The following is a 70,409-nucleotide window of genomic DNA, read 5'->3' on the forward strand; positions in this document are numbered from 1 at the left end:
TACTATTCACTCCACGGATGCCTCTGAGGAGCAGTGAGGTTTTCCAAAAGAAACCAGGTGCTTGCCGTTCCTTCCTGGGCGCTCACTGCAGGGCATACTGTAGTTAGAGTGCCAACTCTATGTGTCCTCTAGTCTGGAGGTCAGGTGCACCTTTTCCCACGACCAGAGAGATACAGGTGCACCAGTGTGCAGGAAGTCTTAGTCAATGGACGGCTTCAGCTTTAGTATGCCTCAGAGCGCTCAAGACTCTCACGTGGGCACGTCTTTCCAAGGAAGTACACTGTGTACCAAAAGCCTTCTGAGCAGAGTCAAGGGCTACACAGCTCTGGGAACATCCCTCACTGTGCAGTTGGAAGGGCCGGGAACTAAGAAGGTGTTCTCCTATGGCTAGCGTTCCACAGCTTGGAAAGAGCCTCAGGAACACGGTTCTTGGCAGCCTTTCTTTCCATGCGGGTCTGCCACGTTGAGGAAACCTACGCTGCCCTGAGAGAAACCACCGGGGCTCCAATTCAGTGTGGGGACTCCTGCTCGACGGCCCTCTAAGTGATACGGAAAACTAGACATTAGGTCCAGCCCGAAAGGAAGTGGAGATTCACCCTGAGCATTGCTAGGCATCTGGAACATCCAAAGTCACCTAGGCCTCCTGAGGGCTTTCAGAGGATTATGCCATTCACCACATGCAGAACACACTGCATCCAAAAGTTGCATCGCAGAAGGCCGAATTGTGTTCCAAGGGTCTCCTTTGGGTTGTCAGAGAAGAGAGGTCCATGTGCTGGGTGAGCCAGGTTGTAATTGAGAAGCCTGGGAAAAGGCAGTGTTTTCCCCATTTGGAAGGAGGTAGTGGCGGCCTCAAGGCTGACTGAAAGACATTGCTGTTACCCGTCTGCTAGTCACTTGTAGGAATGCCTCAGTGAAGAAAGTGCCTTTTCTCCTACGAAACCAGGTGGTCTCCAGGGCCTTGCTAGGAGTTCATCCCACGCTTGCCCTAGCTAAAGTGCGGAGTAAATGCGACCCCTAGCCTCAAGGTAAGCACGAGTGTCTCCCAGCAACAAAGTTTGGGGTGCAGCCACCTCCATGAACCCTGACTCGAGAGAGTGCTTTAACCCCCATACGGCTTTCCGTAGGCCTGAGAGAATTCCCTTCTGAGGGAGAGCGTGTGTGCTGTGAGTCCCCTCTTTGTTTTCCGAGCCACATAACACAGCCCAGACGGTTGGGGTCAACTCTTTCTACGCAGAGGGAAGGGCAACGATCTGCCTCTCGCTTGCATAGCTTGATTTCTACAGCTGTCGGGCAGCCCCAGGACAGCGTTTCTGCCAGTATTACATTCAACATGGCTCTCCCTCTGCGGAGGCCCTCTGAACTGCACTGAAAGAATCCCTGGGCCTCAAGTGCATCCTGGCCACTCTTACCTGTCCTCTCTCTGTTGTGACGCAAGGTACACTGTAGGTCCAGCCTGAGAGAAAATACAGGAAAACCGGTACAATTGGGAGGCGTTTGGACGATCCGAAGTCACCTAGGCCTGACTAAGTCATTAAGCGGGTAATGCTACTCGTGGCATGCAAAAACACCCCGCGTCCAACCAGGTGTGAGCATAGAAAGGCCCAATGTGGCTCCAAGTCTCCAGTCGAAAGTCAGAGAGGGCCGGGAACTGCGCTGTGGGGTCACGTTGGAAACCGGAGCATGTGGCAGAAGCCCGACTTTCCCCCTTTGGAAAGCAACTTCGGTGCAGCTTCCAAGCTGCCTGAAAACCACACCAGCAGGATACTATTCACTCCACGGATGCCTCTGAGGAGCAGTGAGGTTTTCCAAAAGAAACCAGGTGCTTGCCGTTCCTTCCTGGGCGCTCACCGCAGGGCATACTGTAGTTAGAGTGCCAACTCTATGTGTCCTCTAGTCTGGAGGTCAGGTGCACCTTTTCCCACGACCAGAGAGATACAGGTGCACCAGTGTGCAGGAAGTCTTAGTCAATGGACGGCTTCAGCTTTAGTATGCCTCAGAGCGCTCAAGACTCTCACGTGGGCACGTCTTTCCAAGGAAGTACACTGTGTACCAAAAGCCTTCTGAGCAGAGTCAAGGGCTACACAGATCTGGGAACATCCCTCACTGTGCAGTTGGAAGGGCCGGGAACTAAGAAGGTGTTCTCCTATGGCTAGCGTTCCACAGCTTGGCAAGAGCCTCAGGAACACGGTTCTTGGCAGCCTTTCTTTCCATGCGGGTCTGCCACGTTGAGGAAACCTACGCTGCCCTGAGAGAAACCACCGGGGCTCCAATTCAGTGTGGGGACTCCTGCTCGACGGCCCTCTAAGTGGCACGGAAAACTAGACATTAGGTCCAGCCCGAAAGGAAGTGGAGATTCACCCTGAGCATTGCTAGGCATCTGGAACATCCAAAGTCACCTAGGCCTCCTGAGGGCTTTCAGAGGATTATGCCATTCACCACATGCAGAACACACTGCATCCAAAAGTTGCATCGCAGAAGGCCGAATTGTGTTCCAAGGGTCTCCTTTGGGTTGTCAGAGAAGAGAGGTCCATGTGCTGGGTGAGCCAGGTTGTAATTGAGAAGCCTGGGAAAAGGCAGTGTTTTCCCCATTTGGAAGGAGGTAGTGGCGGCCTCAAGGCTGACTGAAAGACATTGCTGTTACCCGTCTGCTAGTCACTTGTAGGAATGCCTCAGTGAAGAAAGTGCCTTTTCTCCTACGAAACCAGGTGGTCTCCAGGGCCTTGCTAGGAGTTCATCCCACGCTTGCCCTAGCTAAAGTGCGGAGTAAATGCGACCCCTAGCCTCAAGGTAAGCACGAGTGTCTCCCAGCAGCAAAGTTTGGGGTGCAGCCACCTCCATGAACCCTGACTCTAGAGAGTGCTTTAACCCCCGTACGGCTTTCCGTAGGCCTGAGAGAATTCCCTTCTGAGGGAGAGCGTGTGTGCTGTGAGTCCCCTCTTTGTTTTCCGAGCCACATAACACAGCCCAGACGGTTGGGGTCAACTCTTTCTACGCAGAGGGAAGGGCAACGATCTGCCTCTCGCTTGCATAGCTTGATTTCTACAGCTGTCGGGCAGCCCCAGGACAGCGTTTCTGCCAGTATTACATTCAACGTGGCTCTCCCGCTGCGGAGGCCCTCTGAACTGCACTGAAAGAATCCCTGGGCCTCAAGTGCATCCTGGCCACTCTTACCTGTCCTCTCTCTGTTGTGACGCAAGGTACACTGTAGGTCCAGCCTGAGAGAAAATACAGGAAAACCGGTACAATTGGGAGGCGTTTGGATGATCTGAAGTCACCTAGGCCTGACTAAGTCATTAAGCGGGTAATGCTACTCATGGCATGCAAAAACACCCCGCGTCCAACCAGGTGTGAGCATAGAAAGGCCCAGTGTGGCTCCAAGTCTCCAGTCGTCAGTCAGAGAGGGCCGGGAACTGCGCTGTGGGGTCACGTTGGAAACCGGAGCATGTGGCAGAAGCCCGACTTTCCCCCTTTGGAAAGCAACTTCGGTGCAGCTTCCAAGCTGCCTGAAAACCACACCAGCAGGATACTATTCACTCCACGGATGCCTCTGAGGAGCAGTGAGGTTTTCCAAAAGAAACCAGGTGCTTGCCGTTCCTTCCTGGGCGCTCACCGCAGGGCATACTGTAGTTAGAGTGCCAACTCTATGTGTCCTCTAGTCTGGAGGTCAGGTGCACCTTTTCCCACGACCAGAGAGATACGGGTGCACCAGTTTGCAGGAAGACTTAGTCAATGGACGGCTTCAGCTTTAGTATGCCTCAGAGCGCTCAAGACTCTCACGTGGGCACGTCTTTCCAAGGAAGTACACTGTGTACCAAAAGCCTTCTGAGCAGAGTCAAGGGCTACACAGATCTGGGAACATCCCTCACTGTGCAGTTGGAAGGGCCGGGAACTAAGAAGGTGTTCTCCTATGGCTAGCGTTCCACAGCTTGGAAAGAGCCTCAGGAACACGGTTCTTGGCAGCCTTTCTTTCCATGCGGGTCTGCCACGTTGAGGAAACCTACGCTGCCCTGAGAGAAACCACCGGGGCTCCAATTCAGTGTGGGGACTCCTGCTCGACGGCCCTCTAAGTGATACGGAAAACTAGACATTAGGTCCAGCCCGAAAGGAAGTGGAGATTCACCCTGAGCATTGCTAGGCATCTGGAACATCCAAAGTCACCTAGGCCTCCTGAGGGCTTTCAGAGGATTATGCCATTCACCACATGCAGAACACACTGCATCCAAAAGTTGCATCGCAGAAGGCCGAATTGTGTTCCAAGGGTCTCCTTTGGGTTGTCAGAGAAGAGAGGTCCATGTGCTGGGTGAGCCAGGTTGTAATTGAGAAGCCTGGGAAAAGGCAGTGTTTTCCCCATTTGGAAGGAGGTAGTGGCGGCCTCAAGGCTGACTGAAAGACATTGCTGTTACCCGTCTGCTAGTCACTTGTAGGAATGCCTCAGTGAAGAAAGTGCCTTTTCTCCTACGAAACCAGGTGGTCTCCAGGGCCTTGCTAGGAGTTCATCCCACGCTTGCCCTAGCTAAAGTGCGGAGTAAATGCGACCCCTAGCCTCAAGGTAAGCACGAGTGTCTCCCAGCAGCAAAGTTTGGGGTGCAGCCACCTCCATGAACCCTGACTCGAGAGAGTGCTTTAACCCCCGTACGGCTTTCCGTAGGCCTGAGAGAATTCCCTTCTGAGGGAGAGCGTGTGTGCTGTGAGTCCCCTCTTTGTTTTCCGAGCCACATAACACAGCCCAGACGGTTGGGGTCAACTCTTTCTACGCAGAGGGAAGGGCAACGATCTGCCTCTCGCTTGCATAGCTTGATTTCTACAGCTGTCGGGCAGCCCCAGGACAGCGTTTCTGCCAGTATTACATTCAACGTGGCTCTCCCTCTGCGGAGGCCCTCTGAACTGCACTGAAAGAATCCCTGGGCCTCAAGTGCATCCTGGCCACTCTTACCTGTCCTCTCTCTGTTGTGACGCAAGGTACACTGTAGGTCCAGCCTGAGAGAAAATACAGGAAAACCGGTACAATTGGGAGGCGTTTGGACGATCCGAAGTCACCTAGGCCTGACTAAGTCATTAAGCGGGTAATGCTACTCGTGGCATGCAAAAACACCCCGCGTCCAACCAGGTGTGAGCATAGAAAGGCCCAATGTGGCTCCAAGTCTCCAGTCGACAGTCAGAGAGGGCCGGGAACTGCGCTGTGGGGTCACGTTGGAAACCGGAGCATGTGGCAGAAGCCCGACTTTCCCCCTTTGGAAAGCAACTTCGGTGCAGCTTCCAAGCTGCCTGAAAACCACACCAGCAGGATACTATTCACTCCACGGATGCCTCTGAGGAGCAGTGAGGTTTTCCAAAAGAAACCAGGTGCTTGCCGTTCCTTCCTGGGCGCTCACCGCAGGGCATACTGTAGTTAGAGTGCCAACTCTATGTGTCCTCTAGTCTGGAGGTCAGGTGCACCTTTTCCCACGACCAGAGAGATACGGGTGCACCAGTTTGCAGGAAGACTTAGTCAATGGACGGCTTCAGCTTTAGTATGCCTCAGAGCGCTCAAGACTCTCACGTGGGCACGTCTTTCCAAGGAAGTACACTGTGTACCAAAAGCCTTCTGAGCAGAGTCAAGGGCTACACAGATCTGGGAACATCCCTCACTGTGCAGTTGGAAGGGCCGGGAACTAAGAAGGTGTTCTCCTATGGCTAGCGTTCCACAGCTTGGCAAGAGCCTCAGGAACACGGTTCTTGGCAGCCTTTCTTTCCATGCGGGTCTGCCACGTTGAGGAAACCTACGCTGCCCTGAGAGAAACCACCGGGGCTCCAATTCAGTGTGGGGACTCCTGCTCGACGGCCCTCTAAGTGATACGGAAAACTAGACATTAGGTCCAGCCCGAAAGGAAGTGGAGATTCACCCTGAGCATTGCTAGGCATCTGGAACATCCAAAGTCACCTAGGCCTCCTGAGGGCTTTCAGAGGATTATGCCATTCACCACATGCAGAACACACTGCATCCAAAAGTTGCATCGCAGAAGGCCGAATTGTGTTCCAAGGGTCTCCTTTGGGTTGTCAGAGAAGAGAGGTCCATGTGCTGGGTGAGCCAGGTTGTAATTGAGAAGCCTGGGAAAAGGCAGTGTTTTCCCCATTTGGAAGGAGGTAGTGGCGGCCTCAAGGCTGACTGAAAGACATTGCTGTTACCCGTCTGCTAGTCACTTGTAGGAATGCCTCAGTGAAGAAAGTGCCTTTTCTCCTACGAAACCAGGTGGTCTCCAGGGCCTTGCTAGGAGTTCATCCCACGCTTGCCCTAGCTAAAGTGCGGAGTAAATGCGACCCCTAGCCTCAAGGTAAGCACGAGTGTCTCCCAGCAACAAAGTTTGGGGTGCAGCCACCTCCATGAACCCTGACTCGAGAGAGTGCTTTAACCCCCATACGGCTTTCCGTAGGCCTGAGAGAATTCCCTTCTGAGGGAGAGCGTGTGTGCTGTGAGTCCCCTCTTTGTTTTCCGAGCCACATAACACAGCCCAGACGGTTGGGGTCAACTCTTTCTACGCAGAGGGAAGGGCAACGATCTGCCTCTCGCTTGCATAGCTTGATTTCTACAGCTGTCGGGCAGCCCCAGGACAGCGTTTCTGCCAGTATTACATTCAACATGGCTCTCCCTCTGCGGAGGCCCTCTGAACTGCACTGAAAGAATCCCTGGGCCTCAAGTGCATCCTGGCCACTCTTACCTGTCCTCTCTCTGTTGTGACGCAAGGTACACTGTAGGTCCAGCCTGAGAGAAAATACAGGAAAACCGGTACAATTGGGAGGCGTTTGGACGATCCGAAGTCACCTAGGCCTGACTAAGTCATTAAGCGGGTAATGCTACTCGTGGCATGCAAAAACACCCCGCGTCCAACCAGGTGTGAGCATAGAAAGGCCCAATGTGGCTCCAAGTCTCCAGTCGACAGTCAGAGAGGGCCGGGAACTGCGCTGTGGGGTCACGTTGGAAACCGGAGCATGTGGCAGAAGCCCGACTTTCCCCCTTTGGAAAGCAACTTCGGTGCAGCTTCCAAGCTGCCTGAAAACCACACCAGCAGGATACTATTCACTCCACGGATGCCTCTGAGGAGCAGTGAGGTTTTCCAAAAGAAACCAGGTGCTTGCCGTTCCTTCCTGGGCGCTCACCGCAGGGCATACTGTAGTTAGAGTGCCAACTCTATGTGTCCTCTAGTCTGGAGGTCAGGTGCACCTTTTCCCACGACCAGAGAGATACAGGTGCACCAGTGTGCAGGAAGTCTTAGTCAATGGACGGCTTCAGCTTTAGTATGCCTCAGAGCGCTCAAGACTCTCACGTGGGCACGTCTTTCCAAGGAAGTACACTGTGTACCAAAAGCCTTCTGAGCAGAGTCAAGGGCTACACAGATCTGGGAACATCCCTCACTGTGCAGTTGGAAGGGCCGGGAACTAAGAAGGTGTTCTCCTATGGCTAGCGTTCCACAGCTTGGCAAGAGCCTCAGGAACACGGTTCTTGGCAGCCTTTCTTTCCATGCGGGTCTGCCACGTTGAGGAAACCTACGCTGCCCTGAGAGAAACCACCGGGGCTCCAATTCAGTGTGGGGACTCCTGCTCGACGGCCCTCTAAGTGGCACGGAAAACTAGACATTAGGTCCAGCCCGAAAGGAAGTGGAGATTCACCCTGAGCATTGCTAGGCATCTGGAACATCCAAAGTCACCTAGGCCTCCTGAGGGCTTTCAGAGGATTATGCCATTCACCACATGCAGAACACACTGCATCCAAAAGTTGCATCGCAGAAGGCCGAATTGTGTTCCAAGGGTCTCCTTTGGGTTGTCAGAGAAGAGAGGTCCATGTGCTGGGTGAGCCAGGTTGTAATTGAGAAGCCTGGGAAAAGGCAGTGTTTTCCCCATTTGGAAGGAGGTAGTGGCGGCCTCAAGGCTGACTGAAAGACATTGCTGTTACCCGTCTGCTAGTCACTTGTAGGAATGCCTCAGTGAAGAAAGTGCCTTTTCTCCTACGAAACCAGGTGGTCTCCAGGGCCTTGCTAGGAGTTCATCCCACGCTTGCCCTAGCTAAAGTGCGGAGTAAATGCGACCCCTAGCCTCAAGGTAAGCACGAGTGTCTCCCAGCAGCAAAGTTTGGGGTGCAGCCACCTCCATGAACCCTGACTCGAGAGAGTGCTTTAACCCCCGTACGGCTTTCCGTAGGCCTGAGAGAATTCCCTTCTGAGGGAGAGCGTGTGTGCTGTGAGTCCCCTCTTTGTTTTCCGAGCCACATAACACAGCCCAGACGGTTGGGGTCAACTCTTTCTACGCAGAGGGAAGGGCAACGATCTGCCTCTCGCTTGCATAGCTTGATTTCTACAGCTGTCGGGCAGCCCCAGGACAGCGTTTCTGCCAGTATTACATTCAACGTGGCTCTCCCGCTGCGGAGGCCCTCTGAACTGCACTGAAAGAATCCCTGGGCCTCAAGTGCATCCTGGCCACTCTTACCTGTCCTCTCTCTGTTGTGACGCAAGGTACACTGTAGGTCCAGCCTGAGAGAAAATACAGGAAAACCGGTACAATTGGGAGGCGTTTGGATGATCTGAAGTCACCTAGGCCTGAGTAAGTCATTAAGCGGGTAATGCTACTCATGGCATGCAAAAACACCCCGCGTCCAACCAGGTGTGAGCATAGAAAGGCCCAGTGTGGCTCCAAGTCTCCAGTCGTCAGTCAGAGAGGGCCGGGAACTGCGCTGTGGGGTCACGTTGGAAACCGGAGCATGTGGCAGAAGCCCGACTTTCCCCCTTTGGAAAGCAACTTCGGTGCAGCTTCCAAGCTGCCTGAAAACCACACCAGCAGGATACTATTCACTCCACGGATGCCTCTGAGGAGCAGTGAGGTTTTCCAAAAGAAACCAGGTGCTTGCCGTTCCTTCCTGGGCGCTCACCGCAGGGCATACTGTAGTTAGAGTGCCAACTCTATGTGTCCTCTAGTCTGGAGGTCAGGTGCACCTTTTCCCACGACCAGAGAGATACGGGTGCACCAGTTTGCAGGAAGACTTAGTCAATGGACGGCTTCAGCTTTAGTATGCCTCAGAGCGCTCAAGACTCTCACGTGGGCACGTCTTTCCAAGGAAGTACACTGTGTACCAAAAGCCTTCTGAGCAGAGTCAAGGGCTACACAGATCTGGGAACATCCCTCACTGTGCAGTTGGAAGGGCCGGGAACTAAGAAGGTGTTCTCCTATGGCTAGCGTTCCACAGCTTGGCAAGAGCCTCAGGAACACGGTTCTTGGCAGCCTTTCTTTCCATGCGGGTCTGCCACGTTGAGGAAACCTACGCTGCCCTGAGAGAAACCACCGGGGCTCCAATTCAGTGTGGGGACTCCTGCTCGACGGCCCTCTAAGTGATACGGAAAACTAGACATTAGGTCCAGCCCGAAAGGAAGTGGAGATTCACCCTGAGCATTGCTAGGCATCTGGAACATCCAAAGTCACCTAGGCCTCCTGAGGGCTTTCAGAGGATTATGCCATTCACCACATGCAGAACACACTGCATCCAAAAGTTGCATCGCAGAAGGCCGAATTGTGTTCCAAGGGTCTCCTTTGGGTTGTCAGAGAAGAGAGGTCCATGTGCTGGGTGAGCCAGGTTGTAATTGAGAAGCCTGGGAAAAGGCAGTGTTTTCCCCATTTGGAAGGAGGTAGTGGCGGCCTCAAGGCTGACTGAAAGACATTGCTGTTACCCGTCTGCTAGTCACTTGTAGGAATGCCTCAGTGAAGAAAGTGCCTTTTCTCCTACGAAACCAGGTGGTCTCCAGGGCCTTGCTAGGAGTTCATCCCACGCTTGCCCTAGCTAAAGTGCGGAGTAAATGCGACCCCTAGCCTCAAGGTAAGCACGAGTGTCTCCCAGCAGCAAAGTTTGGGGTGCAGCCACCTCCATGAACCCTGACTCGAGAGAGTGCTTTAACCCCCGTACGGCTTTCCGTAGGCCTGAGAGAATTCCCTTCTGAGGGAGAGCGTGTGTGCTGTGAGTCCCCTCTTTGTTTTCCGAGCCACATAACACAGCCCAGACGGTTGGGGTCAACTCTTTCTACGCAGAGGGAAGGGCAACGATCTGCCTCTCGCTTGCATAGCTTGATTTCTACAGCTGTCGGGCAGCCCCAGGACAGCGTTTCTGCCAGTATTACATTCAACGTGGCTCTCCCTCTGCGGAGGCCCTCTGAACTGCACTGAAAGAATCCCTGGGCCTCAAGTGCATCCTGGCCACTCTTACCTGTCCTCTCTCTGTTGTGACGCAAGGTACACTGTAGGTCCAGCCTGAGAGAAAATACAGGAAAACCGGTACAATTGGGAGGCGTTTGGACGATCCGAAGTCACCTAGGCCTGACTAAGTCATTAAGCGGGTAATGCTACTCGTGGCATGCAAAAACACCCCGCGTCCAACCAGGTGTGAGCATAGAAAGGCCCAATGTGGCTCCAAGTCTCCAGTCGACAGTCAGAGAGGGCCGGGAACTGCGCTGTGGGGTCACGTTGGAAACCGGAGCATGTGGCAGAAGCCCGACTTTCCCCCTTTGGAAAGCAACTTCGGTGCAGCTTCCAAGCTGCCTGAAAACCACACCAGCAGGATACTATTCACTCCACGGATGCCTCTGAGGAGCAGTGAGGTTTTCCAAAAGAAACCAGGTGCTTGCCGTTCCTTCCTGGGCGCTCACCGCAGGGCATACTGTAGTTAGAGTGCCAACTCTATGTGTCCTCTAGTCTGGAGGTCAGGTGCACCTTTTCCCACGACCAGAGAGATACGGGTGCACCAGTTTGCAGGAAGACTTAGTCAATGGACGGCTTCAGCTTTAGTATGCCTCAGAGCGCTCAAGACTCTCACGTGGGCACGTCTTTCCAAGGAAGTACACTGTGTACCAAAAGCCTTCTGAGCAGAGTCAAGGGCTACACAGATCTGGGAACATCCCTCACTGTGCAGTTGGAAGGGCCGGGAACTAAGAAGGTGTTCTCCTATGGCTAGCGTTCCACAGCTTGGCAAGAGCCTCAGGAACACGGTTCTTGGCAGCCTTTCTTTCCATGCGGGTCTGCCACGTTGAGGAAACCTACGCTGCCCTGAGAGAAACCACCGGGGCTCCAATTCAGTGTGGGGACTCCTGCTCGACGGCCCTCTAAGTGATACGGAAAACTAGACATTAGGTCCAGCCCGAAAGGAAGTGGAGATTCACCCTGAGCATTGCTAGGCATCTGGAACATCCAAAGTCACCTAGGCCTCCTGAGGGCTTTCAGAGGATTATGCCATTCACCACATGCAGAACACACTGCATCCAAAAGTTGCATCGCAGAAGGCCGAATTGTGTTCCAAGGGTCTCCTTTGGGTTGTCAGAGAAGAGAGGTCCATGTGCTGGGTGAGCCAGGTTGTAATTGAGAAGCCTGGGAAAAGGCAGTGTTTTCCCCATTTGGAAGGAGGTAGTGGCGGCCTCAAGGCTGACTGAAAGACATTGCTGTTACCCGTCTGCTAGTCACTTGTAGGAATGCCTCAGTGAAGAAAGTGCCTTTTCTCCTACGAAACCAGGTGGTCTCCAGGGCCTTGCTAGGAGTTCATCCCACGCTTGCCCTAGCTAAAGTGCGGAGTAAATGCGACCCCTAGCCTCAAGGTAAGCACGAGTGTCTCCCAGCAACAAAGTTTGGGGTGCAGCCACCTCCATGAACCCTGACTCGAGAGAGTGCTTTAACCCCCATACGGCTTTCCGTAGGCCTGAGAGAATTCCCTTCTGAGGGAGAGCGTGTGTGCTGTGAGTCCCCTCTTTGTTTTCCGAGCCACATAACACAGCCCAGACGGTTGGGGTCAACTCTTTCTACGCAGAGGGAAGGGCAACGATCTGCCTCTCGCTTGCATAGCTTGATTTCTACAGCTGTCGGGCAGCCCCAGGACAGCGTTTCTGCCAGTATTACATTCAACATGGCTCTCCCTCTGCGGAGGCCCTCTGAACTGCACTGAAAGAATCCCTGGGCCTCAAGTGCATCCTGGCCACTCTTACCTGTCCTCTCTCTGTTGTGACGCAAGGTACACTGTAGGTCCAGCCTGAGAGAAAATACAGGAAAACCGGTACAATTGGGAGGCGTTTGGACGATCCGAAGTCACCTAGGCCTGACTAAGTCATTAAGCGGGTAATGCTACTCGTGGCATGCAAAAACACCCCGCGTCCAACCAGGTGTGAGCATAGAAAGGCCCAATGTGGCTCCAAGTCTCCAGTCGACAGTCAGAGAGGGCCGGGAACTGCGCTGTGGGGTCACGTTGGAAACCGGAGCATGTGGCAGAAGCCCGACTTTCCCCCTTTGGAAAGCAACTTCGGTGCAGCTTCCAAGCTGCCTGAAAACCACACCAGCAGGATACTATTCACTCCACGGATGCCTCTGAGGAGCAGTGAGGTTTTCCAAAAGAAACCAGGTGCTTGCCGTTCCTTCCTGGGCGCTCACCGCAGGGCATACTGTAGTTAGAGTGCCAACTCTATGTGTCCTCTAGTCTGGAGGTCAGGTGCACCTTTTCCCACGACCAGAGAGATACAGGTGCACCAGTGTGCAGGAAGTCTTAGTCAATGGACGGCTTCAGCTTTAGTATGCCTCAGAGCGCTCAAGACTCTCACGTGGGCACGTCTTTCCAAGGAAGTACACTGTGTACCAAAAGCCTTCTGAGCAGAGTCAAGGGCTACACAGATCTGGGAACATCCCTCACTGTGCAGTTGGAAGGGCCGGGAACTAAGAAGGTGTTCTCCTATGGCTAGCGTTCCACAGCTTGGCAAGAGCCTCAGGAACACGGTTCTTGGCAGCCTTTCTTTCCATGCGGGTCTGCCACGTTGAGGAAACCTACGCTGCCCTGAGAGAAACCACCGGGGCTCCAATTCAGTGTGGGGACTCCTGCTCGACGGCCCTCTAAGTGGCACGGAAAACTAGACATTAGGTCCAGCCCGAAAGGAAGTGGAGATTCACCCTGAGCATTGCTAGGCATCTGGAACATCCAAAGTCACCTAGGCCTCCTGAGGGCTTTCAGAGGATTATGCCATTCACCACATGCAGAACACACTGCATCCAAAAGTTGCATCGCAGAAGGCCGAATTGTGTTCCAAGGGTCTCCTTTGGGTTGTCAGAGAAGAGAGGTCCATGTGCTGGGTGAGCCAGGTTGTAATTGAGAAGCCTGGGAAAAGGCAGTGTTTTCCCCATTTGGAAGGAGGTAGTGGCGGCCTCAAGGCTGACTGAAAGACATTGCTGTTACCCGTCTGCTAGTCACTTGTAGGAATGCCTCAGTGAAGAAAGTGCCTTTTCTCCTACGAAACCAGGTGGTCTCCAGGGCCTTGCTAGGAGTTCATCCCACGCTTGCCCTAGCTAAAGTGCGGAGTAAATGCGACCCCTAGCCTCAAGGTAAGCACGAGTGTCTCCCAGCAGCAAAGTTTGGGGTGCAGCCACCTCCATGAACCCTGACTCGAGAGAGTGCTTTAACCCCCGTACGGCTTTCCGTAGGCCTGAGAGAATTCCCTTCTGAGGGAGAGCGTGTGTGCTGTGAGTCCCCTCTTTGTTTTCCGAGCCACATAACACAGCCCAGACGGTTGGGGTCAACTCTTTCTACGCAGAGGGAAGGGCAACGATCTGCCTCTCGCTTGCATAGCTTGATTTCTACAGCTGTCGGGCAGCCCCAGGACAGCGTTTCTGCCAGTATTACATTCAACGTGGCTCTCCCGCTGCGGAGGCCCTCTGAACTGCACTGAAAGAATCCCTGGGCCTCAAGTGCATCCTGGCCACTCTTACCTGTCCTCTCTCTGTTGTGACGCAAGGTACACTGTAGGTCCAGCCTGAGAGAAAATACAGGAAAACCGGTACAATTGGGAGGCGTTTGGATGATCTGAAGTCACCTAGGCCTGACTAAGTCATTAAGCGGGTAATGCTACTCATGGCATGCAAAAACACCCCGCGTCCAACCAGGTGTGAGCATAGAAAGGCCCAGTGTGGCTCCAAGTCTCCAGTCGTCAGTCAGAGAGGGCCGGGAACTGCGCTGTGGGGTCACGTTGGAAACCGGAGCATGTGGCAGAAGCCCGACTTTCCCCCTTTGGAAAGCAACTTCGGTGCAGCTTCCAAGCTGCCTGAAAACCACACCAGCAGGATACTATTCACTCCACGGATGCCTCTGAGGAGCAGTGAGGTTTTCCAAAAGAAACCAGGTGCTTGCCGTTCCTTCCTGGGCGCTCACCGCAGGGCATACTGTAGTTAGAGTGCCAACTCTATGTGTCCTCTAGTCTGGAGGTCAGGTGCACCTTTTCCCACGACCAGAGAGATACGGGTGCACCAGTTTGCAGGAAGACTTAGTCAATGGACGGCTTCAGCTTTAGTATGCCTCAGAGCGCTCAAGACTCTCACGTGGGCACGTCTTTCCAAGGAAGTACACTGTGTACCAAAAGCCTTCTGAGCAGAGTCAAGGGCTACACAGATCTGGGAACATCCCTCACTGTGCAGTTGGAAGGGCCGGGAACTAAGAAGGTGTTCTCCTATGGCTAGCGTTCCACAGCTTGGCAAGAGCCTCAGGAACACGGTTCTTGGCAGCCTTTCTTTCCATGCGGGTCTGCCACGTTGAGGAAACCTACGCTGCCCTGAGAGAAACCACCGGGGCTCCAATTCAGTGTGGGGACTCCTGCTCGACGGCCCTCTAAGTGATACGGAAAACTAGACATTAGGTCCAGCCCGAAAGGAAGTGGAGATTCACCCTGAGCATTGCTAGGCATCTGGAACATCCAAAGTCACCTAGGCCTCCTGAGGGCTTTCAGAGGATTATGCCATTCACCACATGCAGAACACACTGCATCCAAAAGTTGCATCGCAGAAGGCCGAATTGTGTTCCAAGGGTCTCCTTTGGGTTGTCAGAGAAGAGAGGTCCATGTGCTGGGTGAGCCAGGTTGTAATTGAGAAGCCTGGGAAAAGGCAGTGTTTTCCCCATTTGGAAGGAGGTAGTGGCGGCCTCAAGGCTGACTGAAAGACATTGCTGTTACCCGTCTGCTAGTCACTTGTAGGAATGCCTCAGTGAAGAAAGTGCCTTTTCTCCTACGAAACCAGGTGGTCTCCAGGGCCTTGCTAGGAGTTCATCCCACGCTTGCCCTAGCTAAAGTGCGGAGTAAATGCGACCCCTAGCCTCAAGGTAAGCACGAGTGTCTCCCAGCAGCAAAGTTTGGGGTGCAGCCACCTCCATGAACCCTGACTCGAGAGAGTGCTTTAACCCCCGTACGGCTTTCCGTAGGCCTGAGAGAATTCCCTTCTGAGGGAGAGCGTGTGTGCTGTGAGTCCCCTCTTTGTTTTCCGAGCCACATAACACAGCCCAGACGGTTGGGGTCAACTCTTTCTACGCAGAGGGAAGGGCAACGATCTGCCTCTCGCTTGCATAGCTTGATTTCTACAGCTGTCGGGCAGCCCCAGGACAGCGTTTCTGCCAGTATTACATTCAACGTGGCTCTCCCTCTGCGGAGGCCCTCTGAACTGCACTGAAAGAATCCCTGGGCCTCAAGTGCATCCTGGCCACTCTTACCTGTCCTCTCTCTGTTGTGACGCAAGGTACACTGTAGGTCCAGCCTGAGAGAAAATACAGGAAAACCGGTACAATTGGGAGGCGTTTGGACGATCCGAAGTCACCTAGGCCTGACTAAGTCATTAAGCGGGTAATGCTACTCGTGGCATGCAAAAACACCCCGCGTCCAACCAGGTGTGAGCATAGAAAGGCCCAATGTGGCTCCAAGTCTCCAGTCGACAGTCAGAGAGGGCCGGGAACTGCGCTGTGGGGTCACGTTGGAAACCGGAGCATGTGGCAGAAGCCCGACTTTCCCCCTTTGGAAAGCAACTTCGGTGCAGCTTCCAAGCTGCCTGAAAACCACACCAGCAGGATACTATTCACTCCACGGATGCCTCTGAGGAGCAGTGAGGTTTTCCAAAAGAAACCAGGTGCTTGCCGTTCCTTCCTGGGCGCTCACCGCAGGGCATACTGTAGTTAGAGTGCCAACTCTATGTGTCCTCTAGTCTGGAGGTCAGGTGCACCTTTTCCCACGACCAGAGAGATACGGGTGCACCAGTTTGCAGGAAGACTTAGTCAATGGACGGCTTCAGCTTTAGTATGCCTCAGAGCGCTCAAGACTCTCACGTGGGCACGTCTTTCCAAGGAAGTACACTGTGTACCAAAAGCCTTCTGAGCAGAGTCAAGGGCTACACAGATCTGGGAACATCCCTCACTGTGCAGTTGGAAGGGCCGGGAACTAAGAAGGTGTTCTCCTATGGCTAGCGTTCCACAGCTTGGAAAGAGCCTCAGGAACACGGTTCTTGGCAGCCTTTCTTTCCATGCGGGTCTGCCACGTTGAGGAAACCTACGCTGCCCTGAGAGAAACCACCGGGGCTCCAATTCAGTGTGGGGACTCCTGCTCGACGGCCCTCTAAGTGATACGGAAAACTAGACATTAGGTCCAGCCCGAAAGGAAGTGGAGATTCACCCTGAGCATTGCTAGGCATCTGGAACATCCAAAGTCACCTAGGCCTCCTGAGGGCTTTCAGAGGATTATGCCATTCACCACATGCAGAACACACTGCATCCAAAAGTTGCATCGCAGAAGGCCGAATTGTGTTCCAAGGGTCTCCTTTGGGTTGTCAGAGAAGAGAGGTCCATGTGCTGGGTGAGCCAGGTTGTAATTGAGAAGCCTGGGAAAAGGCAGTGTTTTCCCCATTTGGAAGGAGGTAGTGGCGGCCTCAAGGCTGACTGAAAGACATTGCTGTTACCCGTCTGCTAGTCACTTGTAGGAATGCCTCAGTGAAGAAAGTGCCTTTTCTCCTACGAAACCAGGTGGTCTCCAGGGCCTTGCTAGGAGTTCATCCCACGCTTGCCCTAGCTAAAGTGCGGAGTAAATGCGACCCCTAGCCTCAAGGTAAGCACGAGTGTCTCCCAGCAGCAAAGTTTGGGGTGCAGCCACCTCCATGAACCCTGACTCGAGAGAGTGCTTTAACCCCCGTACGGCTTTCCGTAGGCCTGAGAGAATTCCCTTCTGAGGGAGAGCGTGTGTGCTGTGAGTCCCCTCTTTGTTTTCCGAGCCACATAACACAGCCCAGACGGTTGGGGTCAACTCTTTCTACGCAGAGGGAAGGGCAACGATCTGCCTCTCGCTTGCATAGCTTGATTTCTACAGCTGTCGGGCAGCCCCAGGACAGCGTTTCTGCCAGTATTACATTCAACGTGGCTCTCCCTCTGCGGAGGCCCTCTGAACTGCACTGAAAGAATCCCTGGGCCTCAAGTGCATCCTGGCCACTCTTACCTGTCCTCTCTCTGTTGTGACGCAAGGTACACTGTAGGTCCAGCCTGAGAGAAAATACAGGAAAACCGGTACAATTGGGAGGCGTTTGGACGATCCGAAGTCACCTAGGCCTGACTAAGTCATTAAGCGGGTAATGCTACTCGTGGCATGCAAAAACACCCCGCGTCCAACCAGGTGTGAGCATAGAAAGGCCCAATGTGGCTCCAAGTCTCCAGTCGACAGTCAGAGAGGGCCGGGAACTGCGCTGTGGGGTCACGTTGGAAACCGGAGCATGTGGCAGAAGCCCGACTTTCCCCCTTTGGAAAGCAACTTCGGTGCAGCTTCCAAGCTGCCTGAAAACCACACCAGCAGGATACTATTCACTCCACGGATGCCTCTGAGGAGCAGTGAGGTTTTCCAAAAGAAACCAGGTGCTTGCCGTTCCTTCCTGGGCGCTCACCGCAGGGCATACTGTAGTTAGAGTGCCAACTCTATGTGTCCTCTAGTCTGGAGGTCAGGTGCACCTTTTCCCACGACCAGAGAGATACGGGTGCACCAGTTTGCAGGAAGACTTAGTCAATGGACGGCTTCAGCTTTAGTATGCCTCAGAGCGCTCAAGACTCTCACGTGGGCACGTCTTTCCAAGGAAGTACACTGTGTACCAAAAGCCTTCTGAGCAGAGTCAAGGGCTACACAGATCTGGGAACATCCCTCACTGTGCAGTTGGAAGGGCCGGGAACTAAGAAGGTGTTCTCCTATGGCTAGCGTTCCACAGCTTGGCAAGAGCCTCAGGAACACGGTTCTTGGCAGCCTTTCTTTCCATGCGGGTCTGCCACGTTGAGGAAACCTACGCTGCCCTGAGAGAAACCACCGGGGCTCCAATTCAGTGTGGGGACTCCTGCTCGACGGCCCTCTAAGTGATACGGAAAACTAGACATTAGGTCCAGCCCGAAAGGAAGTGGAGATTCACCCTGAGCATTGCTAGGCATCTGGAACATCCAAAGTCACCTAGGCCTCCTGAGGGCTTTCAGAGGATTATGCCATTCACCACATGCAGAACACACTGCATCCAAAAGTTGCATCGCAGAAGGCCGAATTGTGTTCCAAGGGTCTCCTTTGGGTTGTCAGAGAAGAGAGGTCCATGTGCTGGGTGAGCCAGGTTGTAATTGAGAAGCCTGGGAAAAGGCAGTGTTTTCCCCATTTGGAAGGAGGTAGTGGCGGCCTCAAGGCTGACTGAAAGACATTGCTGTTACCCGTCTGCTAGTCACTTGTAGGAATGCCTCAGTGAAGAAAGTGCCTTTTCTCCTACGAAACCAGGTGGTCTCCAGGGCCTTGCTAGGAGTTCATCCCACGCTTGCCCTAGCTAAAGTGCGGAGTAAATGCGACCCCTAGCCTCAAGGTAAGCACGAGTGTCTCCCAGCAACAAAGTTTGGGGTGCAGCCACCTCCATGAACCCTGACTCGAGAGAGTGCTTTAACCCCCATACGGCTTTCCGTAGGCCTGAGAGAATTCCCTTCTGAGGGAGAGCGTGTGTGCTGTGAGTCCCCTCTTTGTTTTCCGAGCCACATAACACAGCCCAGACGGTTGGGGTCAACTCTTTCTACGCAGAGGGAAGGGCAACGATCTGCCTCTCGCTTGCATAGCTTGATTTCTACAGCTGTCGGGCAGCCCCAGGACAGCGTTTCTGCCAGTATTACATTCAACATGGCTCTCCCTCTGCGGAGGCCCTCTGAACTGCACTGAAAGAATCCCTGGGCCTCAAGTGCATCCTGGCCACTCTTACCTGTCCTCTCTCTGTTGTGACGCAAGGTACACTGTAGGTCCAGCCTGAGAGAAAATACAGGAAAACCGGTACAATTGGGAGGCGTTTGGACGATCCGAAGTCACCTAGGCCTGACTAAGTCATTAAGCGGGTAATGCTACTCGTGGCATGCAAAAACACCCCGCGTCCAACCAGGTGTGAGCATAGAAAGGCCCAATGTGGCTCCAAGTCTCCAGTCGACAGTCAGAGAGGGCCGGGAACTGCGCTGTGGGGTCACGTTGGAAACCGGAGCATGTGGCAGAAGCCCGACTTTCCCCCTTTGGAAAGCAACTTCGGTGCAGCTTCCAAGCTGCCTGAAAACCACACCAGCAGGATACTATTCACTCCACGGATGCCTCTGAGGAGCAGTGAGGTTTTCCAAAAGAAACCAGGTGCTTGCCGTTCCTTCCTGGGCGCTCACCGCAGGGCATACTGTAGTTAGAGTGCCAACTCTATGTGTCCTCTAGTCTGGAGGTCAGGTGCACCTTTTCCCACGACCAGAGAGATACAGGTGCACCAGTGTGCAGGAAGTCTTAGTCAATGGACGGCTTCAGCTTTAGTATGCCTCAGAGCGCTCAAGACTCTCACGTGGGCACGTCTTTCCAAGGAAGTACACTGTGTACCAAAAGCCTTCTGAGCAGAGTCAAGGGCTACACAGATCTGGGAACATCCCTCACTGTGCAGTTGGAAGGGCCGGGAACTAAGAAGGTGTTCTCCTATGGCTAGCGTTCCACAGCTTGGCAAGAGCCTCAGGAACACGGTTCTTGGCAGCCTTTCTTTCCATGCGGGTCTGCCACGTTGAGGAAACCTACGCTGCCCTGAGAGAAACCACCGGGGCTCCAATTCAGTGTGGGGACTCCTGCTCGACGGCCCTCTAAGTGGCACGGAAAACTAGACATTAGGTCCAGCCCGAAAGGAAGTGGAGATTCACCCTGAGCATTGCTAGGCATCTGGAACATCCAAAGTCACCTAGGCCTCCTGAGGGCTTTCAGAGGATTATGCCATTCACCACATGCAGAACACACTGCATCCAAAAGTTGCATCGCAGAAGGCCGAATTGTGTTCCAAGGGTCTCCTTTGGGTTGTCAGAGAAGAGAGGTCCATGTGCTGGGTGAGCCAGGTTGTAATTGAGAAGCCTGGGAAAAGGCAGTGTTTTCCCCATTTGGAAGGAGGTAGTGGCGGCCTCAAGGCTGACTGAAAGACATTGCTGTTACCCGTCTGCTAGTCACTTGTAGGAATGCCTCAGTGAAGAAAGTGCCTTTTCTCCTACGAAACCAGGTGGTCTCCAGGGCCTTGCTAGGAGTTCATCCCACGCTTGCCCTAGCTAAAGTGCGGAGTAAATGCGACCCCTAGCCTCAAGGTAAGCACGAGTGTCTCCCAGCAGCAAAGTTTGGGGTGCAGCCACCTCCATGAACCCTGACTCGAGAGAGTGCTTTAACCCCCGTACGGCTTTCCGTAGGCCTGAGAGAATTCCCTTCTGAGGGAGAGCGTGTGTGCTGTGAGTCCCCTCTTTGTTTTCCGAGCCACATAACACAGCCCAGACGGTTGGGGTCAACTCTTTCTACGCAGAGGGAAGGGCAACGATCTGCCTCTCGCTTGCATAGCTTGATTTCTACAGCTGTCGGGCAGCCCCAGGACAGCGTTTCTGCCAGTATTACATTCAACGTGGCTCTCCCGCTGCGGAGGCCCTCTGAACTGCACTGAAAGAATCCCTGGGCCTCAAGTGCATCCTGGCCACTCTTACCTGTCCTCTCTCTGTTGTGACGCAAGGTACACTGTAGGTCCAGCCTGAGAGAAAATACAGGAAAACCGGTACAATTGGGAGGCGTTTGGATGATCTGAAGTCACCTAGGCCTGACTAAGTCATTAAGCGGGTAATGCTACTCATGGCATGCAAAAACACCCCGCGTCCAACCAGGTGTGAGCATAGAAAGGCCCAGTGTGGCTCCAAGTCTCCAGTCGTCAGTCAGAGAGGGCCGGGAACTGCGCTGTGGGGTCACGTTGGAAACCGGAGCATGTGGCAGAAGCCCGACTTTCCCCCTTTGGAAAGCAACTTCGGTGCAGCTTCCAAGCTGCCTGAAAACCACACCAGCAGGATACTATTCACTCCACGGATGCCTCTGAGGAGCAGTGAGGTTTTCCAAAAGAAACCAGGTGCTTGCCGTTCCTTCCTGGGCGCTCACCGCAGGGCATACTGTAGTTAGAGTGCCAACTCTATGTGTCCTCTAGTCTGGAGGTCAGGTGCACCTTTTCCCACGACCAGAGAGATACGGGTGCACCAGTTTGCAGGAAGACTTAGTCAATGGACGGCTTCAGCTTTAGTATGCCTCAGAGCGCTCAAGACTCTCACGTGGGCACGTCTTTCCAAGGAAGTACACTGTGTACCAAAAGCCTTCTGAGCAGAGTCAAGGGCTACACAGATCTGGGAACATCCCTCACTGTGCAGTTGGAAGGGCCGGGAACTAAGAAGGTGTTCTCCTATGGCTAGCGTTCCACAGCTTGGCAAGAGCCTCAGGAACACGGTTCTTGGCAGCCTTTCTTTCCATGCGGGTCTGCCACGTTGAGGAAACCTACGCTGCCCTGAGAGAAACCACCGGGGCTCCAATTCAGTGTGGGGACTCCTGCTCGACGGCCCTCTAAGTGATACGGAAAACTAGACATTAGGTCCAGCCCGAAAGGAAGTGGAGATTCACCCTGAGCATTGCTAGGCATCTGGAACATCCAAAGTCACCTAGGCCTCCTGAGGGCTTTCAGAGGATTATGCCATTCACCACATGCAGAACACACTGCATCCAAAAGTTGCATCGCAGAAGGCCGAATTGTGTTCCAAGGGTCTCCTTTGGGTTGTCAGAGAAGAGAGGTCCATGTGCTGGGTGAGCCAGGTTGTAATTGAGAAGCCTGGGAAAAGGCAGTGTTTTCCCCATTTGGAAGGAGGTAGTGGCGGCCTCAAGGCTGACTGAAAGACATTGCTGTTACCCGTCTGCTAGTCACTTGTAGGAATGCCTCAGTGAAGAAAGTGCCTTTTCTCCTACGAAACCAGGTGGTCTCCAGGGCCTTGCTAGGAGTTCATCCCACGCTTGCCCTAGCTAAAGTGCGGAGTAAATGCGACCCCTAGCCTCAAGGTAAGCACGAGTGTCTCCCAGCAACAAAGTTTGGGGTGCAGCCACCTCCATGAACCCTGACTCGAGAGAGTGCTTTAACCCCCATACGGCTTTCCGTAGGCCTGAGAGAATTCCCTTCTGAGGGAGAGCGTGTGTGCTGTGAGTCCCCTCTTTGTTTTCCGAGCCACATAACACAGCCCAGACGGTTGGGGTCAACTCTTTCTACGCAGAGGGAAGGGCAACGATCTGCCTCTCGCTTGCATAGCTTGATTTCTACAGCTGTCGGGCAGCCCCAGGACAGCGTTTCTGCCAGTATTACATTCAACATGGCTCTCCCTCTGCGGAGGCCCTCTGAACTGCACTGAAAGAATCCCTGGGCCTCAAGTGCATCCTGGCCACTCTTACCTGTCCTCTCTCTGTTGTGACGCAAGGTACACTGTAGGTCCAGCCTGAGAGAAAATACAGGAAAACCGGTACAATTGGGAGGCGTTTGGACGATCCGAAGTCACCTAGGCCTGACTAAGTCATTAAGCGGGTAATGCTACTCGTGGCATGCAAAAACACCCCGCGTCCAACCAGGTGTGAGCATAGAAAGGCCCAATGTGGCTCCAAGTCTCCAGTCGACAGTCAGAGAGGGCCGGGAACTGCGCTGTGGGGTCACGTTGGAAACCGGAGCATGTGGCAGAAGCCCGACTTTCCCCCTTTGGAAAGCAACTTCGGTGCAGCTTCCAAGCTGCCTGAAAACCACACCAGCAGGATACTATTCACTCCACGGATGCCTCTGAGGAGCAGTGAGGTTTTCCAAAAGAAACCAGGTGCTTGCCGTTCCTTCCTGGGCGCTCACCGCAGGGCATACTGTAGTTAGAGTGCCAACTCTATGTGTCCTCTAGTCTGGAGGTCAGGTGCACCTTTTCCCACGACCAGAGAGATACAGGTGCACCAGTGTGCAGGAAGTCTTAGTCAATGGACGGCTTCAGCTTTAGTATGCCTCAGAGCGCTCAAGACTCTCACGTGGGCACGTCTTTCCAAGGAAGTACACTGTGTACCAAAAGCCTTCTGAGCAGAGTCAAGGGCTACACAGATCTGGGAACATCCCTCACTGTGCAGTTGGAAGGGCCGGGAACTAAGAAGGTGTTCTCCTATGGCTAGCGTTCCACAGCTTGGCAAGAGCCTCAGGAACACGGTTCTTGGCAGCCTTTCTTTCCATGCGGGTCTGCCACGTTGAGGAAACCTACGCTGCCCTGAGAGAAACCACCGGGGCTCCAATTCAGTGTGGGGACTCCTGCTCGACGGCCCTCTAAGTGGCACGGAAAACTAGACATTAGGTCCAGCCCGAAAGGAAGTGGAGATTCACCCTGAGCATTGCTAGGCATCTGGAACATCCAAAGTCACCTAGGCCTCCTGAGGGCTTTCAGAGGATTATGCCATTCACCACATGCAGAACACACTGCATCCAAAAGTTGCATCGCAGAAGGCCGAATTGTGTTCCAAGGGTCTCCTTTGGGTTGTCAGAGAAGAGAGGTCCATGTGCTGGGTGAGCCAGGTTGTAATTGAGAAGCCTGGGAAAAGGCAGTGTTTTCCCCATTTGGAAGGAGGTAGTGGCGGCCTCAAGGCTGACTGAAAGACATTGCTGTTACCCGTCTGCTAGTCACTTGTAGGAATGCCTCAGTGAAGAAAGTGCCTTTTCTCCTACGAAACCAGGTGGTCTCCAGGGCCTTGCTAGGAGTTCATCCCACGCTTGCCCTAGCTAAAGTGCGGAGTAAATGCGACCCCTAGCCTCAAGGTAAGCACGAGTGTCTCCCAGCAGCAAAGTTTGGGGTGCAGCCACCTCCATGAACCCTGACTCGAGAGAGTGCTTTAACCCCCGTACGGCTTTCCGTAGGCCTGAGAGAATTCCCTTCTGAGGGAGAGCGTGTGTGCTGTGAGTCCCCTCTTTGTTTTCCGAGCCACATAACACAGCCCAGACGGTTGGGGTCAACTCTTTCTACGCAGAGGGAAGGGCAACGATCTGCCTCTCGCTTGCATAGCTTGATTTCTACAGCTGTCGGGCAGCCCCAGGACAGCGTTTCTGCCAGTATTACATTCAACGTGGCTCTCCCGCTGCGGAGGCCCTCTGAACTGCACTGAAAGAATCCCTGGGCCTCAAGTGCATCCTGGCCACTCTTACCTGTCCTCTCTCTGTTGTGACGCAAGGTACACTGTAGGTCCAGCCTGAGAGAAAATACAGGAAAACCGGTACAATTGGGAGGCGTTTGGATGATCTGAAGTCACCTAGGCCTGACTAAGTCATTAAGCGGGTAATGCTACTCATGGCATGCAAAAACACCCCGCGTCCAACCAGGTGTGAGCATAGAAAGGCCCAGTGTGGCTCCAAGTCTCCAGTCGTCAGTCAGAGAGGGCCGGGAACTGCGCTGTGGGGTCACGTTGGAAACCGGAGCATGTGGCAGAAGCCCGACTTTCCCCCTTTGGAAAGCAACTTCGGTGCAGCTTCCAAGCTGCCTGAAAACCACACCAGCAGGATACTATTCACTCCACGGATGCCTCTGAGGAGCAGTGAGGTTTTCCAAAAGAAACCAGGTGCTTGCCGTTCCTTCCTGGGCGCTCACCGCAGGGCATACTGTAGTTAGAGTGCCAACTCTATGTGTCCTCTAGTCTGGAGGTCAGGTGCACCTTTTCCCACGACCAGAGAGATACGGGTGCACCAGTTTGCAGGAAGACTTAGTCAATGGACGGCTTCAGCTTTAGTATGCCTCAGAGCGCTCAAGACTCTCACGTGGGCACGTCTTTCCAAGGAAGTACACTGTGTACCAAAAGCCTTCTGAGCAGAGTCAAGGGCTACACAGATCTGGGAACATCCCTCACTGTGCAGTTGGAAGGGCCGGGAACTAAGAAGGTGTTCTCCTATGGCTAGCGTTCCACAGCTTGGCAAGAGCCTCAGGAACACGGTTCTTGGCAGCCTTTCTTTCCATGCGGGTCTGCCACGTTGAGGAAACCTACGCTGCCCTGAGAGAAACCACCGGGGCTCCAATTCAGTGTGGGGACTCCTGCTCGACGGCCCTCTAAGTGATACGGAAAACTAGACATTAGGTCCAGCCCGAAAGGAAGTGGAGATTCACCCTGAGCATTGCTAGGCATCTGGAACATCCAAAGTCACCTAGGCCTCCTGAGGGCTTTCAGAGGATTATGCCATTCACCACATGCAGAACACACTGCATCCAAAAGTTGCATCGCAGAAGGCCGAATTGTGTTCCAAGGGTCTCCTTTGGGTTGTCAGAGAAGAGAGGTCCATGTGCTGGGTGAGCCAGGTTGTAATTGAGAAGCCTGGGAAAAGGCAGTGTTTTCCCCATTTGGAAGGAGGTAGTGGCGGCCTCAAGGCTGACTGAAAGACATTGCTGTTACCCGTCTGCTAGTCACTTGTAGGAATGCCTCAGTGAAGAAAGTGCCTTTTCTCCTACGAAACCAGGTGGTCTCCAGGGCCTTGCTAGGAGTTCATCCCACGCTTGCCCTAGCTAAAGTGCGGAGTAAATGCGACCCCTAGCCTCAAGGTAAGCACGAGTGTCTCCCAGCAGCAAAGTTTGGGGTGCAGCCACCTCCATGAACCCTGACTCGAGAGAGTGCTTTAACCCCCGTACGGCTTTCCGTAGGCCTGAGAGAATTCCCTTCTGAGGGAGAGCGTGTGTGCTGTGAGTCCCCTCTTTGTTTTCCGAGCCACATAACACAGCCCAGACGGTTGGGGTCAACTCTTTCTACGCAGAGGGAAGGGCAACGATCTGCCTCTCGCTTGCATAGCTTGATTTCTACAGCTGTCGGGCAGCCCCAGGACAGCGTTTCTGCCAGTATTACATTCAACGTGGCTCTCCCTCTGCGGAGGCCCTCTGAACTGCACTGAAAGAATCCCTGGGCCTCAAGTGCATCCTGGCCACTCTTACCTGTCCTCTCTCTGTTGTGACGCAAGGTACACTGTAGGTCCAGCCTGAGAGAAAATACAGGAAAACCGGTACAATTGGGAGGCGTTTGGACGATCCGAAGTCACCTAGGCCTGACTAAGTCATTAAGCGGGTAATGCTACTCGTGGCATGCAAAAACACCCCGCGTCCAACCAGGTGTGAGCATAGAAAGGCCCAATGTGGCTCCAAGTCTCCAGTCGACAGTCAGAGAGGGCCGGGAACTGCGCTGTGGGGTCACGTTGGAAACCGGAGCATGTGGCAGAAGCCCGACTTTCCCCCTTTGGAAAGCAACTTCGGTGCAGCTTCCAAGCTGCCTGAAAACCACACCAGCAGGATACTATTCACTCCACGGATGCCTCTGAGGAGCAGTGAGGTTTTCCAAAAGAAACCAGGTGCTTGCCGTTCCTTCCTGGGCGCTCACCGCAGGGCATACTGTAGTTAGAGTGCCAACTCTATGTGTCCTCTAGTCTGGAGGTCAGGTGCACCTTTTCCCACGACCAGAGAGATACGGGTGCACCAGTTTGCAGGAAGACTTAGTCAATGGACGGCTTCAGCTTTAGTATGCCTCAGAGCGCTCAAGACTCTCACGTGGGCACGTCTTTCCAAGGAAGTACACTGTGTACCAAAAGCCTTCTGAGCAGAGTCAAGGGCTACACAGATCTGGGAACATCCCTCACTGTGCAGTTGGAAGGGCCGGGAACTAAGAAGGTGTTCTCCTATGGCTAGCGTTCCACAGCTTGGCAAGAGCCTCAGGAACACGGTTCTTGGCAGCCTTTCTTTCCATGCGGGTCTGCCACGTTGAGGAAACCTACGCTGCCCTGAGAGAAACCACCGGGGCTCCAATTCAGTGTGGGGACTCCTGCTCGACGGCCCTCTAAGTGATACGGAAAACTAGACATTAGGTCCAGCCCGAAAGGAAGTGGAGATTCACCCTGAGCATTGCTAGGCATCTGGAACATCCAAAGTCACCTAGGCCTCCTGAGGGCTTTCAGAGGATTATGCCATTCACCACATGCAGAACACACTGCATCCAAAAGTTGCATCGCAGAAGGCCGAATTGTGTTCCAAGGGTCTCCTTTGGGTTGTCAGAGAAGAGAGGTCCATGTGCTGGGTGAGCCAGGTTGTAATTGAGAAGCCTGGGAAAAGGCAGTGTTTTCCCCATTTGGAAGGAGGTAGTGGCGGCCTCAAGGCTGACTGAAAGACATTGCTGTTACCCGTCTGCTAGTCACTTGTAGGAATGCCTCAGTGAAGAAAGTGCCTTTTCTCCTACGAAACCAGGTGGTCTCCAGGGCCTTGCTAGGAGTTCATCCCACGCTTGCCCTAGCTAAAGTGCGGAGTAAATGCGACCCCTAGCCTCAAGGTAAGCACGAGTGTCTCCCAGCAACAAAGTTTGGGGTGCAGCCACCTCCATGAACCCTGACTCGAGAGAGTGCTTTAACCCCCATACGGCTTTCCGTAGGCCTGAGAGAATTCCCTTCTGAGGGAGAGCGTGTGTGCTGTGAGTCCCCTCTTTGTTTTCCGAGCCACATAACACAGCCCAGACGGTTGGGGTCAACTCTTTCTACGCAGAGGGAAGGGCAACGATCTGCCTCTCGCTTGCATAGCTTGATTTCTACAGCTGTCGGGCAGCCCCAGGACAGCGTTTCTGCCAGTATTACATTCAACATGGCTCTCCCTCTGCGGAGGCCCTCTGAACTGCACTGAAAGAATCCCTGGGCCTCAAGTGCATCCTGGCCACTCTTACCTGTCCTCTCTCTGTTGTGACGCAAGGTACACTGTAGGTCCAGCCTGAGAGAAAATACAGGAAAACCGGTACAATTGGGAGGCGTTTGGACGATCCGAAGTCACCTAGGCCTGACTAAGTCATTAAGCGGGTAATGCTACTCGTGGCATGCAAAAACACCCCGCGTCCAACCAGGTGTGAGCATAGAAAGGCCCAATGTGGCTCCAAGTCTCCAGTCGACAGTCAGAGAGGGCCGGGAACTGCGCTGTGGGGTCACGTTGGAAACCGGAGCATGTGGCAGAAGCCCGACTTTCCCCCTTTGGAAAGCAACTTCGGTGCAGCTTCCAAGCTGCCTGAAAACCACACCAGCAGGATACTATTCACTCCACGGATGCCTCTGAGGAGCAGTGAGGTTTTCCAAAAGAAACCAGGTGCTTGCCGTTCCTTCCTGGGCGCTCACCGCAGGGCATACTGTAGTTAGAGTGCCAACTCTATGTGTCCTCTAGTCTGGAGGTCAGGTGCACCTTTTCCCACGACCAGAGAGATACAGGTGCACCAGTGTGCAGGAAGTCTTAGTCAATGGACGGCTTCAGCTTTAGTATGCCTCAGAGCGCTCAAGACTCTCACGTGGGCACGTCTTTCCAAGGAAGTACACTGTGTACCAAAAGCCTTCTGAGCAGAGTCAAGGGCTACACAGATCTGGGAACATCCCTCACTGTGCAGTTGGAAGGGCCGGGAACTAAGAAGGTGTTCTCCTATGGCTAGCGTTCCACAGCTTGGCAAGAGCCTCAGGAACACGGTTCTTGGCAGCCTTTCTTTCCATGCGGGTCTGCCACGTTGAGGAAACCTACGCTGCCCTGAGAGAAACCACCGGGGCTCCAATTCAGTGTGGGGACTCCTGCTCGACGGCCCTCTAAGTGGCACGGAAAACTAGACATTAGGTCCAGCCCGAAAGGAAGTGGAGATTCACCCTGAGCATTGCTAGGCATCTGGAACATCCAAAGTCACCTAGGCCTCCTGAGGGCTTTCAGAGGATTATGCCATTCACCACATGCAGAACACACTGCATCCAAAAGTTGCATCGCAGAAGGCCGAATTGTGTTCCAAGGGTCTCCTTTGGGTTGTCAGAGAAGAGAGGTCCATGTGCTGGGTGAGCCAGGTTGTAATTGAGAAGCCTGGGAAAAGGCAGTGTTTTCCCCATTTGGAAGGAGGTAGTGGCGGCCTCAAGGCTGACTGAAAGACATTGCTGTTACCCGTCTGCTAGTCACTTGTAGGAATGCCTCAGTGAAGAAAGTGCCTTTTCTCCTACGAAACCAGGTGGTCTCCAGGGCCTTGCTAGGAGTTCATCCCACGCTTGCCCTAGCTAAAGTGCGGAGTAAATGCGACCCCTAGCCTCAAGGTAAGCACGAGTGTCTCCCAGCAGCAAAGTTTGGGGTGCAGCCACCTCCATGAACCCTGACTCGAGAGAGTGCTTTAACCCCCGTACGGCTTTCCGTAGGCCTGAGAGAATTCCCTTCTGAGGGAGAGCGTGTGTGCTGTGAGTCCCCTCTTTGTTTTCCGAGCCACATAACACAGCCCAGACGGTTGGGGTCAACTCTTTCTACGCAGAGGGAAGGGCAACGATCTGCCTCTCGCTTGCATAGCTTGATTTCTACAGCTGTCGGGCAGCCCCAGGACAGCGTTTCTGCCAGTATTACATTCAACGTGGCTCTCCCGCTGCGGAGGCCCTCTGAACTGCACTGAAAGAATCCCTGGGCCTCAAGTGCATCCTGGCCACTCTTACCTGTCCTCTCTCTGTTGTGACGCAAGGTACACTGTAGGTCCAGCCTGAGAGAAAATACAGGAAAACCGGTACAATTGGGAGGCGTTTGGATGATCTGAAGTCACCTAGGCCTGACTAAGTCATTAAGCGGGTAATGCTACTCATGGCATGCAAAAACACCCCGCGTCCAACCAGGTGTGAGCATAGAAAGGCCCAGTGTGGCTCCAAGTCTCCAGTCGTCAGTCAGAGAGGGCCGGGAACTGCGCTGTGGGGTCACGTTGGAAACCGGAGCATGTGGCAGAAGCCCGACTTTCCCCCTTTGGAAAGCAACTTCGGTGCAGCTTCCAAGCTGCCTGAAAACCACACCAGCAGGATACTATTCACTCCACGGATGCCTCTGAGGAGCAGTGAGGTTTTCCAAAAGAAACCAGGTGCTTGCCGTTCCTTCCTGGGCGCTCACCGCAGGGCATACTGTAGTTAGAGTGCCAACTCTATGTGTCCTCTAGTCTGGAGGTCAGGTGCACCTTTTCCCACGACCAGAGAGATACGGGTGCACCAGTTTGCAGGAAGACTTAGTCAATGGACGGCTTCAGCTTTAGTATGCCTCAGAGCGCTCAAGACTCTCACGTGGGCACGTCTTTCCAAGGAAGTACACTGTGTACCAAAAGCCTTCTGAGCAGAGTCAAGGGCTACACAGATCTGGGAACATCCCTCACTGTGCAGTTGGAAGGGCCGGGAACTAAGAAGGTGTTCTCCTATGGCTAGCGTTCCACAGCTTGGCAAGAGCCTCAGGAACACGGTTCTTGGCAGCCTTTCTTTCCATGCGGGTCTGCCACGTTGAGGAAACCTACGCTGCCCTGAGAGAAACCACCGGGGCTCCAATTCAGTGTGGGGACTCCTGCTCGACGGCCCTCTAAGTGATACGGAAAACTAGACATTAGGTCCAGCCCGAAAGGAAGTGGAGATTCACCCTGAGCATTGCTAGGCATCTGGAACATCCAAAGTCACCTAGGCCTCCTGAGGGCTTTCAGAGGATTATGCCATTCACCACATGCAGAACACACTGCATCCAAAAGTTGCATCGCAGAAGGCCGAATTGTGTTCCAAGGGTCTCCTTTGGGTTGTCAGAGAAGAGAGGTCCATGTGCTGGGTGAGCCAGGTTGTAATTGAGAAGCCTGGGAAAAGGCAGTGTTTTCCCCATTTGGAAGGAGGTAGTGGCGGCCTCAAGGCTGACTGAAAGACATTGCTGTTACCCGTCTGCTAGTCACTTGTAGGAATGCCTCAGTGAAGAAAGTGCCTTTTCTCCTACGAAACCAGGTGGTCTCCAGGGCCTTGCTAGGAGTTCATCCCACGCTTGCCCTAGCTAAAGTGCGGAGTAAATGCGACCCCTAGCCTCAAGGTAAGCACGAGTGTCTCCCAGCAGCAAAGTTTGGGGTGCAGCCACCTCCATGAACCCTGACTCGAGAGAGTGCTTTAACCCCCGTACGGCTTTCCGTAGGCCTGAGAGAATTCCCTTCTGAGGGAGAGCGTGTGTGCTGTGAGTCCCCTCTTTGTTTTCCGAGCCACATAACACAGCCCAGACGGTTGGGGTCAACTCTTTCTACGCAGAGGGAAGGGCAACGATCTGCCTCTCGCTTGCATAGCTTGATTTCTACAGCTGTCGGGCAGCCCCAGGACAGCGTTTCTGCCAGTATTACATTCAACGTGGCTCTCCCTCTGCGGAGGCCCTCTGAACTGCACTGAAAGAATCCCTGGGCCTCAAGTGCATCCTGGCCACTCTTACCTGTCCTCTCTCTGTTGTGACGCAAGGTACACTGTAGGTCCAGCCTGAGAGAAAATACAGGAAAACCGGTACAATTGGGAGGCGTTTGGACGATCCGAAGTCACCTAGGCCTGACTAAGTCATTAAGCGGGTAATGCTACTCGTGGCATGCAAAAACACCCCGCGTCCAACCAGGTGTGAGCATAGAAAGGCCCAATGTGGCTCCAAGTCTCCAGTCGACAGTCAGAGAGGGCCGGGAACTGCGCTGTGGGGTCACGTTGGAAACCGGAGCATGTGGCAGAAGCCCGACTTTCCCCCTTTGGAAAGCAACTTCGGTGCAGCTTCCAAGCTGCCTGAAAACCACACCAGCAGGATACTATTCACTCCACGGATGCCTCTGAGGAGCAGTGAGGTTTTCCAAAAGAAACCAGGTGCTTGCCGTTCCTTCCTGGGCGCTCACCGCAGGGCATACTGTAGTTAGAGTGCCAACTCTATGTGTCCTCTAGTCTGGAGGTCAGGTGCACCTTTTCCCACGACCAGAGAGATACAGGTGCACCAGTGTGCAGGAAGTCTTAGTCAATGGACGGCTTCAGCTTTAGTATGCCTCAGAGCGCTCAAGACTCTCACGTGGGCACGTCTTTCCAAGGAAGTACACTGTGTACCAAAAGCCTTCTGAGCAGAGTCAAGGGCTACACAGATCTGGGAACATCCCTCACTGTGCAGTTGGAAGGGCCGGGAACTAAGAAGGTGTTCTCCTATGGCTAGCGTTCCACAGCTTGGCAAGAGCCTCAGGAACACGGTTCTTGGCAGCCTTTCTTTCCATGCGGGTCTGCCACGTTGAGGAAACCTACGCTGCCCTGAGAGAAACCACCGGGGCTCCAATTCAGTGTGGGGACTCCTGCTCGACGGCCCTCTAAGTGATACGGAAAACTAGACATTAGGTCCAGCCCGAAAGGAAGTGGAGATTCACCCTGAGCATTGCTAGGCATCTGGAACATCCAAAGTCACCTAGGCCTCCTGAGGGCTTTCAGAGGATTATGCCATTCACCACATGCAGAACACACTGCATCCAAAAGTTGCATCGCAGAAGGCCGAATTGTGTTCCAAGGGTCTCCTTTGGGTTGTCAGAGAAGAGAGGTCCATGTGCTGGGTGAGCCAGGTTGTAATTGAGAAGCCTGGGAAAAGGCAGTGTTTTCCCCATTTGGAAGGAGGTAGTGGCGGCCTCAAGGCTGACTGAAAGACATTGCTGTTACCCGTCTGCTAGTCACTTGTAGGAATGCCTCAGTGAAGAAAGTGCCTTTTCTCCTACGAAACCAGGTGGTCTCCAGGGCCTTGCTAGGAGTTCATCCCACGCTTGCCCTAGCTAAAGTGCGGAGTAAATGCGACCCCTAGCCTCAAGGTAAGCACGAGTGTCTCCCAGCAGCAAAGTTTGGGGTGCAGCCACCTCCATGAACCCTGACTCGAGAGAGTGCTTTAACCCCCGTACGGCTTTCCGTAGGCCTGAGAGAATTCCCTTCTGAGGGAGAGCGTGTGTGCTGTGAGTCCCCTCTTTGTTTTCCGAGCCACATAACACAGCCCAGACGGTTGGGGTCAACTCTTTCTACGCAGAGGGAAGGGCAACGATCTGCCTCTCGCTTGCATAGCTTGATTTCTACAGCTGTCGGGCAGCCCCAGGACAGCGTTTCTGCCAGTATTACATTCAACGTGGCTCTCCCTCTGCGGAGGCCCTCTGAACTGCACTGAAAGAATCCCTGGGCCTCAAGTGCATCCTGGCCACTCTTACCTGTCCTCTCTCTGTTGTGACGCAAGGTACACTGTAGGTCCAGCCTGAGAGAAAATACAGGAAAACCGGTACAATTGGGAGGCGTTTGGACGATCCGAAGTCACCTAGGCCTGACTAAGTCATTAAGCGGGTAATGCTACTCGTGGCATGCAAAAACACCCCGCGTCCAACCAGGTGTGAGCATAGAAAGGCCCAATGTGGCTCCAAGTCTCCAGTCGACAGTCAGAGAGGGCCGGGAACTGCGCTGTGGGGTCACGTTGGAAACCGGAGCATGTGGCAGAAGCCCGACTTTCCCCCTTTGGAAAGCAACTTCGGTGCAGCTTCCAAGCTGCCTGAAAACCACACCAGCAGGATACTATTCACTCCACGGATGCCTCTGAGGAGCAGTGAGGTTTTCCAAAAGAAACCAGGTGCTTGCCGTTCCTTCCTGGGCGCTCACCGCAGGGCATACTGTAGTTAGAGTGCCAACTCTATGTGTCCTCTAGTCTGGAGGTCAGGTGCACCTTTTCCCACGACCAGAGAGATACAGGTGCACCAGTGTGCAGGAAGTCTTAGTCAATGGACGGCTTCAGCTTTAGTATGCCTCAGAGCACTCAAGACTCTCACGTGGGCACGTCTTTCCAAGGAAGTACACTGTGTACCAAAAGCCTTCTGAGCAGAGTCAAGGGCTACACAGATCTGGGAACATCCCTCACTGTGCAGTTGGAAGGGCCGGGAACTAAGAAGGTGTTCTCCTATGGCTAGCGTTCCACAGCTTGGCAAGAGCCTCAGGAACACGGTTCTTGGCAGCCTTTCTTTCCATGCGGGTCTGCCACGTTGAGGAAACCTACACTGCCCTGAGAGAAACCACCGGGGCTCCAATTCAGTGTGGGGACTCGTGCTCGACGGCCCTCTAAGTGATACGGAAAACTAGACATTAGGTCCAGCCCGAAAGGAAGTGGAGATTCACCCTGAGCATTGCTAGGCATCTGGAACATCCAAAGTCACCTAGGCCTCCTGAGGGCTTTCAGAGGATTATGCCATTCACCACATGCAGAACACACTGCATCCAAAAGTTGCATCGCAGAAGGCCGAATTGTGTTCCAAGGGTCTCCTTTGGGTTGTCAGAGAAGAGAGGTCCATGTGCTGGGTGAGCCAGGTTGTAATTGAGAAGCCTGGGAAAAGGCAGTGTTTTCCCCATTTGGAAGGAGGTAGTGGCGGCCTCAAGGCTGACTGAAAGACATTGCTGTTACCCGTCTGCTAGTCACTTGTAGGAATGCCTCAGTGAAGAAAGTGCCTTTTCTCCTACGAAACCAGGTGGTCTCCAGGGCCTTGCTAGGAGTTCATCCCACGCTTGCCCTAGCTAAAGTGCGGAGTAAATGCGACCCCTAGCCTCAAGGTAAGCACGAGTGTCTCCCAGCAGCAAAGTTTGGGGTGCAGCCACCTCCATGAACCCTGACTCGAGAGAGTGCTTTAACCCCCGTACGGCTTTCCGTAGGCCTGAGAGAATTCCCTTCTGAGGGAGAGCGTGTGTGCTGTGAGTCCCCTCTTTGTTTTCCGAGCCACATAACACAGCCCAGACGGTTGGGGTCAACTCTTTCTACGCAGAGGGAAGGGCAACGATCTGCCTCTCGCTTGCATAGCTTGATTTCTACAGCTGTCGGGCAGCCCCAGGACAGCGTTTCTGCCAGTATTACATTCAACGTGGCTCTCCCTCTGCGGAGGCCCTCTGAACTGCACTGAAAGAATCCCTGGGCCTCAAGGGCATCCTGGCCACTCTTCCCTGTCCTCTCTCTGTTGTGACGCAAGGTACACTGTAGGTCCAGCCTGAGAGAAAATACAGGAAAACCAGTAAAATTGGGAGGCGTTTGGACGATCCGAAGTCACCTAGGCCTGACTAAGTCATTAAGCGGGTAATGCTACACATGGCCTGCAAAACACCCCGCGTCCAACCAGGTGTGAGCATAGAAAGGCCCAGTGTGGCTCCAAGTCTCCAGTCGTCAGTCAGAGAGGGCCGGGAACTGCGCTGTGGGGTCACGTTGGAAACCGGAGCATGTGGCAGAAGCCCGACTTTCCCCCTTTGGAAAGCAACTTCGGTGCAGCTTCCAAGCTGCCTGAAAACCACACCAGCAGGATACTATTCACTCCACGGATGCCTCTGAGGAGCAGTGAGGTTTTCCAAAAGAAACCAGGTGCTTGCCGTTCCTTCCTGGGCGCTCACCGCAGGGCATACTGTAGTTAGAGTGCCAACTCTATGTGTCCTCTAGTCTCGAGGTCAGGTGCACCTTTTCCCACGACCAGAGAGATACGGGTGCACCAGTTTGCAGGAAGTCTTAGTCAATGGACGGCGTCAGCTTTAGTATGCCTCAGAGAGATCAAGACTCTCACGTGGGCACGTCTTTCCAAGGAAGTACACTGTGTACCAAAAGCCTTCTGAGCACAGTCAAGGGCTACACAGCTCTGGGAACATCCCTCACTGTGCAGTTGGAAGGGCCGGGCACTAAGATGGTGTTCTCCTATGGCTAGCGTTCCACAGCTTGGAAAGAGCCTCAGGAACACGGTTCTTGGCAGCCTTTCTTTCCATGCGGGTCTGCCACGTTGAGGAAACCTACGCTGCCCTGAGAGAAACCACCGGGGCTCCAATTCAGTGTGGGGACTCCTGCTCGACGGCCCTCTAAGTGACACGGAAAACTAGACATTAGGTCCAGCCCGAAAGGAAGTGGAGATTCACCCTGAGCATTGCTAGGCATCTGGAACATCCAAAGTCACCTAGGCCTCCTGAGGGCTTTCAGAGGATTATGCCATTCACCACATGCAGAACACACTGCATCCAAAAGTTGCATCGCAGAAGGCCGAATTGTGTTCCAAGGGTCTCCTTTGGGTTGTCAGAGAAGAGAGGTACATGTGCTGGGTGAGCCAGGTTGTAATTGAGAAGCCTGGGAAAAGGCAGTGTTTTCCCCATTTGGAAGGAGGTAGTGGCGGCCTCAAGGCTGACTGAAAGACATTGCTGTTACCCGTCTGCTAGTCACTTGTAGGAATGCCTCAGTGAAGAAAGTGCCTTTTCTCCTACGAAACCAGGTGGTCTCCAGGGCCTTGCTAGGAGTTCATCCCACGCTTGCCCTAGCTAAAGTGCGGAGTAAATGCGACCCCTAGCCTCAAGGTAAGCACGAGTGTCTCCCAGCAGCAAAGTTTGGGGTGCAGCCACCGCCATGAACCCTGACTCGAGAGAGTGCTTTAACCCCCGTACGGCTTTCCGTAGGCCTGAGAGAATTCCCTTCTGAGGGAGAGCGTGTGTGCTGTGAGTCCCCTCTTTGTTTTCCGAGCCACATAACACAGCCCAGACGGTTGGGGTCAACTCTTTCTACGCAGAGGGAAGGGCAACGATCTGCCTCTCGCTTGCATAGCTTGATTTCTACAGCTGTCGGGCAGCCCCAGGACAGCGTTTCTGCCAGTATTACATTCAACGTGGCTCTCCCTCTGCGGAGGCCCTCTGAACTGCACTGAAAGTATACCTGGGCCTCAAGGGCATCCTGGCCACTCTTACCTGTCCTCTCTCTGTTGTGACGCAAGGTACACTGTAGGTCCAGCCTGAGAGAAAATACAGGAAAACCGGTACAATTGGGAGGCGTTTGGACGATCCGAAGTCACCTAGGCCTGACTAAGTCATTAAGCGGGTAATGCTACTCATGGCATGCAAAAACACCCCGCGTCCAACCAGGTGTGAGCATAGAAAGGCCCAGTGTGGCTCCAAGTCTCCAGTCGTCAGTCAGAGAGGGTCGGGAACTGTGCTGTGGGGTCACGTTGGAAACCGGAGCATGTGGCAGAAGCCCGACTTTCCCCCTTTGGAAAGCAACTTCGGTGCAGCTTCCAAGCTGCCTGAAAACCACACCAGCAGGATACTATTCACTCCACGGATGCCTCTGAGGAGCAGTGAGGTTTTCCAAAAGAAACCAGGTGCTTGCCGTTCCTTCCTGGGCGCTCACTGCAGGGCATACTGTAGTTAGAGTGCCAACTCTATGTGTCCTGTAGTCTCGAGGTCAGGTGCACCTTTTCCCACGACCAGAGAGATACGGGTGCACCAGTTTGCAGGAAGTCTTAGTCAATGGACGGCTTCAGCTTTAGTATGCCTCAGAGCGCTCAAGACTCTCACGTGGGCACGTCTTTCCAAGGAAGTACACTGTGTACCAAAAGCCTTCTGAGCACAGTCAAGGGCTACACAGCTCTGGGAACATCCCTCACTGTGCAGTTGGAAGGGCCGGGCACTAAGATGGTGTTCTCCTATGGCTAGCGTTCCACAGCTTGGAAAGAGCCTCAGGAACACGGTTCTTGGCAGCCTTTCTTTCCATGCGGGTCTGCCACGTTGAGGAAACCTACGCTGCCCTGAGAGAAACCACCGGGGCTCCAATTCAGTGTGGGGACTCCTGCTCGACGGCCCTCTAAGTGACACGGAAAACTAGACATTAGGTCCAGCCCGAAAGGAAGTGGAGATTCACCCTGAGCATTGCTAGGCATCTGGAACATCCAAAGTCACCTAGGCCTCCTGAGCGCTTTCAGAGGATTATGCCATTCACCACATGCAGAACACACTGCATCCAAAAGTTGCATCGCAGAAGGCCGAATTGTGTTCCAAGGGTCTCCTTTGGGTTGTCAGAGAAGAGAGGTACATGTGCTGGGTGAGCCAGGTTGTAATTGAGAAGCCTGGGAAAAGGCAGTGTTTTCCCCATTTGGAAGGAGGTAGTGGCGGCCTCAAGGCTGACTGAAAGACATTGCTGTTACCCGTCTGCTAGTCACTTGTAGGAATGCCTCAGTGAAGAAAGTGCCTTTTCTCCTACGAAACCAGGTGGTCTCCAGGGCCTTGCTAGGAGTTCATCCCACGCTTGCCCTAGCTAAAGTGCGGAGTAAATGCGACCCCTAGCCTCAAGGTAAGCACGAGTGTCTCCCAGCAGCAAAGTTTGGGGTGCAGCCACCGCCATGAACCCTGACTCGAGAGAGTGCTTTAACCCCCGTATGGCTTTCCGTAGGCCTGAGAGAATTCCCTTCTGAGGGAGAGCGTGTGTGCTGTGAGTCCCCTCTTTGTTTTCCGAGCCACATAACACAGCCCAGACGGTTGGGGTCAACTCTTTCTACGCAGAGGGAAGGGCAACGATCTGCCTCTCGCTTGCATAGCTTGATTTCTACAGCTGTCGGGCAGCCCCAGGACAGCGTTTCTGCCAGTATTACATTCAACGTGGCTCTCCCTCTGCGGAGGCCCTCTGAACTGCACTGAAAGTATCCCTGGGCCTCAAGGGCATCCTGGCCACTCTTACCTGTCCTCTCTCTGTTGTGACGCAAGGTACACTGTAGGTCCAGCCTGAGAGAAAATACAGGAAAACCGGTACAATTGGGAGGCGTTTGGACGATCCGAAGTCACCTAGGCCTGACTAAGTCATTAAGCGGGTAATGCTACTCATGGCATGCAAAAACACCCCGCGTCCAACCAGGTGTGAGCATAGAAAGGCCCAGTGTGGCTCCAAGTCTCCAGTCGTCAGTCAGAGAGGGCCGGGAACTGCGCTGTGGGGTCACGTTGGAAACCGGAGCATGTGGCAGAAGCTCGACTTTCCCCCTTTGGAAAGCAACTTCGGTGCAGCTTCCAAGCTGCCTGAAAACCACACCAGCAGGATACTATTCACTCCACGGATGCCTCTGAGGAGCAGTGAGGTTTTCCAAAAGAAACCAGGTGCTTGCCGTTCCTTCCTGGGCGCTCACTGCAGGGCATACTGTAGTTAGAGTGCCAACTCTATGTGTCCTCTAGTCTCGAGGTCAGGTGCACCTTTTCCCACGACCAGAGAGATACGGGTGCACCAGTCTGCAGGAAGTCTTACTCAATGGACGGCTTCAGCTTTAGTATGCCTCAGAGCGCTCAAGACTCTCACGTGGGCACGTCTTTCCAAGGAAGTACACTGTGTACCAAAAGCCTTCTGAGCAGAGTCAAGGGCTACACAGCTCTGGGAACATCCCTCACTGTGCAGTTGGAAGGGCCGGGCACTAAGAAGGTGTTCTCCTATGGCTAGCGTTCCACAGCTTGGAAAGAGCCTCAGGAACACGGTTCTTGGCAGCCTTTCTTTCCATGCGGGTCTGCCACGTTGAGGAAACCTACGCTGCCCTGAGAGAAACCACCGGGGCTCCAATTCAGTGTGGGGACTCCTGCTCGACGGCCCTCTAAGTGACACGGAAAACTAGACATTAGGTCCAGCCCGAAAGGAAGTGGAGATTCACCCTGAGCATTGCTAGGCATCTGGAACATCCAAAGTCACCTAGGCCTCCTGAGGGCTTTCAGAGGATTATGCCATTCACCACATGCAGAACACACTGCATCCAAAAGTTGCATCGCAGAAGGCCGAATTGTGTTCCAAGGGTCTCCTTTGGGTTGTCAGAGAAGAGAGGTCCATGTGCTGGGTGAGCCAGGTTGTAATTGAGAAGCCTGGGAAAAGGCAGTGTTTTCCCCATTTGGAAGGAGGTAGTGGCGGCCTCAAGGCTGACTGAAAGACATTGCTGTTACCCGTCTGCTAGTCACTTGTAGGAATGCCTCAGTGAGGAAAGTGCCTTTTCTCCTACGAAACCAGGTGGTCTCCAGGGCCTTGCTAGGAGTTCATCCCACGCTTGCCCTAGCTAAAGTGCAGAGTAAATGCGACCCCTAGCCTCAAGGTAAGCACGAGTGTCTCCCAGCAGCAAAGTTTGGGGTGCAGCCACCTCCATGAACCCTGACTCGAGAGAGTGCTTTAACCCCCGTATGGCTTTCCGTAGGCCTGAGAGAATTCCCTTCTGAGGGAGAGCGTGTGTGCTGTGAGTCCCCTCTTTGTTTTCCGAGCCACATAACACAGCCCAGACGGTTGGGGTCAACTCTTTCTACGCAGAGGGAAGGGCAACGATATGCCTCTCGCTTGCATAGCTTGATTTCTACAGCTGTCGGGCAGCCCCAGGACAGCGTTTCTGCCAGTATTACATTCAACGTGGCTCTCCCTCTGCGGAGGCCCTCTGAACTGCACTGAAAGAATCCCTGGGCCTCAAGTGCATCCTGGCCACTCTTACCTGTCCTCTCTCTGTTGTGACGCAAGGTACACTGTAGGTCCAGCCTGAGAGAAAATACAGGAAAACCGGTACAATTGGGAGGCGTTTGGACGATCCGAAGTCACCTAGGCCTAAGTCATTAAGGGGGTAATGCAACTCGTGGCATGCAAAAACACCCCGCGTCCAACCAGGTGTGAGCATAGAAAGGCCCAGTGTGGCTCCAAGTCTCCAGTCGTCAGTCAGAGAGGGCCGGGAACTGCGCTGTGGGGTCACGTTGGAAACCGGAGCATGTGGCCGAAGCCCGACTTTCCCCCTTTGGAAAGCAACTTCGGTGCAGCTTCCAAGCTGCCTGTAAACCACACCAGCAGGATACTATTCACTCCACGGATGCCTCTGAGGAGCAGTGAGGTTTTCCAAAAGAAACCAGGTGCTTGCCGTTCCTTCCTGGGCGCTCACCGCAGGGCATACTGTAGTTAGAGTGCCAACTCTATGTGTCCTCTAGTCTCGAGGTCAGGTGCACCTTTTCCCACGACCAGAGAGATACGGGTGCACCAGTTTGCAGGAAGTCTTAGTCAATGGACGGCTTCAGCTTTAGTATGCCTCAGAGCGCTCAAGACTCTCACGTGGGCACGTCTTTCCAAGGAAGTACACTGTGTACCAAAAGCCTTCTGAGCACAGTCAAGGGCTACACAGCTCTGGGAACATCCCTCACTGTGCAGTTGGAAGGGCTGGGCACTAAGAAGGTGTTCTCCTATGGCTAGCGTTCCACAGCTTGGAAAGGGCCTCAGGAACACGGTTCTTGGCAGCCTTTCTTTCCATGCTGGTCTGCCACGTTGAGGAAACCTACGCTGCCCTGAGAGAAACCACCGGGGCTCCAATTCAGTGTGGGGACTCCTGCTCGACGGCCCTCTAAGTGACACGGAAAACTAGACATTAGGTCCAGCCCGAAAGGAAGTGGAGATTCACCCTGAGCATTGCTAGGCATCTGGAACATCCAAAGTCACCTAGGCCTCCTGAGGGCTTTCAGAGGATTATGCCATTCACCACATGCAGAACACACTGCATCCAAAAGTTGCATCGCAGAAGGCCGAATTGTGTTCCAAGGGTCTCCTTTGGGTTGTCAGAGAAGAGATGTCCATTTGCTGTGTGAGCCAGGTTGTAATTGAGAAGCCTGGGAAAAGGCAGTGTTTTCCCCATTTGGAAGGAGGTAGTGGCGGCCTCAAGGCTGACTGAAAGACATTGCTGTTACCCGTCTGCTAGTCACTTGTAGGAATGCCTCAGTGAAGAAAGTGCCTTTTCTCCTACGAAACCAGGTGGTCTCCAGGGCCTTGCTAGGAGTTCATCCCACGCTTGCCCTAGCTAAAGTGCGGAGTAAATGCGACCCCTAGCCTCAAGGTAAGCACGAGTGTCTCCCAGCAGCAAAGTTTGGGGTGCAGCCACCTCCATGAACCCTGACTCGAGAGAGTGCTTTAACCCCCGTACGGCTTTCCGTAGGCCTGAGAGAATTCCCTTCTGAGGGAGAGCGTGTGTGCTGTGAGTCCCCTCTTTGTTTTCCGAGCCACATAACACAGCCCAGACGGTTGGGGTCAACTCCTTCTATGCAGAGGGAAGGGCAACGATCTGCCTCTCGCTTGCATAGCTTGATTTCTACAGCTGTCGGGCAGCCCCAGGACAGCGTTTCTGCCAGCATTACATTCAACGTGGCTCTCCCTCTGCGGAGGCCCTCTGAACTGCACTGAAAGAATCCCTGGGCCTCAAGTGCATCCTGGCCACTCTTACCTGTCCTCTCTCTGTTGTGACGCAAGGTACACTGTAGGTCCAGCCTGAGAGAAAATACAGGAAAACCGGTAAAATTGGGAGGCGTTTGGACGATCCGAAGTCACCTAGGCCTGACTAAGTGATTAAGCGGGTAATGCTACTCATGGCATGCAAAAACACCCAGCGTCCAACCAGGTGTGAGCATAGAAAGGCCCAGTGTGGCTCCAAGTCTCCAGTCGTCAGTCAGAGAGGGCCGGGAACTGCGCTGTGGGGTCACGTTGGAAACCGGAGCATGTGGCAGAAGCCCGACTTTCCCCCTTTGGAAAGCAACTTCGGTGCAGCTTCCAAGCTGCCTGAAAACCACACCAGCAGGATACTATTCACTCCACGGATGCCTCTGAGGAGCAGTGAGGTTTTCCAAAAGAAATCAGGTGCTTGCCGTTCCTTCCTGGGTGCTCACCGCAGGGCATACTGTAGTTAGAGTGCCAACTCTATGTGTCCTCTAGTCTCGAGGTCAGGTGCAGCTTCTCCCATGACCAGAGAGATACGGGTGCACCAGTTTGCAGGAAGTCTTAGTCAATGGACGGCTTCAGCTTTAGTATGCCTCAGAGCACTCAAGACTCTCACGTGGGCACGTCTTTCCAAGGAAGTACACTGTGTACCAAAAGCCTTCTGAGCACAGTCAAGGGCTACACAGCTCTGGGAACATCCCTCACTGTGCAGTTGGAAGGGCCGGGCACTAAGATGGTGTTCTCCTATGGCTAGCGTTCCACAGCTTGGAAAGAGCCTCAGGAACACGGTTCTTGGCAGCCTTTCTTTCCATGCGGGTCTGCCACGTTGAGGAAACCTACGCTGCCCTGAGAGAAACCACCGGGGCTCCAATTCAGTGTGGGGACTCCTGCTCGACGGCCCTCTAAGTGACACGGAAAACTAGACATTAGGTCCAGCCCGAAAGGAAGTGGAGATTCACCCTGAGCATTGCTAGGCATCTGGAACATCCAAAGTCACCTAGGCCTCCTGAGGGCTTTCAGAGGATTATGCCATTCACCACATGCAGAACACACTGCATCCAAAAGTTGCATCGCAGAAGGCTGAATTGTGTTCCAAGGGTCTCCTTTGGGTTGTCAGAGAAGAGAGTTCCATGTGCTGGGTGAGCCAGGTTGTAATTGAGAAGCCTGGGAAAAGGCAGTGTTTTCCCCATTTGGAAGGAGGTAGTGGCGGCCTCAAGGCTGACTGAAAGACATTGCTGTTACCCGTCTGCTAGTCACTTGTAGGAATGCCTCAGTGAAGAAAGTGCCTTTTCTCCTACGAAACCAGGTGGTCTCCAGGGCCTTGCTAGGAGTTCATCCCACGCTTGCCCTAGCTAAAGTGCGGAGTAAATGCGACCCCTAGCCTCAAGGTAAGCACGAGTGTCTCCCAGCAGCAAAGTTTGGGGTGCAGCCACCTCCATGAACCCTGACTCGAGAGAGTGCTTTAACCCCCGTACGGCTTTCCGTAGGCCTGAGAGAATTCCCTTCTGAGGGAGAGCGTGTGTGCTGTGAGTCCCCTCTTTGTTTTCCGAGCCACATAACACAGCCCAGACGGTTGGGGTCAACTCCTTCTATGCAGAGGGAAGGGCAACGATCTGCCTCTCGCTTGCATAGCTTGATTTCTACAGCTGTCGGGCAGCCCCAGGACAGCGTTTCTGCCAGCATTACATTCAACGTGGCTCTCCCTCTGCGGAGGCCCTCTGAACTGCACTGAAAGAATCCCTGGGCCTCAAGTGCATCCTGGCCACTCTTACCTGTCCTCTCTCTGTTGTGACGCAAGGTACACTGTAGGTCCAGCCTGAGAGAAAATACAGGAAAACCGGTAAAATTGGGAGGCGTTTGGACGATCCGAAGTCACCTAGGCCTGACTAAGTGATTAAGCGGGTAATGCTACTCATGGCATGCAAAAACACCCAGCGTCCAACCAGGTGTGAGCATAGAAAGGCCCAGTGTGGCTCCAAGTCTCCAGTCGTCAGTCAGAGAGGGCCGGGAACTGCGCTGTGGGGTCACGTTGGAAACCGGAGCATGTGGCAGAAGCCCGACTTTCCCCCTTTGGAAAGCAACTTCGGTGCAGCTTCCAAGCTGCCTGAAAACCACACCAGCAGGATACTATTCACTCCACGGATGCCTCTGAGGAGCAGTGAGGTTTTCCGAAAGAAATCATGTGCTTGCCATTCCTTCCTGGGTGCTCACCGCAGGGCATACTGTAGTTAGAGTGCCAACTCTATGTGTCCTCTAGTCTCGAGGTCAGGTGCACCTTCTCCCATGACCAGAGAGATACGGGTGCACCAGTTTGCAGGAAGTCTTAGTCAATGGACGGCTTCAGCTTTAGTATGCCTCAGAGCGCTCAAGACTCTCACGTGGGCACGTCTTTCCAAGGAAGTACACTGTGTACCAAAAGCCTTCTGAGCACAGTCAAGGGCTACACAGCTCTGGGAACATCCCTCACTGTGCAGTTGGAAGGGCCGGGCACTAAGATGGTGTTCTCCTATGGCTAGCGTTCCACAGCTTGGAAAGAGCCTCAGGAACACGGTTCTTGGCAGCCTTTCTTTCCATGCGGGTCTGCCACGTTGAGGAAACCTACGCTGCCCTGAGAGAAACCACCGGGGCTCCAATTCAGTGTGGGGACTCCTGCTCGACGGCCCTCTAAGTGACACGGAAAACTAGACATTAGGTCCAGCCCGAAAGGAAGTGGAGATTCACCCTGAGCATTGCTAGGCATCTGGAACATCCAAAGTCACCTAGGCCTCCTGAGGGCTTTCAGAGGATTATGCCATTCACCACATGCAGAACACACTGCATCCAAAAGTTGCATCGCAGAAGGCCGAATTGTGTTCCAAGGGTCTCCTTTGGGTTGTCAGAGAAGAGAGGTCCATGTGCTGGGTGAGCCAGGTTGTAATTGAGAAGCCTGGGAAAAGGCAGTGTTTTCCCCATTTGGAAGGAGGTAGTGGCGGCCTCAAGGCTGACTGAAAGACATTGCTGTTACCCGTCTGCTAGTCACTTGTAAGAATGCCTCAGTGAAGAAAGTGCCTTTTCTCCTACGAAACCAGGTGGTCTCCAGGGCCTTGCTAGGAGTTCATCCCACGCTTGCCCTAGCTAAAGTGCGGAGTAAATGCGACCCCTAGCCTCAAGGTAAGCACGAGTGTCTCCCAGCAGCAAAGTTTGGGGTGCAGCCACCTCCATGAACCCTGACTCGAGAGAGTGCTTTAACCCCCGTATGGCTTTCCGTAGGCCTGAGAGAATTCCCTTCTGAGGGAGAGAGTGTGTGCTGTGAGTCCCCTCTTTGTTTTCCGAGCCACATAACACAGCCCAGACGGTTGGGGTCAACTCTTTCTACGCAGAGGGAAGGGCAACGATCTGCCTCTCGCTTGCATAGCTTGATTTCTACAGCTGTCGGGCAGCCCCAGGACAGCGTTTCTGCCAGTATTACATTCAACGTGGCTCTCCCTCTGCGGAGGCCTTCTGAACTGCACTGAAAGAATCCCTGGGCCTCAAGTGCATCCTGGCCACTCTTACCTGTCCTCTCTCTGTTGTGACGCAAGGTACACTGTAGGTCCAGCCTGAGAGAAAATACAGGAAAACCGGTAAAATTGGGAGGCGTTTGGACGATCCGAAGTCACCTAGGCCTGACTAAGTCATTAAGCGGGTAATGCTACTCGTGGCATGCAAAAACACCCCGCGTCCAACCAGGTGTGAGCATAGAAAGGCCCAGTGTGGCTCCAAGTCTCCAGTCGTCAGTCAGAGAGGGCCGGGAACTGTGCTGTGGGGTCACGTTGGAAACCGGAGCATGTGGCAGAAGCCCGACTTTCCCCCTTTGGAAAGCAACTTCGGTGCAGCTTCCAAGCTGTCTGAAAACCACACCAGCAGGATACTATTCACTCCACGGATGCCTCTGAGGAGCAGTGAGGTTCTCCAAAAGAAACCAGGTGCTTGCCGTTCCTTCCTGGGCGCTCACCGCAGGGCATACTGTAGTTAGAGTGCCAACTCTATGTGTCCTCTAGTCTCGAGGTCAGGTGCACCTTTTCCCATGACCAGAGAGATACGGGTGCACCAGTCTGCAGGAAGTCTTAGTCAATGGACGGCTTCAGCTTTAGTATGCCTCAGAGCACTCAAGACTCTAACGTGGGCACGTCTTTCCAAGGAAGTACACTGTGTACCAAAAGCCTTCTGAGCAGAGTCAAGGGCTACACAGCTCTGGGAACATCCCTCACTGTGCAGTTGGAAGGGCCGGGCACTAAGATGGTGTTCTCCTATGGCTAGCGTTCCACAGCTTGGAAAGAGCCTCAGGAACACGGTTCTTGGCAGCCTTTCTTTCCATGCGGGTCTGCCACGTTGAGGAAACCTACGCTGCCCTGAGAGAAACCACCGGGGCTCCAATTCAGTGTGGGGACTCCTGCTCGACGGCCCTCTAAGTGACACGGAAAACTAGACATTAGGTCCAGCCCGAAAGGAAGTGGAGATTCACCCTGAGCATTGCTAGGCATCTGGAACATCCAAAGTCACCTAGGCCTCCTGAGGGCTTTCAGAGGATTATGCCATTCACCACATGCAGAACACACTGCATCCAAAAGTTGCATCGCAGAAGGCCGAATTGTGTTCCAAGGGTCTCCTTTGGGTTGTCAGAGAAGAGAGGTCCATGTGCTGGGTGAGCCAGGTTGTAATTGAGAAGCCTGGGAAAAGGCAGTGTTTTCCCCATTTGGAAGGAGGTAGTGGCGGCCTCAAGGCTGACTGAAAGACATTGCTGTTACCCGTCTGCTAGTCACTTGTAGGAATGCCTCAGTGAAGAAAGTGCCTTTTCTCCTACGAAACCAGGTGGTCTCCAGGGCCTTGCTAGGAGTTCATCCCACGCTTGCCCTAGCTAAAGTGCGGAGTAAATGCGACCCCTAGCCTCAAGGTAAGCACGAGTGTCTCTCAGCAGCAAAGTTTGGGGTGCAGCCACCTCCATGAACCCTGACTCGAGAGAGTGCTTTAACCCCCGTACGGCTTTCCGTAGGCCTGAGAGAATTCCCTTCTGAGCGAGAGCGTGTGTGCTGTGAGTCCCCTCTTTGTTTTCTGAGCCACATAACACAGCCCAGACGGTTGGGGTCAACTCTTTCTACGCAGAGGGAAGGGCAACGATCTGCCTCTCGCTTGCATAGCTTGATTTCTACAGCTGTCGGGCAGCCCCAGGACAGCGTTTCTGCCAGTATTACATTCAACGTGGCTCTCCCTCTGCGGAGCCCCCTGAACTGCACTGAAAGTATACCTGGGCCTCAAGGGCATCCTGGACACTCTTACCTGTCCTCTCTCTGTTGTGACGCAAGGTACACTGTAGGTCCAGCCTGAGAGAAAATACAGGAAAACCGGTACAATTGGGAGGCGTTTGGACGATCCGAAGTCACCTAGGCCTGACTAAGTCATTAAGCGGGTAATGCTACTCATGGCATGCAAAAACACCCCGCGTCCAACCAGGTGTGAGCATATAAAGGCCCAGTGTGGCTCCAAGTCTCCAGTCGTCAGTCAGAGAGGGCCGGGAACTGCGCTGTGGGGTCACGTTGGAAACCGGAGCATGTGGCAGAAGCCCGACTTTCCCCCTTTGGAAAGCAACTTCGGTGCAGCTTCCAAGCTGCCTGAAAACCACACCAGCAGGATACTATTCACTCCACGGATGCCTCTGAGGAGCAGTGAGGTTTTCCAAAAGAAACCAGGTGCTTGCCGTTCCTTCCTGGGCGCTCACTGCAGGGCATACTGTAGTTAGAGTGCCAACTCTATGTGTCCTCTAGTCTGGAGGTCAGGTGCATCTTTTCCCACGACCAGAGAGATACGGGTGCACCAGTCTGCAGGAAGTCTTAGTCAATGGACGGCTTCAGCTTTAGTATGCCTCAGAGCGCTCAAGACTCTCATGTGGGCACGTCTTTCCAAGGAAGTACACTGTGTACCAAAAGCCTTCTGAGCAGAGTCAAGGGCTACACAGCTCTGGGAACATCCCTCACTGTGCAGTTGGAAGGGCCGGGAACTAAGAAGGTGTTCTCCTATGGCTAGCGTTCCACAGCTTGGAAAGAGCCTCAGGAACACGGTTCTTGGCAGCCTTTCTTTCCATGCGGGTCTGCCACGTTGAGGAAACCTACGCTGCCCTGAGAGAAACCACCGGGGCTCCAATTCAGTGTGGGGACTCCTGCTCGACGGCCCTCTAAGTGACACGGAAAACTAGACATTAGGTCCAGCCCAAAAGGAAGTGGAGATTCACCCTGAGCATTGCTAGGCATCTGGAACATCCAAAGTCACCTAGGCCTCCTGAGGGCTTTCAGAGGATTATGCCATTCACCACATGCAGAACACACTGCATCCAAAAGTTGCATCGCAGAAGGCCGAATTGTGTTCCAAGGGTCTCCTTTGGGTTGTCAGAGAAGAGAGGTCCATGTGCTGGGTGAGCCAGGTTGTAATTGAGAAGCCTGGGAAAAGGCAGTGTTTTCCCCATTTGGAAGGAGGTAGTGGCGGCCTCAAGGCTGACTGAAAGACATTGCTGTTACCCGTCTGCTAGTCACTTGTAGGAATGCCTCAGTGAAGAAAGTGCCTTTTCTCCTACGAAACCAGGTGGTCTCCAGGGCCTTGCTAGGAGTTCATCCCACGCTTGCCCTAGCTAAAGTGCGGAGTAAATGCGACCCCTAGCCTCAAGGTAAGCACGAGTGTCTCCCAGCAGCAAAGTTTGGGGTGCAGCCACCTCCATGAACCCTGACTCGAGAGAGTGCTTTAACCCCCGTACGGCTTTCCGTAGGCCTGAGAGAATTCCCTTCTGAGGGAGAGCGTGTGTGCTGTGAGTCCCCTCTTTGTTTTCCGAGCCACATAACACAGCCCAGACGGTTGGGGTCAACTCTTTCTACGCAGAGGGAAGGGCAACGATCTGCCTCTCGCTTGCATAGCTTCATTTCTACAGCTGTCGGGCAGCCCCAGGACAGCGTTTCTGCCAGTATTACATTAACGTGGCTCTCCCTCTGCGGAGGCCCTCTGAACTGCACTGAAAGAATCCCTGGGCCTCAAGTGCATCCTGGCCACTCTTACCTGTCCTCTCTATGTTGTGACTCAAGGTACACTGTAGGTCCAGCCTGAGAGAAAATACAGGAAAACCGGTACAATTGGGAGGCGTTTGGACGATCCGAAGTCACCTAGGCCTAAGTCATTAAGGGGGTAATGCTACTCGTGGCATGCAAAAACACCCCGCGTCCAACCAGGTGTGAGCATAGAAAGGCCCAGTGTGGCTCCAAGTCTCCAGTCGTCAGTCAGAGAGGGCCGGGAACTGCGCTGTGGGGTCACGTTGGAAACCGGAGCATGTGGCAGAAGCCCGACTTTCCCCCTTTGGAAAGCAACTTCGGTGCAGCTTCCAAGCTGCCTGAAAACCACACCAGCAGGATACTATTCACTCCACGGATGCCTCTGAGGAGCAGTGAGGTTTTCCGAAAGAAATCAGGTGCTTGCCGTTCCTTCCTGGGTGCTCACCGCAGGGCATACTGTAGTTAGAGTGCCAACTCTATGTGTCCTCTAGTCTCGAGGTCAGGTGCACCTTCTCCCATGACCAGAGAGATACGGGTGCACCAGTTTGCAGGAAGTCTTAGTCAATGGACGGCTTCAGCTTTAGTATGCCTCAGAGCGCTCAAGACTCTCACGTGGGCACGTCTTTCCAAGGAAGTACACTGTGTACCAAAAGCCTTCTGAGCACAGTCAAGGGCTACACAGCTCTGGGAACATCCCTCACTGTGCAGTTGGAAGGGCCGGGCACTAAGATGGTGTTCTCCTATGGCTAGCGTTCCACAGCTTGGAAAGAGCCTCAGGAACACGGTTCTTGGCAGCCTTTCTTTCCATGCGGGTCTGCCACGTTGAGGAAACCTACGCTGCCCTGAGAGAAACCACCGGGGCTCCAATTCAGTGTGGGGACTCCTGCTCGACGGCCCTCTAAGTGACACGGAAAACTAGACATTAGGTCCAGCCCGAAAGGAAGTGGAGATTCACCCTGAGCATTGCTAGGCATCTGGAACATCCAAAGTCACCTAGGCCTCCTGAGGGCTTTCAGAGGATTATGCCATTCACCACATGCAGAACACACTGCATCCAAAAGTTGCATCGCAGAAGGCCGAATTGTGTTCCAAGGGTCTCCTTTGGGTTGTCAGAGAAGAGAGGTCCATGTGCTGGGTGAGCCAGGTTGTAATTGAGAAGCCTGGGAAAAGGCAGTGTTTTCCCCATTTGGAAGGAGGTAGTGGCGGCCTCAAGGCTGACTGAAAGACATTGCTGTTACCCGTCTGCTAGTCACTTGTAAGAATGCCTCAGTGAAGAAAGTGCCTTTTCTCCTACGAAACCAGGTGGTCTCCAGGGCCTTGCTAGGAGTTCATCCCACGCTTGCCCTAGCTAAAGTGCGGAGTAAATGCGACCCCTAGCCTCAAGGTAAGCACGAGTGTCTCCCAGCAGCAAAGTTTGGGGTGCAGCCACCTCCATGAACCCTGACTCGAGAGAGTGCTTTAACCCCCGTATGGCTTTCCGTAGGCCTGAGAGAATTCCCTTCTGAGGGAGAGAGTGTGTGCTGTGAGTCCCCTCTTTGTTTTCTGAGCCACATAACACAGCCCAGACGGTTGGGGTCAACTCTTTCTACGCAGAGGGAAGGGCAACGATCTGCCTCTCGCTTGCATAGCTTGATTTCTACAGCTGTCGGGCAGCCCCAGGACAGCGTTTCTGCCAGTATTACATTCAACGTGGCTCTCCCTCTGCGGAGGCCTTCTGAACTGCACTGAAAGAATCCCTGGGCCTCAAGTGCATCCTGGCCACTCTTACCTGTCCTCTCTCTGTTGTGACGCAAGGTACACTGTAGGTCCAGCCTGAGAGAAAATATAGGAAAACCGGTAAAATTGGGAGGCGTTTGGACGATCCGAAGTCACCTAGGCCTGACTAAGTCATTAAGAGGGTAATGCTACTCGTGGCATGCAAAAACACCCCGCGTCCAACCAGGTGTGAGCATAGAAAGGCCCAGTGTGGCTCCAAGTCTCCAGTCGTCAGTCAGAGAGGGCCGGGAACTGTGCTGTGGGGTCACGTTGGAAACCGGAGCATGTGGCAGAAGCCCGACTTTCCCCCTTTGGAAAGCAACTTCGGTGCAGCTTCCAAGCTGTCTGAAAACCACACCAGCAGGATACTATTCACTCCACGGATGCCTCTGAGGAGCAGTGAGGTTCTCCAAAAGAAACCAGGTGCTTGCCGTTCCTTCCTGGGCGCTCACCGCAGGGCATACTGTAGTTAGAGTGCCAACTCTATGTGTCCTCTAGTCTCGAGGTCAGGTGCACCTTTTCCCATGACCAGAGAGATACGGGTGCACCAGTCTGCAGGAAGTCTTAGTCAATGGACGGCTTCAGCTTTAGTATGCCTCAGAGCACTCAAGACTCTAACGTGGGCACGTCTTTCCAAGGAAGTACAGTGTGTACCAAAAGCCTTCTGAGCAGAGTCAAGGGCTACACAGCTCTGGGAACATCCCTCACTGTGCAGTTGGAAGGGCCGGGCACTAAGAAGGTGTTCTCCTATGGCTAGCGTTCCACAGCTTGGAAAGAGCCTCAGGAACACGGTTCTTGGCAGCCTTTCTTTCCATGCGGGTCTGCCACGTTGAGGAAACCTACGCTGCCCTGAGAGAAACCACCGGGGCTCCAATTCAGTGTGGGGACTCCTGCTCGACGGCCCTCTAAGTGACACGGAAAACTAGACATTAGGTCCAGCCCGAAAGGAAGTGGAGATTCACCCTGAGCATTGCTAGGCATCTGGAACATCCAAAGTCACCTAGGCCTCCTGAGGGCTTTCAGAGGATTATGCCATTCACCACATGCAGAACACACTGCATCCAAAAGTTGCATCGCAGAAGGCCGAATTGTGTTCCAAGGGTCTCCTTTGGGTTGTCAGAGAAGAGAGGTCCATGTGCTGGGTGAGCCAGGTTGTAATTGAGAAGCCTGGGAAAAGGCAGTGTTTTCCCCATTTGGAAGGAGGTAGTGGCGGCCTCAAGGCTGACTGAAAGACATTGCTGTTACCCGTCTGCTAGTCACTTGTAGGAATGCCTCAGTGAAGAAAGTGCCTTTTCTCCTACGAAACCAGGTGGTCTCCAGGGCCTTGCTAGGAGTTCATCCCACGCTTGCCCTAGCTAAAGTGCGGAGTAAATGCGACCCCTAGCCTCAAGGTAAGCACGAGTGTCTCTCAGCAGCAAAGTTTGGGGTGCAGCCACCTCCATGAACCCTGACTCGAGAGAGTGCTTTAACCCCCGTACGGCTTTCCGTAGGCCTGAGAGAATTCCCTTCTGAGCGAGAGCGTGTGTGCTGTGAGTCCCCTCTTTGTTTTCTGAGCCACATAACACAGCCCAGACGGTTGGGGTCAACTCTTTCTACGCAGAGGGAAGGGCAACGATCTGCCTCTCGCTTGCATAGCTTGATTTCTACAGCTGTCGGGCAGCCCCAGGACAGCGTTTCTGCCAGTATTACATTCAACGTGGCTCTCCCTCTGCGGAGCCCCCTGAACTGCACTGAAAGTATCCCTGGGCCTCAAGGGCATCCTGGACACTCTTACCTGTCCTCTCTCTGTTGTGACGCAAGGTACACTGTAGGTCCAGCCTGAGAGAAAATACAGGAAAACCGGTACAATTGGGAGGCGTTTGGACGATCCGAAGTCACCTAGGCCTGACTAAGTCATTAAGCGGGTAATGCTACTCATGGCATGCAAAAACACACCGCGTCCAACCAGGTGTGAGCATATAAAGGCCCAGTGTGGCTCCAAGTCTCCAGTCGTCAGTCAGAGAGGGCCGGGAACTGCGCTGTGGGGTCACGTTGGAAACCGGAGCATGTGGCAGAAGCCCGACTTTCCCCCTTTGGAAAGCAACTTCGGTGCAGCTTCCAAGCTGCCTGAAAACCACACCAGCAGGATACTATTCACTCCACGGATGCCTCTGAGGAGCAGTGAGGTTTTCCAAAAGAAACCAGGTGCTTGCCGTTCCTTCCTGGGCGCTCACTGCAGGGCATACTGTAGTTAGAGTGCCAACTCTATGTGTCCTCTAGTCTGGAGGTCAGGTGCATCTTTTCCCACGACCAGAGAGATACGGGTGCACCAGTCTGCAGGAAGTCTTAGTCAATGGACGGCGTCAGCTTTAGTATGCCTCAGAGCGCTCAAGACTCTCATGTGGGCACGTCTTTCCAAGGAAGTACACTGTGTACCAAAAGCCTTCTGAGCAGAGTCAAGGGCTACACAGCTCTGGGAACATCCCTCACTGTGCAGTTGGAAGGGCCGGGCACTAAGAAGGTGTTCTCCTATGGCTAGCGTTCCACAGCTTGGAAAGAGCCTCAGGAACACGGTTCTTGGCAGCCTTTCTTTCCATGCGGGTCTGCCACGTTGAGGAAACCTACGCTGCCCTGAGAGAAACCACCGGGGCTCCAATTCAGTGTGGGGACTCCTGCTCGACGGCCCTCTAAGTGACACGGAAAACTAGACATTAGGTCCAGCCCGAAAGGAAGTGGAGATTCACCCTGAGCATTGCTAGGCATCTGGAACATCCAAAGTCACCTAGGCCTCCTGAGGGCTTTCAGAGGATTATGCCATTCACCACATGCAGAACACACTGCATCCAAAAGTTGCATCGCAGAAGGCCGAATTGTGTTCCAAGGGTCTCCTTTGGGTTGTCAGAGAAGAGAGGTCCATGTGCTGGGTGAGCCAGGTTGTAATTGAGAAGCCTGGGAAAAGGCAGTGTTTTCCCCATTTGGAAGGAGGTAGTGGCGGCCTCAAGGCTGACTGAAAGACATTGCTGTTACCCGTCTGCTAGTCACTTGTAGGAATGCCTCAGTGAAGAAAGTGCCTTTTCTCCTACGAAACCAGGTGGTCTCCAGGGCCTTGCTAGGAGTTCATCCCACGCTTGCCCTAGCTAAAGTGCGGAGTAAATGCGACCCCTAGCCTCAAGGTAAGCACGAGTGTCTCCCAGCAGCAAAGTTTGGGGTGCAGCCACCTCCATGAACCCTGACTCGAGAGAGTGCTTTAACCCCCGTACGGCTTTCCGTAGGCCTGAGAGAATTCCCTTCTGAGCGAGAGCGTGTGTGCTGTGAGTCCCCTCTTTGTTTTCCGAGCCACATAACACAGCCCAGACGGTTGGGGTCAACTCTTTCTACGCAGAGGGAAGGGCAACGATCTGCCTCTCGCTTGCATAGCTTGATTTCTACAGCTGTCGGGCAGCCCCAGGACAGCGTTTCTGCCAGTATTACATTAACGTGGCTCTCCCTCTGCGGAGGCCCTCTGAACTGCACTGAAAGAATCCCTGGGCCTCAAGTGCATCCTGGCCACTCTTACCTGTCCTCTCTATGTTGTGACTCAAGGTACACTGTAGGTCCAGCCTGAGAGAAAATACAGGAAAACCGGTACAATTGGGAGGCGTTTGGACGATCCGAAGTCACCTAGGCCTAAGTCATTAAGGGGGTAATGCTACTCGTGGCATGCAAAAACACCCCGCGTCCAACCAGGTGTGAGCATAGAAAGGCCCAGTGTGGCTCCAAGTCTCCAGTCGTCAGTCAGAGAGGGCCGGGAACTGCGCTGTGGGGTCACGTTGGAAACCGGAGCATGTGGCAGAAGCCCGACTTTCCCCCTTTGGAAAGCAACTTCGGTGCAGCTTCCAAGCTGCCTGAAAACCACACCAGCAGGATACTATTCACTCCACGGATGCCTCTGAGGAGCAGTGAGGTTTTCCAAAAGAAATCAGGTGCTTGCCGTTCCTTCCTGGGTGCTCACCGCAGGGCATACTGTAGTTAGAGTGCCAACTCTATGTGTCCTCTAGTCTCGAGGTCAGGTGCACCTTCTCCCATGACCAGAGAGATACGGGTGCACCAGTTTGCAGGAAGTCTTAGTCAATGGACGGCTTCAGCTTTAGTATGCCTCAGAGCGCTCAAGACTCTCACGTGGGCACGTCTTTCCAAGGAAGTACACTGTGTACCAAAAGCCTTCTGAGCACAGTCAAGGGCTACACAGCTCTGGGAACATCCCTCACTGTGCAGTTGGAAGGGCCGGGCACTAAGATGGTGTTCTCCTATGGCTAGCGTTCCACAGCTTGGAAAGAGCCTCAGGAACACGGTTCTTGGCAGCCTTTCTTTCCATGCGGGTCTGCCACGTTGAGGAAACCTACGCTGCCCTGAGAGAAACCACCGGGGCTCCAATTCAGTGTGGGGACTCCTGCTCGACGGCCCTCTAAGTGACACGGAAAACTAGACATTAGGTCCAGCCCGAAAGGAAGTGGAGATTCACCCTGAGCATTGCTAGGCATCTGGAACATCCAAAGTCCCCTAGGCCTCCTGAGGGCTTTCAGAGGATTATGCCATTCACCACATGCAGAACACACTGCATCCAAAAGTTGCATCGCAGAAGGCCGAATTGTGTTCCAAGGGTCTCCTTTGGGTTGTCAGAGAAGAGAGGTCCATGTGCTGGGTGAGCCAGGTTGTAATTGAGAAGCCTGGGAAAAGGCAGTGTTTTCCCCATTTGGAAGGAGGTAGTGGCGGCCTCAAGGCTGACTGAAAGACATTGCTGTTACCCGTCTGCTAGTCACTTGTAAGAATGCCTCAGTGAGGAAAGTGCCTTTTCTCCTACGAAACCAGGTGGTCTCCAGGGCCTTGCTAGGAGTTCATCCCACGCTTGCCCTAGCTAAAGTGCGGAGTAAATGCGACCCCTAGCCTCAAGGTAAGCACGAGTGTCTCCCAGCAGCAAAGTTTGGGGTGCAGCCACCTCCATGAACCCTGACTCGAGAGAGTGCTTTAACCCCCGTACGGCTTTCCGTAGGCCTGAGAGAATTCCCTTCTGAGCGAGAGCGTGTGTGCTGTGAGTCCCCTCTTTGTTTTCTGAGCCACATAACACAGCCCAGACGGTTGGGGTCAACTCTTTCTACGCAGAGGGAAGGGCAACGATCTGCCTCTCGCTTGCATAGCTTGATTTCTACAGCTGTCGGGCAGCCCCAGGACAGCGTTTCTGCCAGTATTACATTCAACGTGGCTCTCCCTCTGCGGAGCCCCCTGAACTGCACTGAAAGTATCCCTGGGCCTCAAGGGCATCCTGGACACTCTTACCTGTCCTCTCTCTGTTGTGACGCAAGGTACACTGTAGGTCCAGCCTGAGAGAAAATACAGGAAAACCGGTACAATTGGGAGGCGTTTGGACGATCCGAAGTCACCTAGGCCTGACTAAGTCATTAAGCGGGTAATGCTACTCATGGCATGCAAAAACACACCGCGTCCAACCAGGTGTGAGCATATAAAGGCCCAGTGTGGCTCCAAGTCTCCAGTCGTCAGTCAGAGAGGGCCGGGAACTGCGCTGTGGGGTCACGTTGGAAACCGGAGCATGTGGCAGAAGCCCGACTTTCCCCCTTTGGAAAGCAACTTCGGTGCAGCTTCCAAGCTGCCTGAAAACCACACCAGCAGGATACTATTCACTCCACGGATGCCTCTGAGGAGCAGTGAGGTTTTCCAAAAGAAACCAGGTGCTTGCCGTTCCTTCCTGGGCGCTCACTGCAGGGCATACTGTAGTTAGAGTGCCAACTCTATGTGTCCTCTAGTCTGGAGGTCAGGTGCATCTTTTCCCACGACCAGAGAGATACGGGTGCACCAGTCTGCAGGAAGTCTTAGTCAATGGACGGCGTCAGCTTTAGTATGCCTCAGAGCGCTCAAGACTCTCATGTGGGCACGTCTTTCCAAGGAAGTACACTGTGTACCAAAAGCCTTCTGAGCAGAGTCAAGGGCTACACAGCTCTGGGAACATCCCTCACTGTGCAGTTGGAAGGGCCGGGCACTAAGAAGGTGTTCTCCTATGGCTAGCGTTCCACAGCTTGGAAAGAGCCTCAGGAACACGGTTCTTGGCAGCCTTTCTTTCCATGCGGGTCTGCCACGTTGAGGAAACCTACGCTGCCCTGAGAGAAACCACCGGGGCTCCAATTCAGTGTGGGGACTCCTGCTCGACGGCCCTCTAAGTGACACGGAAAACTAGACATTAGGTCCAGCCCGAAAGGAAGTGGAGATTCACCCTGAGCATTGCTAGGCATCTGGAACATCCAAAGTCACCTAGGCCTCCTGAGGGCTTTCAGAGGATTATGCCATTCACCACATGCAGAACACACTGCATCCAAAAGTTGCATCGCAGAAGGCCGAATTGTGTTCCAAGGGTCTCCTTTGGGTTGTCAGAGAAGAGAGGTCCATGTGCTGGGTGAGCCAGGTTGTAATTGAGAAGCCTGGGAAAAGGCAGTGTTTTCCCCATTTGGAAGGAGGTAGTGGCGGCCTCAAGGCTGACTGAAAGACATTGCTGTTACCCGTCTGCTAGTCACTTGTAGGAATGCCTCAGTGAAGAAAGTGCCTTTTCTCCTACGAAACCAGGTGGTCTCCAGGGCCTTGCTAGGAGTTCATCCCACGCTTGCCCTAGCTAAAGTGCGGAGTAAATGCGACCCCTAGCCTCAAGGTAAGCACGAGTGTCTCCCAGCAGCAAAGTTTGGGGTGCAGCCACCTCCATGAACCCTGACTCGAGAGAGTGCTTTAACCCCCGTACGGCTTTCCGTAGGCCTGAGAGAATTCCCTTCTGAGCGAGAGCGTGTGTGCTGTGAGTCCCCTCTTTGTTTTCCGAGCCACATAACACAGCCCAGACGGTTGGGGTCAACTCTTTCTACGCAGAGGGAAGGGCAACGATCTGCCTCTCGCTTGCATAGCTTGATTTCTACAGCTGTCGGGCAGCCCCAGGACAGCGTTTCTGCCAGTATTACATTAACGTGGCTCTCCCTCTGCGGAGGCCCTCTGAACTGCACTGAAAGAATCCCTGGGCCTCAAGTGCATCCTGGCCACTCTTACCTGTCCTCTCTATGTTGTGACTCAAGGTACACTGTAGGTCCAGCCTGAGAGAAAATACAGGAAAACCGGTACAATTGGGAGGCGTTTGGACGATCCGAAGTCACCTAGGCCTAAGTCATTAAGGGGGTAATGCTACTCGTGGCATGCAAAAACACCCCGCGTCCAACCAGGTGTGAGCATAGAAAGGCCCAGTGTGGCTCCAAGTCTCCAGTCGTCAGTCAGAGAGGGCCGGGAACTGCGCTGTGGGGTCACGTTGGAAACCGGAGCATGTGGCAGAAGCCCGACTTTCCCCCTTTGGAAAGCAACTTCGGTGCAGCTTCCAAGCTGCCTGAAAACCACACCAGCAGGATACTATTCACTCCACGGATGCCTCTGAGGAGCAGTGAGGTTTTCCAAAAGAAATCAGGTGCTTGCCGTTCCTTCCTGGGTGCTCACCGCAGGGCATACTGTAGTTAGAGTGCCAACTCTATGTGTCCTCTAGTCTCGAGGTCAGGTGCACCTTCTCCCATGACCAGAGAGATACGGGTGCACCAGTTTGCAGGAAGTCTTAGTCAATGGACGGCTTCAGCTTTAGTATGCCTCAGAGCGCTCAAGACTCTCACGTGGGCACGTCTTTCCAAGGAAGTACACTGTGTACCAAAAGCCTTCTGAGCACAGTCAAGGGCTACACAGCTCTGGGAACATCCCTCACTGTGCAGTTGGAAGGGCCGGGCACTAAGATGGTGTTCTCCTATGGCTAGCGTTCCACAGCTTGGAAAGAGCCTCAGGAACACGGTTCTTGGCAGCCTTTCTTTCCATGCGGGTCTGCCACGTTGAGGAAACCTACGCTGCCCTGAGAGAAACCACCGGGGCTCCAATTCAGTGTGGGGACTCCTGCTCGACGGCCCTCTAAGTGACACGGAAAACTAGACATTAGGTCCAGCCCGAAAGGAAGTGGAGATTCACCCTGAGCATTGCTAGGCATCTGGAACATCCAAAGTCCCCTAGGCCTCCTGAGGGCTTTCAGAGGATTATGCCATTCACCACATGCAGAACACACTGCATCCAAAAGTTGCATCGCAGAAGGCCGAATTGTGTTCCAAGGGTCTCCTTTGGGTTGTCAGAGAAGAGAGGTCCATGTGCTGGGTGAGCCAGGTTGTAATTGAGAAGCCTGGGAAAAGGCAGTGTTTTCCCCATTTGGAAGGAGGTAGTGGCGGCCTCAAGGCTGACTGAAAGACATTGCTGTTACCCGTCTGCTAGTCACTTGTAAGAATGCCTCAGTGAGGAAAGTGCCTTTTCTCCTACGAAACCAGGTGGTCTCCAGGGCCTTGCTAGGAGTTCATCCCACGCTTGCCCTAGCTAAAGTGCGGAGTAAATGCGACCCCTAGCCTCAAGGTAAGCACGAGTGTCTCCCAGCAGCAAAGTTTGGGGTGCAGCCACCTCCATGAACCCTGACTCGAGAGAGTGCTTTAACCCCCGTATGGCTTTCCGTAGGCCTGAGAGAATTCCCTTCTGAGGGAGAGAGTGTGTGCTGTGAGTCCCCTCTTTGTTTTCCGAGCCACATAACACAGCCCAGACGGTTGGGGTCAACTCTTTCTACGCAGAGGGAAGGGCAACGATCTGCCTCTCGCTTGCATAGCTTGATTTCTACAGCTGTCGGGCAGCCCCAGGACAGCGTTTCTGCCAGTATTACATTCAACGTGGCTCTCCCTCTGCGGAGGCCTTCTGAACTGCACTGAAAGAATCCCTGGGCCTCAAGTGCATCCTGGCCACTCTTACCTGTCCTCTCTCTGTTGTGACGCAAGGTACACTGTAGGTCCAGCCTGAGAGAAAATACAGGAAAACCGGTAAAATTGGGAGGCGTTTGGACGATCCGAAGTCACCTAGGCCTGACTAAGTCATTAAGCGGGTAATGCTACTCGTGGCATGCAAAAACACCCCGCGTCCAACCAGGTGTGAGCATAGAAAGGCCCAGTGTGGCTCCAAGTCTCCAGTCGTCAGTCAGAGAGGGCCGGGAACTGTGCTGTGGGGTCACGTTGGAAACCGGAGCATGTGGCAGAAGCCCGACTTTCCCCCTTTGGAAAGCAACTTCGGTGCAGCTTCCAAGCTGTCTGAAAACCACACCAGCAGGATACTATTCACTCCACGGATGCCTCTGAGGAGCAGTGAGGTTTTCCAAAAGAAACCAGGTGCTTGCCGTTCCTTCCTGGGCGCTCACCGCAGGGCATACTGTAGTTAGAGTGCCAACTCTATGTGTCCTCTAGTCTCGAGGTCAGGTGCACCTTTTCCCATGACCAGAGAGATACGGGTGCACCAGTCTGCAGGAAGTCTTAGTCAATGGACGGCTTCAGCTTTAGTATGCCTCAGAGCACTCAAGACTCTAACGTGGGCACGTCTTTCCAAGGAAGTACAGTGTGTACCAAAAGCCTTCTGAGCAGAGTCAAGGGCTACACAGCTCTGGGAACATCCCTCACTGTGCAGTTGGAAGGGCCGGGCACTAAGAAGGTGTTCTCCTATGGCTAGCGTTCCACAGCTTGGAAAGAGCCTCAGGAACACGGTTCTTGGCAGCCTTTCTTTCCATGCGGGTCTGCCACGTTGAGGAAACCTACGCTGCCCTGAGAGAAACCACCGGGGCTCCAATTCAGTGTGGGGACTCCTGCTCGACGGCCCTCTAAGTGACACGGAAAACTAGACATTAGGTCCAGCCCGAAAGGAAGTGGAGATTCACCCTGAGCATTGCTAGGCATCTGGAACATCCAAAGTCACCTAGGCCTCCTGAGGGCTTTCAGAGGATTATGCCATTCACCACATGCAGAACACACTGCATCCAAAAGTTGCATCGCAGAAGGCCGAATTGTGTTCCAAGGGTCTCCTTTGGGTTGTCAGAGAAGAGAGGTCCATGTGCTGGGTGAGCCAGGTTGTAATTGAGAAGCCTGGGAAAAGGCAGTGTTTTCCCCATTTGGAAGGAGGTAGTGGCGGCCTCAAGGCTGACTGAAAGACATTGCTGTTACCCGTCTGCTAGTCACTTGTAGGAATGCCTCAGTGAAGAAAGTGCCTTTTCTCCTACGAAACCAGGTGGTCTCCAGGGCCTTGCTAGGAGTTCATCCCACGCTTGCCCTAGCTAAAGTGCGGAGTAAATGCGACCCCTAGCCTAAAGGTAAGCACGAGTGTCTCCCAGCAGCAAAGTTTGGGGTGCAGCCACCTCCATGAACCCTGACTCGAGAGAGTGCTTTAACCCCCGTACGGCTTTCCGTAGGCCTGAGAGAATTCCCTTCTGAGGGAGAGCGTGTGTGCTGTGAGTCCCCTCTTTGTTTTCCGAGCCACATAACACAGCCCAGACGGTTGGGGTCAACTCTTTCTACGCAGAGGGAAGGGCAACGATCTGCCTCTCGCTTGCATAGCTTGATTTCTACAGCTGTCGGGCAGCCCCAGAACAGCGTTTCTGCCAGTATTACATTCAACGTGGCTCTCCTTCTGCGGAGGCCCTCTGAACTGCACTGAAATTATCCCTGGGCCTCAAGGGCATCCTGGACACTCTTACCTGTCCTCTCTCTGTTGTGACGCAAGGTACACTGTAGGTCCAGCCTGAGAGAAAATACAGGAAAACCGGTACAATTGGGAGGCGTTTGGACGATCCGAAGTCACCTAGGCCTGACTAAGTCATTAAGCGGGTAATGCTACTCATGGCATGCAAAAACACCCCGCGTCCAACCAGGTGTGAGCATAGAAAGGCCCAGTGTGGCTCCAAGTCTCCAGTCGTCAGTCAGAGAGGGCCGGGAACTGCGCTGTGGGGTCACGTTGGAAACCGGAGCATGTGGCAGAAGCCCGACTTTCCCCCTTTGGAAAGCAACTTCGGTGCAGCTTCCAAGCTGCCTGAAAACCACACCAGCAGGATACTATTCACTCCACGCATGCCTCTGAGGAGCAGTGAGGTTTTCCAAAAGAAACCAGGTGCTTGCCGTTCCTTCCTGGGCGCTCACTGCAGGGCATACTGTAGTTAGAGTGCCAACTCTATGTGTCCTCTAGTCTGGAGGTCAGGTGCATCTTTTCCCACGACCAGAGAGATACGGGTGCACCAGTCTGCAGGAAGTCTTAGTCAATGGACGGCTTCAGCTTTAGTATGCCTCAGAGTGCTCAAGACTCTCACGTGGGCACGTCTTTCCAAGGAAGTACACTGTGTACCAAAAGCCTTCTGAGCAGAGTCAAGGGCTACACAGCTCTGGGAACATCCCTCACTGTGCAGTTGGAAGGGCCGGGAACTAAGAAGGTGTTCTCCTATGGCTAGCGTTCCACAGCTTGGAAAGAGCCTCAGGAACACGGTTCTTGGCAGCCTTTCTTTCCATGCGGGTCTGCCACATTGAGGAAACCTACGCTGCCCTGAGAGAAACCACCGGGGCTCCAATTCAGTGTGGGGACTCCTGCTCGACGGCCCTCTAAGTGACACGGAAAACTAGACATTAGGTCCAGCCCGAAAGGAAGTGGAGATTCACCCTGAGCATTGCTAGGCATCTGGAACATCCAAAGTCACCTAGGCCTCCTGCGGGCTTTCAGAGGATTATGCCATTCACCACATGCAGAACACACTGCATCCAAAAGTTGCATCGCAGAAGGCCGAATTGTGTTCCAAGGGTCTCCTTTGGGTTGTCAGAGAAGAGAGGTACATGTGCTGGGTGAGCCAGGTTGTAATTGAGAAGCCTGGGAAAAGGCAGTGTTTTCCCCATTTGGAAGGAGGTAGTGGCGGCCTCAAGGCTGACTGAAAGACATTGCTGTTACCCGTCTGCTAGTCACTTGTAGGAATGCCTCAGTGAGGAAAGTGCCTTTTCTCCAACGAAACCAGGTGGTCTCCAGGGCCTTGCTAGGAGTTCATCCCACGCTTGCCCTAGCTAAATTGCGGAGTAAATGCGACCCCTAGCCTCAAGGTAAGCACGAGTGTCTCCCAGCAGCAAAGTTTGGGGTGCAGCCACCTCCATGAACCCTGACTCGAGAGAGTGCTTTATCCCCCGTACGGCTTTCCGTAGGCCTGAGAGAATTCCCTTCTGAGGGAGAGCGTGTGTGCTGTGAGTCCCCTCTTTGTTTTCCGAGCCACATAACACAGCCCAGACGGTTGGGGTCAACTCTTTCTATGCAGAGGGAAGGGCAACGATCTGCCTCTCGCTTGCATAGCTTGATTTCTACAGCTGTCGGGCAGCCCCAGGACAGCGTTTCTGCCAGTATTACATTCAACGTGGCTCTCCCTCTGCGGAGGCCCTCTGAACTGCACTGAAAGAATCCCTGGGCCTCAAGTGCATCCTGGCCACTCTTACCTGTCCTCTCTCTGTTGTGACGCAAGGTACACTGTAGGTCCAGCCTGAGAGAAAATACAGGAAAACCGGTACAATTGGGAGGTGTTTGGACGATCCGAAGTCACCTAGGCCTGACTAAGTCATTAAGCGGGTAATGCTACTCATGGCATGCAAAAACACCCCGCGTCCAACCAGGTGTGAGCATAGAAAGGCCCAGTGTGGCTCCAAGTCTCCAGTCGTCAGTCAGAGAGGGCCGGGAACTGTGCTGTGGGGTCACGTTGGAAACCGGAGCATGTGGCAGAAGCCCGACTTTCCCCCTTTGGAAAGCAACTTCGGTGCAGCTTCCAAGCTGCCTGAAAACCACACCAGCAGGATACTATTCACTCCACGGATGCCTCTGAGGAGCAGTGAGGTTTTCCAAAAGAAACCAGGTGCTTGCCGTTCCTTCCTGGGCGCTCACCGCAGGGCATACTGTAGTTAGAGTGCCAACTCTATGTGTCCTCTAGTCTGGAGGTCAGGTGCACCTTTTCCCACGACCAGAGAGATACGGGTGCACCAGTTTGCAGGAAGTCTTAGTCAATGGACGGCTTCAGCTTTAGTATGCCTCAGAGCGCTCAAGACTCTCACGTGGGCACGTCTTTCCAAGGAAGTACAGTGTGTACCAAAAGCCTTCTGAGCAGAGTCAAGGGCTACACAGCTCTGGGAACATCCCTCACTGTGCAGTTGGAAGGGCCGGGCACTAAGAAGGTGTTCTCCTATGGCTAGCGTTCCACAGCTTGGAAAGAGCCTCAGGAACACGGTTCTTGGCAGCCTTTCTTTCCATGCGGGTCTGCCACGTTGAGGAAACCTACGCTGCCCTGAGAGAAACCACCGGGGCTCCAATTCAGTGTGGGGACTCCTGCTCGACGGCCCTCTAAGTGACACGGAAAACTAGACATTAGGTCCAGCCCAAAAGGAAGTGGAGATTCACCCTGAGCATTGCTAGGCATCTGGAACATCCAAAGTCACCTAGGCCTCCTGAGGGCTTTCAGAGGATTATGCCATTCACCACATGCAGAACACACTGCATCCAAAAGTTGCATCGCAGAAGGCCGAATTGTGTTCCAAGGGTCTCCTTTGGGTTGTCAGAGAAGAGAGGTCCATGTGCTGGGTGAGCCAGGTTGTAATTGAGAAGCCTGGGAAAAGGCAGTGTTTTCCCCATTTGGAAGGAGGTAGTGGCGGCCTCAAGGCTGACTGAAAGACATTGCTGTTACCCGTCTGCTAGTCACTTGTAGGAATGCCTCAGTGAAGAAAGTGCCTTTTCTCCTACGAAACCAGGTGGTCTCCAGGGCCTTGCTAGGAGTTCATCCCACGCTTGCCCTAGCTAAAGTGCGGAGTAAATGCGACCCCTAGCCTCAAGGTAAGCACGAGTGTCTCCCAGCAGCAAAGTTTGGGGTGCAGCCACCTCCATGAACCCTGACTCGAGAGAGTGCTTTAACCCCCGTACGGCTTTCCGTAGGCCTGAGAGAATTCCCTTCTGAGGGAGAGCGTGTGTGCTGTGAGTCCCCTCTTTGTTTTCCGAGCCACATAACACAGCCCAGACGGTTGGGGTCAACTCTTTCTACGCAGAGGGAAGGGCAACGATCTGCCTCTCGCTTGCATAGCTTGATTTCTACAGCTGTCGGGCAGCCCCAGGACAGCGTTTCTGCCAGTATTACATTCAACTTGGCTCTCCCTCTGCGGAGGCCCTCTGAACTGCACTGAAAGAATCCCTGGGCCTCAAGTGCATCCTGGCCACTCTTACCTGTCCTCTCTCTGTTGTGACGCAAGGTACACTGTAGGTCCAGCCTGAGAGAAAATACAGGAAAACCGGTACAATTGGGAGGTGTTTGGACGATCCGAAGTCACCTAGGCCTGACTAAGTCATTAAGCGGGTAATGCTACTCATGGCATGCAAAAACACCCCGCGTCCAACCAGGTGTGAGCATAGAAAGGCCCAGTGTGGCTCCAAGTCTCCAGTCGTCAGTCAGAGAGGGCCGGGAACTGCGCTGTGGGGTCACGTTGGAAACCGCAGCATGTGGCAGAAGCCCGACTTTCCCCCTTTGGAAAGCAACTTCGGTGCAGCTTCCAAGCTGCCTGAAAACCACACCAGCAGGATACTATTCACTCCACGGATGCCTCTGAGGAGCAGTGAGGTTTTCCAAAAGAAACCAGGTGCTTGCCGTTCCTTCCTGGGCGCTCACCGCAGGGCATACTGTAGTTAGAGTGCCAACTCTATGTGTCCTCTAGTCTGGAGGTCAGGTGCACCTTTTCCCACGACCAGAGAGATACGGGTGCACCAGTTTGCAGGAAGTCTTAGTCAATGGACGGCTTCAGCTTTAGTATGCCTCAGAGCGCTCAAGACTCTCACGTGGGCACGTCTTTCCAAGGAAGTACAGTGTGTACCAAAAGCCTTCTGAGCAGAGTCAAGGGCTACACAGCTCTGGGAACATCCCTCACTGTGCAGTTGGAAGGGCCGGGCACTAAGAAGGTGTTCTCCTATGGCTAGCGTTCCACAGCTTGGAAAGAGCCTCAGGAACACGGTTCTTGGCAGCCTTTCTTTCCATGCGGGTCTGCCACGTTGAGGAAACCTACGCTGCCCTGAGAGAAACCACCGGGGCTCCAATTCAGTGTGGGGACTCCTGCTCGACGGCCCTCTAAGTGACACGGAAAACTAGACATTAGGTCCAGCCCGAAAGGAAGTGGAGATTCACCCTGAGCATTGCTAGGCATCTGGAACATCCAAAGTCACCTAGGCCTCCTGAGGGCTTTCAGAGGATTATGCCATTCACCACATGCAGAACACACTGCATCCAAAAGTTGCATCGCAGAAGGCCGAATTGTGTTCCAAGGGTCTCCTTTGGGTTGTCAGAGAAGAGAGGTACATGTGCTGGGTGAGCCAGGTTGTAATTGAGAAGCCTGGGAAAAGGCAGTGTTTTCCCCATTTGGAAGGAGGTAGTGGCGGCCTCAAGGCTGACTGAAAGACATTGCTGTTACCCGTCTGCTAGTCACTTGTAGGAATGCCTCAGTGAGGAAAGTGCCTTTTCTCCAACGAAACCAGGTGGTCTCCAGGGCCTTGCTAGGAGTTCATCCCACGCTTGCCCTAGCTAAAGTGCGGAGTAAATGCGACCCCTAGCCTCAAGGTAAGCACGAGTGTCTCCCAGCAGCAAAGTTTGGGGTGCAGCCACCTCCATGAACCCTGACTCGAGAGAGTGCTTTATCCCCCGTACGGCTTTCCGTAGGCCTGAGAGAATTCCCTTCTGAGGGAGAGCGTGTGTGCTGTGAGTCCCCTCTTTGTTTTCCGAGCCACATAACACAGCCCAGACGGTTGGGGTCAACTCTTTCTATGCAGAGGGAAGGGCAACGATCTGCCTCTCGCTTGCATAGCTTGATTTCTACAGCTGTCGGGCAGCCCCAGGACAGCGTTTCTGCCAGTATTACATTCAACGTGGCTCTCCCTCTGCGGAGGCCCTCTGAACTGCACTGAAAGAATCCCTGGGCCTCAAGTGCATCCTGGCCACTCTTACCTGTCCTCTCTCTGTTGTGACGCAAGGTACACTGTAGGTCCAGCCTGAGAGAAAATACAGGAAAACCGGTACAATTGGGAGGTGTTTGGACGATCCGAAGTCACCTAGGCCTGACTAAGTCATTAAGCGGGTAATGCTACTCATGGCATGCAAAAACACCCCGCGTCCAACCAGGTGTGAGCATAGAAAGGCCCAGTGTGGCTCCAAGTCTCCAGTCGTCAGTCAGAGAGGGCCGGGAACTGTGCTGTGGGGTCACGTTGGAAACCGGAGCATGTGGCAGAAGCCCGACTTTCCCCCTTTGGAAAGCAACTTCGGTGCAGCTTCCAAGCTGCCTGAAAACCACACCAGCAGGATACTATTCACTCCACGGATGCCTCTGAGGAGCAGTGAGGTTTTCCAAAAGAAACCAGGTGCTTGCCGTTCCTTCCTGGGCGCTCACCGCAGGGCATACTGTAGTTAGAGTGCCAACTCTATGTGTCCTCTAGTCTGGAGGTCAGGTGCACCTTTTCCCACGACCAGAGAGATACGGGTGCACCAGTTTGCAGGAAGTCTTAGTCAATGGACGGCTTCAGCTTTAGTATGCCTCAGAGCGCTCAAGACTCTCACGTGGGCACGTCTTTCCAAGGAAGTACAGTGTGTACCAAAAGCCTTCTGAGCAGAGTCAAGGGCTACACAGCTCTGGGAACATCCCTCACTGTGCAGTTGGAAGGGCCGGGCACTAAGAAGGTGTTCTCCTATGGCTAGCGTTCCACAGCTTGGAAAGAGCCTCAGGAACACGGTTCTTGGCAGCCTTTCTTTCCATGCGGGTCTGCCACGTTGAGGAAACCTACGCTGCCCTGAGAGAAACCACCGGGGCTCCAATTCAGTGTGGGGACTCCTGCTCGACGGCCCTCTAAGTGACACGGAAAACTAGACATTAGGTCCAGCCCAAAAGGAAGTGGAGATTCACCCTGAGCATTGCTAGGCATCTGGAACATCCAAAGTCACCTAGGCCTCCTGAGGGCTTTCAGAGGATTATGCCATTCACCACATGCAGAACACACTGCATCCAAAAGTTGCATCGCAGAAGGCCGAATTGTGTTCCAAGGGTCTCCTTTGGGTTGTCAGAGAAGAGAGGTCCATGTGCTGGGTGAGCCAGGTTGTAATTGAGAAGCCTGGGAAAAGGCAGTGTTTTCCCCATTTGGAAGGAGGTAGTGGCGGCCTCAAGGCTGACTGAAAGACATTGCTGTTACCCGTCTGCTAGTCACTTGTAGGAATGCCTCAGTGAGGAAAGTGCCTTTTCTCCAACGAAACCAGGTGGTCTCCAGGGCCTTGCTAGGAGTTCATCCCACGCTTGCCCTAGCTAAAGTGCGGAGTAAATGCGACCCCTAGCCTCAAGGTAAGCACGAGTGTCTCCCAGCAGCAAAGTTTGGGGTGCAGCCACCTCCATGAACCCTGACTCGAGAGAGTGCTTTAACCCCCGTACGGCTTTCCGTAGGCCTGAGAGAATTCCCTTCTGAGGGAGAGCGTGTGTGCTGTGAGTCCCCTCTTTGTTTTCCAAGCCACATAACACAGCCCAGACGGTTGGGGTCAACTCTTTCTACGCAGAGGGAAGGGCAACGATCTGCCTCTCGCTTGCATAGCTTGATTTCTACAGCTGTCGGGCAGCCCCAGGACAGCGTTTCTGCCAGTATTACATTCAACGTGGCTCTCCCTCTGCGGAGGCCCTCTGAACTGCACAGAAAGAATCCCTGGGCCTCAAGTGCATCCTGGCCACTCTTACCTGTCCTCTCTCTGTTGTGACGCAAGGTACACTGTAGGTCCAGCCTGAGAGAAAATACAGGAAAACCGGTACAATTGGGAGGTGTTTGGACGATCCGAAGTCACCTAGGCCTGACTAAGTCATTAAGCGGGTAATGCTACTCATGGCATGCAAAAACACCCCGCGTCCAACCAGGTGTGAGCATAGAAAGGCCCAGTGTGGCTCCAAGTCTCCAGTCGTCAGTCAGAGAGGGCCGGGAACTGCGCTGTGGGGTCACGTTGGAAACCGGAGCATGTGGCAGAAGCCCGACTTTCCCCCTTTGGAAAGCAACTTCGGTGCAGCTTCCAAGCTGCCTGAAAACCACACCAGCAGGATACTATTCACTCCACGGATGCCTCTGAGGAGCAGTGAGGTTTTCCAAAAGAAACCAGGTGCTTGCCGTTCCTTCCTGGGCGCTCACCGCAGGGCATACTGTAGTTAGAGTGCCAACTCTATGTGTCCTCTAGTCTGGAGGTCAGGTGCACCTTTTCCCACGACCAGAGAGATACGGGTGCACCAGTTTGCAGGAAGTCTTAGTCAATGGACGGCTTCAGCTTTAGTATGCCTCAGAGCGCTCAAGACTCTCACGTGGGCACGTCTTTCCAAGGAAGTACAGTGTGTACCAAAAGCCTTCTGAGCAGAGTCAAGGGCTACACAGCTCTGGGAACATCCCTCACTGTGCAGTTGGAAGGGCCGGGCACTAAGAAGGTGTTCTCCTATGGCTAGCGTTCCACAGCTTGGAAAGAGCCTCAGGAACACGGTTCTTGGCAGCCTTTCTTTCCATGCGGGTCTGCCACGTTGAGGAAACCTACGCTGCCCTGAGAGAAACCACCGGGGCTCCAATTCAGTGTGGGGACTCCTGCTCGACGGCCCTCTAAGTGACACGGAAAACTAGACATTAGGTCCAGCCCGAAAGGAAGTGGAGATTCACCCTGAGCATTGCTAGGCATCTGGAACATCCAAAGTCACCTAGGCCTCCTGAGGGCTTTCAGAGGATTATGCCATTCACCACATGCAGAACACACTGCATCCAAAAGTTGCATCGCAGAAGGCCGAATTGTGTTCCAAGGGTCTCCTTTGGGTTGTCAGAGAAGAGAGGTACATGTGCTGGGTGAGCCAGGTTGTAATTGAGAAGCCTGGGAAAAGGCAGTGTTTTCCCCATTTGGAAGGAGGTAGTGGCGGCCTCAAGGCTGACTGAAAGACATTGCTGTTACCCGTCTGCTAGTCACTTGTAGGAATGCCTCAGTGAGGAAAGTGCCTTTTCTCCAACGAAACCAGGTGGTCTCCAGGGCCTTGCTAGGAGTTCATCCCACGCTTGCCCTAGCTAAAGTGCGGAGTAAATGCGACCCCTAGCCTCAAGGTAAGCACGAGTGTCTCCCAGCAGCAAAGTTTGGGGTGCAGCCACCTCCATGAACCCTGACTCGAGAGAGTGCTTTATCCCCCGTACGGCTTTCCGTAGGCCTGAGAGAATTCCCTTCTGAGGGAGAGCGTGTGTGCTGTGAGTCCCCTCTTTGTTTTCCGAGCCACATAACACAGCCCAGACGGTTGGGGTCAACTCTTTCTATGCAGAGGGAAGGGCAACGATCTGCCTCTCGCTTGCATAGCTTGATTTCTACAGCTGTCGGGCAGCCCCAGGACAGCGTTTCTGCCAGTATTACATTCAACGTGGCTCTCCCTCTGCGGAGGCCCTCTGAACTGCACTGAAAGAATCCCTGGGCCTCAAGTGCATCCTGGCCACTCTTACCTGTCCTCTCTCTGTTGTGACGCAAGGTACACTGTAGGTCCAGCCTGAGAGAAAATACAGGAAAACCGGTACAATTGGGAGGTGTTTGGACGATCCGAAGTCACCTAGGCCTGACTAAGTCATTAAGCGGGTAATGCTACTCATGGCATGCAAAAACACCCCGCGTCCAACCAGGTGTGAGCATAGAAAGGCCCAGTGTGGCTCCAAGTCTCCAGTCGTCAGTCAGAGAGGGCCGGGAACTGCGCTGTGGGGTCACGTTGGAAACCGGAGCATGTGGCAGAAGCCCGACTTTCCCCCTTTGGAAA

This window comes from Hyperoodon ampullatus, assembly GCF_949752795.1.
Source record: "Hyperoodon ampullatus genome assembly, chromosome: 7".
In the NCBI taxonomy this organism is placed as follows: domain Eukaryota; kingdom Metazoa; phylum Chordata; class Mammalia; order Artiodactyla; family Ziphiidae; genus Hyperoodon; species Hyperoodon ampullatus.